Raw genomic sequence first — 72089 nt, 5'->3', positions numbered from 1 at the left:
ACTTTACAAGACCTCATATTATGTATCACCATGAACTTAAAAATAAAATAACCAAATTAATGGACCTTTGTTTTCGCAGTAAGCCTGAAATTCACACATTATGCACATTTTCAGAAAAATGCTGTCATGAAATTCATCTGAGTAGAATAGTTGTAATTAAATTAGATCAACTGTGCCAAAGCAACATAGGACATGCTTGTACTGGAGGTTGATGTATTGATTCAACAGGCCTAACACTCCTAACAGATCTGGACCCGTATAAATCCAGCAAGGAAAGGCAAGGAAAAAACAAACAAACAACAAAACTAACAACGCTGAGTCCATTCTGCAGCTGCCACACTATCTTACTACTGTCTGGAGGAAAACATTCTATTGAACTGTGTTGGTGAAATGCAGACTACTAATTGATAGCTTACATTCATTATTATAATTAATAATGGCATGTTAGTATCTGGGAGGCTTAACCATGTCTAGGGTCTTACTGGTGCTTTACAGACAACTTGCAACAAGCAGCCCTGTCTTGTCTTGCTCAGTTTATACAGACATAGGCAAACTAAATGGGATCCTCTTGCCCAAGTTCACACAGCTGAAACACACAGCTCAGGAAGGCAAAGAATTCACCGCAATGGAATAAGACCAAAAACATTTCCTGTAAATACTTATATCCACTCTCGGGAACAAACATAATTTCAGGGCTCAAGCCCAAGAAGTTACTACAAAGATTTTAATGACAACGTGAATTGCTTGCTCCCAGATTTTAAAGTGGTTAAACACAATGTACTTCCTTTGCTTCAAAATTTATTTCCTTTCAAGTACTCTCTACCATAGGTAGGGGGAAAGTGGATTATAACTGTGTTTGTTTTGTTAAAGGACATACGAACTCTTTTGGGCTAAAATATCTTTCTGGTCACTCAGGCTACCTGTATCTGGAAGGATATCTACCTATACCTATTTCTGGCCACTCCTTATGTTCCACCCAAAATACAGCTTTGGTCAGGAAGATTCAGAATATGGAAAGACACTGCACTTCTTTGAAGGAATAATGTAAAAAGCATTACAATTGACTTACTGTTGTTACATATACAGCTACCGCCAAGAACAAAGGACATGTGAAAACAGAATCAAAAGCAATTCTTTCTTGGAGACTATTATGAGTTTTAAACTATAGAAAACAAGATAATGCCTTAGTCATAAGAGCAGATCATTGTCTGGAGAGTAGAAATTAATTATTTCCTTTTCTCTTGAAAATATGCTGAAATCAATCTTACTCTATGGAAACAGGATGCTGGTACCATACTCCACTAGGAATATGAATCCTAACAGCATTCAGATAAAGTGGTTTACTTGCCATGCTTTGAGATACTTAGAAATATGGCCCCAAGATATCAGAAGTGTAGAACAGGTGAGATGGGTACAGAGATGAGCCAGAATAATCAAATTAAGTTTGCACATTAATTTCCTCATTTCATAATTCTATAAATATTTTTAACACAAAAAAAGTTTGTGTGTATGTGTGTATGGAAGATTATGAAATTATGGAAGGTTGTGGAAGTCATAGTTAGCTTGGGCTAGTCTCATAGGTCACAGAAAAGAGCCAAAAGTCTCTAGAGAGACACAATGGATGCAATGCATCCATCTGTCTGGATGCATTGCACTGTGATTTGGTATAAGTGATCCTGCTCTGGCAGGGGGGTTGGGCTAGATGGCTAGATGATCGTTCAAGGTCCCTTCCAGCCCCTAACATTCTGATTCTATGAAAACCAATGTACCAAAAAAAAAAAAAAAAAAAAAAAAAGGGGACAGTGCAAAGTTCCCATCCAAAGCATATACAGAAATACTTCTTATCCCAGAATGTATCTCAAAGGGGCCATAGGTAGGCAAACATGGAGGAGTCTAAAGAGAAAGGAGGAGACAAGTGACACGGACTGAGGAGAGAAGAAAGAAGAAATATTAAACCCTCAATATACTTTTGTGGGCCTGCCTTCCCTTTCATAAAAAAGGCATTTCTTCACAGCAAGGGGTTTAAAGAATTCTTTTGGTCCTAAGGAGACTGCTCCCTTCAAAACTCTCAGAGGCTGGCTATTTTTCATTTTCCTCAGCTATTTCCATTTTTATCATTCTGCCTTCTGGCTAGAAACATGTACTTGGCAGGATTTGTCAGTTCTTACAAACACTGAATCTGGGGATCACCTTGTCCTCTACTATGGACAGATTTACCATGGTCTGCTGAACACCCACCAGCAGAGTATGGTGTGAAACCTAAAGAGAAACCACACATAATTCAAACTAACTGCAATAATGTACCATGTACACCCCTACTTCAGAAAGCATTGCTGTCACACACTCTCTGATTTCCAGTGATAAAAACGAATGTGTAAGAGAACTTATTTACAAATGACACCTACCCATCTCTCTCTTTTCTGCTCTAGGGAGACAAGATCCTGAAGGCTAAAGAAAGACAGGAAAGATAACACTGAGGTGAAAACTCCTAACTGGAAGCTCCCTCCTGGATCCTGTCAGGTTGCGTTGCCCTTTGTTACAGAGGTAGGAACTGGGGCATCATTCTGGCCATTGAATTCACCCAAGCGAATCCAGAAAAGGAAACAAACCAGAAAGTAAGTCTAAAAGATAATCTTCTTTTTTTTTTACTTTCTCCCCCTCTCGATTAAAACATTCCACACGGTACAGAGAGAAATTACTACTTTTATAGTTGTTTTCAAAGGCTGACTTTTCCATTTTCTTAATCTGAATTTTCTCTCATTCAGCTTTCATGTTAGCTTTTAATCCTGCAATGTTTGCCAGATCCTACAGCCATCAGACCTGTATTAAAGAGAGAAAAAAGTCCTTCTAGTACCTGATCAACCCATTGAGAAGAAGAAAGGAAAGATTATAGCAGGGGTGCTGTGGTGTAGAAGAAAAAAAGACCAAATTAATTATTTTCGTTTAGCACATTTTTATACTGTCTCCACACCTAAGGAAAAACCTCTTCCATCCATTGGAAATCTTCCTGATGCTCTCAGGATGAAATCTATCATGCTACAGAGCAATTATGCACCACCATATCTGCTTAACTGAGAACTGAAGAAAGATTTCAGTACTAACAGGCTCTTCTATAGACCTTGTCTGAAGCACCTGTCCATTACATTAAAGAACTGTGCTGCAAGCTTCCCATGTGCTGACAGTATAAATGACACTAAAAGTTCATGTTTAAGAAGGAAATTAATAACATAATTCTCATGTTTAAGAGCACTCACATTAAAAATGCCTTTTACTTTTTTCCATTACTTTCCTGGGAGTTCTCAGCTTTAAAATAGTATTCAGCAACACTTCTCCTTTCTTTGTATTAAAGTTCTTTTGGTACCTAAGAGAACATTGATCTATTCGAATAATGAAATAAGAAATGTTGACATACTCATGGTAAATAAAAACTCTGGAAAAACAAATCCTGAATTACTAGATATCACTTTAGAAACTTTCAATCCTATGTAAAAGGAGAGAAAAGAAGAAGAGTGATGCCTGGTTTGAGAAATGGACTTCACAGAATCACAGAAAACATCTGCTACTGGTGGGACAGAGGAGAATGTCACCTGTGTTGCAGATCCCTCAAGCACAAGCAATCTCCTCAAAGCCCTGAAGTCTTTTTTTAATTGCTTTGGTACTTCTGTCCATAACCTCATCACTGCCAATCTGCATAGCCAGCTGCGGGTAACAATCTGATGGCCACACCGGATTGGGGAGTTTCTTAGAAACGTCCCTAACTTGTGCCCCAGGTAGGCAGCAGACCCTCCTGGGGGATGGATCTGGCCTGCATATGGGGCCCTCAGTTCGCCTGAGCAGGGAATCCCCTACGATCACCTTTCTTTTTTTCTTGATAGCACTAGTCCTAAGATGTGGGACTGGCTGATATGCTCTGGGCAACTGCGTGAATGGACTTTCATCTCCATCCTCATTTGCCTGGCCCTCTATTTCTAGAGCCCTTACCTACTGTGTATGGGCAACTGGGAAGATGGGGGAGATCAGGAGGGGGCTTACCTGCCTCTATTCTCCCCATTTCTTAGGCCTCCTTCTTTTTCCAGGCAGCAAGAGGACATAGCCCCCCCTGCTTCCCATGCAGCCCTCACCTGCTGCAGCCCCTCCCTCAGAGACAGCAGAGCCTGGTTCCATGAGTCTATCTCCCTTTCACTTTCCTTTACGGTCCTTAGTCTTGCAACTTCGTTCTTCGGCTAAGCCACCAGGCTGAGCTGATCTTTCACCAGAGACAACACAGGTGTCGTCTCTGCCACCCTCCATTGCAAGTGTCAGGCTCCAGCACTCCCTGCAGCCAGGGGCCTGGACACCTACATATTTGTGTGGGGACTCTGTCTGCATGCCCACAGTTTTTCTAACAATGGCCTTTACCTGGGTTGCAACCATGGCTGGATCTCTACAAGTGACTGCCCTAGCAGACTGCCCTGATGACTCACCTTGCTTCTTGACTGACCTTGCTCCTGGGGCATTTAAATAGCCCAAGGTGGCTGTGGCTCCACCCACACCTGTTTCTGACTCCCTTGCAAGAGAAACCAGAATCAGCTGAGGCAATGCTTCACTGATCTGCCCGGCTATGGGAAGCTTACCTGCACACAAAATAACCCTGCTGAACTCCCAGTTTGCTGCTGGGACAAGGCTGAGATGGCAGTTTTACGGCTGTTCTGACCCATCCAGAATGATAGGGACAATTGGCTGGCAAATAAATGTAGGGAAATTTCATATTTTGTATAGCATTCTAAAAAGTCCTACTACAGTTTAAGCTTAAACTTCTTAACTGTTAATTTGTTCTAGAAGTGTAGTAAGTGTCAGATGAATATAATATGGGATCCATTTTAGAGAAATTATCATATCTAATCTACAGAATAAAAACAAAAATCACATCTCTACCTCTCAGAGTAAATAATCTTCACATATTCCTTTTTTTCTGATGCTGACAGAAAGTGACCAGATGGATCATAATGGAAAACAGTATCTTTCACCTCTTTGTACCTGAGCAAATTACCTCCTTTCAAGATGAACTCTCCAGAAAGAAAATAATTGAATTACCTGAGTGCTGATCCTCTTCAAAGGATGTTCTTTATGGGAAGCATAATCTGATTCTGATGCTTTGATCAAGGGAATCTATGAACCTGCTTGCTCGATCACAAACTCTACGATTTGCCATGAAGAGATAACTAATCAATTACAGAACATACATCTGCTCTGAGTAACATTATTGATGACTTAAGAGAAGAAATGCATAATTCAAAGAGTAAACCCCTTGGGAAAGCTAGCAGTGGCTGTGGACCAAGGAATACAAATGAGACAGAGGGTGGCCAGCCTAGAGGTAAGTTGCTAATGATTAAACAGGAGTATTTGCTATGCCCACATGTGAAATGGAACATAACTGTGGAATTTGATCAAATCTGGTCAGTAATACAGTCTGTCAGCACAAATCTTGCCACCTTTCTCTTTCCCAGAGCAAGTCTGGTCAGCTTCACAGCATAATCTGATTGCTTGTGCCATACCAGGCTAAGGAACTACTGGTATATAGAGTTTATGTGCCCATTTCTATGCCACGCATAAACCTATGTTTCCAAAACTTATGTAATCTTTTCTCAAAGGGACAGGATCTTCAAGACTTTTCTCAAACAGCTATGTAAAGGGAATGCATTGTTCCTTCATAACTCCATGGTTTTAATATTTCGTCTTTTAATTTTCATGGAGAAACAAACAAATGTATTTAAGAATATTAGAGAGTGAACTGAAAATATCCTAAAAACTCTATTTTCAGACTATTTTTTTGATATCTCCTAAATTTTAGGAAGTTGACACAGGTATTTTCATAGGTAAATTTACTTAGGACACAGGGAAATCCTATTTTGTAGAGGAAATGAGAGAGGTGACCTAAAAAGGTATTTGGCAGTAATTAAGAACATGGATAACAGACTGAATTGTCTTATTTACTCTCTTTTTAAAATGAATACAAAGGCACAGTGAATTAAAAAGGAAAGGTACAAATAGAAAATCAATTAAAGGAAGTATTAGATAGATTAGATAGAACAGTTATTAAACCTACGGAACTCACTGCAAAATGATGTATTTGAGTATGAGACATGAATAAGATTGAAAAAGGAGTTAGAAATTTACAAGAACATCATTATAAAATAAATAGGTTAAGTTATTGTTAGAAGGGATCCAAGTCCTCATCAGCATTTATAAGCTAACCACTGCTAAAGAAAGGGTGACAGAGACCCTTTTCTCTATAGGAACAGGTTATTCTGTAACGATTGGGCCCTACTTCATTAACATCAATGAACTGTCCTACTGAGTTCAAAGAGTAGGATCATGTCACAATATTATTTCTTGAAAAATCCTTTGCTGTCTCCAACACTAAATTTGATTGATGGCATGTTTGATTTTTGCTGTTGAAATCAATGACCAATTGTAACATCTGCAAGATACCCATATTTGTTTTCCCTCTATCACCACAAAGCTTCACACAAATACCACAGAGTGCCTGATAAATACAAATTCTATATAACTTGCCTTAACTCTTTCCAAAAGCATGCTACATTTCTTACATTGAAGATAGTGCAAGTGAGAAAGTAAAACTAGCTTGAATATTTAAAAAGCCAATAGAATAGGTCACATGACTAATAGTAGTAGACTGAAGACACACCAAAATTCAATTATAATAATTACATTCATGTGCTAAAGACTCTCAGTATTTACTATGTGAGCATCTCAGAGCACCTTTACAATTCAGCCACATAGGAAATGTGTCATTAACTAAATCTGAGTAATTAAAACCATTCTTGTCAAGCAGAGTGCCTTACAACTCTCAGCTGAGTTCTGCCCAGACCCACAGGAGTCCTTCTTCTGTTCATGAATAGTGTGATTCACAAGAAGCAGCACACATATTTTTAAGCATAAAAAAACCTAACCTACAAATGCTTCTTTTTCGAGTTCTAAAGTAGACTTGAGGCTAAAGTAGGAAAGAATCTGAGGAGAAAGTTTTGAGAGCTTAAGAATCATAGAATGGCCTAGGCTAGAAGGTACCTTAGAGATCATCTACTCCAACTTCCCTGCCACAGGCAGGGATGCCTCTCGACTAAACTTGGCTGCTCAAGGCCTCATCCAGGCTGGCCTTGAACACCCCCAGGGAGAAGGCATCCACAACCTCTCTGGGCAACTTATTTCAGAGTCTCACCACCCTCATACTGAAGAATTTCATCCTAAAATCCAATCTAAACTTAATCCCCCACAGCTTAAACCCATCCTGCCTTGTCCTATTGCTAGACACTCTTATGAAAAGTCCCTCTCCAACCTTCCGGTGGGTTCCCTTCAGGTACTGGAAGGCAGCCATAAGGTCCCCCTGGAGTCTTCTGTTTATGAGGCTGAATAACCCCAGCTCTCTCAGCCTATCCTTATAGCAGAAGTGTTCCAGCCCTTGGATCATCTTTGTGGCCCTCCTCTGGACTCACTCCAACAGCTCTGTGTCCTTCTTATCACCAAAACCAAGGATTGCAGAGGAAATTCATCTTCTCAACCTTACCTACTCTAATTAATTCAAAGATCAAAATGTTTGTCTTTTCAAAACATATTTTCCTATATTCATTGAAAACAAACATGGCCTTTTTTTTCATTAAACTCAGTTGAATTAGGTCTTTATCCATTGCAATCAGGACAGGGGGTGACTGGAAAGAGATTAAGGTGGCCATTAGAATGTAACCTCTTCCCATTTTGGACTTGAATTGTACACATTCACAGAAAAATTACTTGTTTGAGGTCTGGCCAAAATTTTGCTCAATCACACAGGTGAGTCCCTCAGCCAAATCTGAGAACCTCCTGCTGTGAAAAGCTGCAAATCTTTCATGGAGGGCAGCCCTCACAAAGCTTGGTTGCAGCAGCTAAAATTCAGTGGCAGTAACAGCTGTCCACAGGTTTCTAAACAATCCAGTGATGTATGTGCACCTTTTATTCCTTCCCACATGAAGTTGTTTGTTTTTTTACCTTTTATTTCCAAGATGAAGGAAATCTATAGTCCATGACCAGAATTAAGAGCATAAAAAGAAAGGGAAAAGAGGCACAAGTTATTTGAATTCAGTTTTTATGCAGCATGCCAGAATAGGCTGAACTTAAAAGCAATAGCACTGCACTGAGTGAATTGCAAGATTTGTTTTTATCTTTCTTATTGAACAGATTCCTGCAGTTTACTTTTTTGAGCATCTTACGGCATCTTTGGATCAGCCAACAAAGAAATTCCTTTTGGACACAGCATGTGGTCAAATGAAGATTCTGTTCAAAGTGACATGAAATCAGAAATATTGGCTATATAACAGGTATTGTCTTTTTCTATACCACTGTTCTTCATTGTCAGTAGTCGCCATAACTGAAGAGACACACTCACAAAGAAGTAAGAAATGTTCAAAGTGGGCAACAGATGCTTTATTAGAAGGCAAACCTTTCTCTTTTCTCTATTCATTTTATCCTAACACCAGCAGGTTTCCAAGGGGGAGAAAAAGCACCTTTGAAGTAGGTTTTTTTTTTTTCCTTCCAACTGCTGTCTTTTTTTAAAGAGATCCTAATTTCCAATGCTATAGTGAAGTCTGACTTACTGTTTCTCTGCTACAAAATATTTAATGCTTTAATAGTAGGATCACTACCAGTTTCCCTGTATATTTATATTTTTTCCTGACTATTAATTGGATAGCCACTCTCAATTATTGCTACTCACACTATTCTCCTCCTTCAGGACCCAAACAATACTCACCTTGGATGGTAGTGTGCTCTGGGAGACCTTTGACCTGAGTAGTCAGGATTCATGGGTTTGTTCCAGTGTCTTATATGAAAACAGTTTTTAGCTCCACATGCATATGAAATTTTCATATTAACACCTTAAAAAGACAACATTTTATGTACTCAGACAAACCTCTTAATTGAAGTCAATTGCACTTTTGCTTAATCACTGAGTACTGACTTGGACCCAAAGAAAAACAGCACACAGAGACTAAGCTGGGGTAAATTGGCCTTGTTCCACAGAAACCTATCTATATCCTACCTCAGCATTCTAAATGACAACGTCAAATGACCAACAAAATAGCATCCATGGGGTCCTATTTCATACACAATTTTCCTCATTCTGTGTTGAAACTCAGATTTGTTCAGTATAATAATAACACAGAAAAATAGCAGGACCAGCACATTCTTACATTCCCTGTCAACAAACAGCAATGAATAGGCATAAATAGGACTTAATGCCTATTTATGAGACTATGTAGGAGTCACGAGGATTGGATACATATCAGCATTGTGTATATTCTCTCCATGGAAGCACACAAACTGCCATTCAACATGAAATGACCCAGGGACACAAAAAAAAAAAAAAAAAAGATGAGATGTTAGTAAATTACTGCAGTCAGCAGGGATAAGTACTAGAACATAATTTTGTGTAGAACACCCCATTTGGTGTCACTCTAAAACTATATTGTGAATAAACATTTTACTTAATTAACATGTGGTCAAGTTATATATTCTGTTCAGCTGCTAATCAACAACTCAACCTCAGACATTGCTCTCCATCTGAAGAGCTTAACATGTTCAAGAACATTGAAACAGGAACAACAGAAGCTGATCAGCTCTGGTACTAAGGTTACTGGGCTCCCACAGGGAGCCACAAACAATGAGAAACTAGTGAGCTGTTGAACTTTCAAGAGGATTCACTGATTCTGAAGTGTGTTTTCTGTCTTTTCCATGAGCTCCTAACCTGTACCTCAAAAAACAATCTCTGTACAAAATCTCTTGGGCACCTCTCTTTTTCATTTTTTCCTTTCCATTTTCAGGGAAGTGGACAAAGCAAGCCTTGGTGATTTTTTTTTTTAATGTGTTTTAGGTAAAAGGATAGTTATCAGGGGTCAGCTTTTGCGACATTATACTGAACACTCCTTCACTCTCCAAAACCACAACTAGGTAGAAGCTTTACCTAGAAACTTCTGCCTGCAGAAGAATTAACTTGGGGTGGTAACTTTCAAAAATTTGCACAATGGTAAGGCTCAGCAAATCTGTGATTTCCTGTAAAATAATCACCTGATAAACTTTCAGATTATCTGTCACGTTCTGATTCTTCTAAACTTAAGTAGAAGGTGGCATTCTAATAAAATACCTGTCCTATGTAAAGTCATTTTATGATCCAAATGCTGAATATCTTTTCAACAAGGAAGCTGTAAGAGAGACAGTTTTAAAATTACAATATATAAAATGTAGAATTAATATTTTCACCTGAGCATGGTTGTGATTCCATTTTTTCCATTAAATACTCATAACACTGAAGTACCCATCTCAAAGGATCAGAATTTCTGGTTTGTTCTTTTTTTCTGAATGCTCAAGAAAAAAATTAAGATGACAGTGCATGTTGTTATTAATATGTAATGTATTAAGTTTTGTACAAATATGTCAGAAGTAGTACAACAACAACACTAACAAGTAGCATGAAAGAAAGCAGAGTATTTAACTATTGAAAATACATACAGATTGAAAGATAACTTGCTGAAGAAAGTGAATAAATTTATAAAAATAAAATCAGAAAAGATGGATTACATAAAGAAAACAACAAAGGGGGAGACGGTCAAGAAACATCAAGAGAGTGTATTACCCAAGAATAAAGTTATTGGGTAGATAAACTGGATTAAATTAACCTGTAACACCAAGGCTCACGTAGAAAAGTAAAAACGTTAATTTAAAAGGGTAGAAGTGACCAAAATGATCAGAAATTGCACACACTTTGGTTTTGCAGACATAAAGTAGAATGTTGTGGCTCATGCCTAAATATGTAAACACTATTTGAGTTTCTGCTAAACACTGAGCTTGACCCTGTTTGTATGGCTAAGGCTTGCTCAAGAGGGAGAACAAGGCAGTGGTCAAGAGGATGTGGCCTCTGCAGTCTCCAGTTCCTGTCTTTCTGAAAATTAAGTTCTCTGTGCTTTCTAGTCCCTACATCTCTACATTTCTAGTGAAGCAAGATTTAGTTAGAAAAGGTTGTTATCAGAGTGGATGATCATAACTGGGGGTGGAAAAAAGAGAGGTTTTTTTTTACAGTCATGTCATATGTAAGTTCAGAAACTATTTGTTCTCATCACAGTATTCAAAGCAAGCTTGACAAAATACAGTTGTAACTTGTCAAATCTGTAGTCACTGCTGCAACGACCCAAGAGAGCAGCACAAACATAAATTTTGGCAATCAGCAATATAATAAGTAAAAGGGGGGGGGGGGAAGAGAACATAATGTAAGGCAGTCATTATACAATGCACTATGAAACATGATGAAATTGCTGAACTGCTCCTTTTAGTTCAGTAATTCTTCCTGCTGAACAGGAAATAACATGGAATAAATTTTGGAAAGCAGGACTTGAGTGACAACAAAGAGAGAGTGGTCAAACTGCAAGATAAGTACACAACAAGCAGAAAAAATAATTTAGCTGGAATTTGGAAAAAAAAAAATCCCTGAGGACTAATAAACTAAATCCTATATATAATAAATGGAATGGGATTGTTTTTATTTTTAAAATCAGCTTTAGGAAGGCCAGAATTTGCCTAGTCTGTTAGTAATGATTCATATAAAAGAAGACACAAAATCTCTACTATATGGAGGTGATTTGGACTTTACGTTAAATTTCAACTACAAACATTCTGCTTCTTGATTTGCTGTGCTTTAGTATTGAGTTTCCAAAAAGCATGCACATTGCGAGAATATACTGACAGTAGGACTGTTCACTTCAGAATTTGTCTTTCCCTAGAAGTCCCCCATTTAAAGAATATTTCTGTTCTATCTTTAAATGCATGGGCAAACCCCACCTGCATATATAGAAAGACAGAAAGGACACAGACTACTACAGATATCACGACTGATGAAGTCCAGCCCCCAGGCAACCACTTCATACTAGTATACATCCTCTTAGGATTGCTCAGGTTACTACACAATCTCTCAGTTTTATCTGAAGGCTAGGGTTTGGAGGCACCCAAGTAGTAAAGCATCAGCCCTGAAATGCTGAAACTTCCAGGGAAATAACATTTGAAGGAGGAAAGAGGTATTTTCATCTGCTCACCACTGCTGAGAGCAAGCTTTTAGCTCAGTGCTGAGGTCTAAGATCCTGAGAAAGATAGGCCCTTGCACTTACGTGATCATCACCTATATCAAACAACTCAAACAAAAAAGAGTATCTCTCATGTAAATCTCTTCAGAAAATGAATAGAAGGACCTGCAAAGGTTAAAGGCTACAGCTTTTGGAGCTTTTATTCATACCAAAGAAAGAAAGGAGACAGTGTTCAAAAGTTTTATTCTTAAGCCATTTTCACCAGTTCTCTTCTAAAAATCCTACCTTTATGAGAACACTTTTACCTTATTCAGAAAGTCCACAAATAAAGAGTTTCTTTTTCTTTCTCTGTACATGTGTGTGTGTTTGAGAACAACAGTAAAGCGTAAATCTTTCTCTTGCTCATTATGTACTCTCTTACAGCAAATACCATCTGAAGAGTCAGTGGGGGGACCGTTTAAAGTCTATTATGTATCAAATTGAAACCCTTCCCTGACATCTCCTCCCAATTAGATGATCACTTCAAGTAATTATTATAAGACACTCAGCCCTGGCAGCTATGTATGTATATGTGTGTTGTGTGTTTGTATCTCTCTCCACCTAAGCACATGCAAATACTTATTCTAGTAATCCAGATATCTTTTGTATACCTTTTCTATACGTATATATACATACCTACACAGGGCCATATTTTATTTAGCTGTATCCTGAATCTTATTCAGTGAGTCACTGCTTTGAGAACGTGTATTTCAACAGAGCTTTTTAAAGTAAGTAATCCAGGTATCTCAAGAGAAATGAAAAATACACCTTCCAAGAACACCCATGGAGAAGTTGTTCATTTTTGTGGATTCCCTTTTTTCTAATATTATTGGCACTTTAGAATCCTCACTACTACCAGGGCCCTTTGATCTCCACAACTTGGCACCACAAGATTTGCCCTCTGTATGTTGTGAGAACTTAAAAAGGATTGTTTAAGGAGGGCAGCTTCTGTGTAATTGCATATCAGCCATACTTAGAATGATTATGGCTTTCTTGACATCAGAATGATGGGTTATTAGCAATATTTTAAGGTTTCTAGGCTGCGGAAATTGCAAGTCCTCTCTGGATGGCAACAACAGTTGAATCTATAAAGAAGAGGTGGAAAAGGTTGGTTCAGTACTGCAATACTTAAAGACTGTTCCTCGTGGGATTTATGCAGTGGTTAAATGCTCACTCCCTCCCTTCTATATACTGTACCTACTTTTGTTCATGTACCAATACAGACTCTGAGTCTTTCCTGTACTGAGGATTTAGTTACAAGAATATGTCAGAAATCACAACAGGAATGTCATCCAGGAAACAATAATCCCATTATTATGATACAACATGCTATATTTAAAAAAAACCACCTTCTAAATCAGTAATTCTCAAAAATAATAGTAACTAATATTAGATATGCATGAAAATGCATAACAATTTTTAAAAGGCAGTATTTATGACAACCAATGTGACTACTGGTCCTCTATAGAGAAGAGGGAATTTATCTTCTGGAGTTAAAAGATCAATAGCTCTCCAAGTTCCTATCATATCACAGACTTGAGGGGTTATGATAGGAGTCCTGCCTACCATGTAAGGGTGGCTATCTGAAAGTGTAGCTCATCTAGCTTTCTTTTACTGCCTGCTGAGTGCTCATACCATCACCGTCTTTATCACTTATCTTTTTTCCTGACCATTACAGATATAAATCTTGCTAATTCTTTTTCTCTTTGTTAGTATTTTGATCTTTCCACTAAAGCTGAGTTTTCCCTGAAAATGTAAAAATGGAAGGAAGATTCTCTCTTTTTTTTTCCTTTACTTTCCTTTAAGTTTTGTGATTTGCAAGCTATCTGCAAAGCCATATTTCCAGAAACCCCACAATAGCATGGACTTTAAAAATTACATACATATATATAGGACATTGTGATGCCTGGCAACCAAAATTCTTTTAGGTACTTTCTCCAGAACATCTTGGATAACATATCCACATGGATGATACATGATGTGTTACCCTGGTAGCATAAAACTGCTGTCAATGATTCAAACACTATCTAGCCAGTCTTTACACACAAAGCTAAACAAAATAGTTCAGACTATTCACAGCTTCAATCTGTTACCTTCTACACACAGAGACAGTTTCAGTCTGCCATGTTTTCAAATTTTCTTTTTAAAAACTGTTTAAATGTCTTTGTAGTACTGCAATAAAACATTATTCTTCCCATTCCAGACCTGGGTATTCTTCAGTAATTCATTTCCATAATAGCTGAATTGGAAGTAATCAGAACTCAAAAAAAAAGATCAGTATCAATTGGCTAATCTGGTTTTCTCTGTTCTCTTGAACATAACTTAAAGGGGAACATTTGATCACTACCAAATTTCTACGGGGAATACCATTTCAATATTAAGACTAATGAGACTAGTTTAATCTCATCCCTATAAACAACTCAGCTTAAGATTAATGAAATCTTATTTTTGCAAATTAATGCACAAAGGAAACAGTTCAGTGTAAACAGACTTGTAGCATGCATTGTTTAGAGACTATTGACTTTCGAATTAGCTTGCTTTTCAAACATTTCACGTCAAAAATGTAGTCAAAATGCAAATGTAGCATAAACGGCTCTATAATAAATGCTCATTCAACATTTATTCTTTCTCAAATCATCTTTTAAAGCTCTTTCATGCTAATGTCTCAAAGATGTGACATTAGAAAAATTGCTTTGACATGCTAAGGGGCTCCAAGATTAACAAAAAGAGAAAGAACAAGATAAAGCTTTCAAAAGACCTATTTCAGAGGAATTATTACTTCCTTTGAAAGTCTTCCAAGGTTGCAGTGCATTTAAGCTTGTTGGCATACATGTAAATGAAGGACTACAAAAGTATTCCACTAAATACAACTTGAATTAAACCTTCAGGCTAATGTTAGGGAATGAGGATAAAGGCCAGACTCTAGGCTGGCAACAACTCATTTAAAATGAGTTCTTTATTTGAGGACATCAGTAAAAGAGAATTTACCTTTTTTTTTCAATTAGAAAAATAATAAAAATACCAATACAAGAAATTAGAAATGTAATTGCCATATAAAATGGCTTGGAATGATGGATCTTTCAGATTGAACAACTAGGATTCTAAAGGTGTCCATTAATGTATGAATACTGTATCAATGTATGCATACTATGAGCCATGCTGTAAAACAGAAAGTCTCAGTCGGTAACTTACTTTCCTTACATAAAAGTGTTCCACTCCACCACCACAGTGTCCTGATTTCATAATAAGTAAAAGACAATGGGGATGTGGTTATCATGAAAAAAAAAAAAAATTTGACTGGTAAGCCTTCAGCTGTGTTTTAGCCCTCTAGTCCTCTGATATGTGAAGGAGTGTTACATGCAGTTAGAACTTGCTCTTCAAAGTTCATTGGGAAAACATGACAGAGCAGAAAGTCCATTCAGCTACAGGAATTTGTATTTGCCCAGTCGTAAAATCAAATTTATCATCAACCAAATTCTACCAATGTTTTCCAGGTGGAACTATTCAAGAATTTTAGATCAACCACAGATTTTAGGCTTAATGACACAAGGCCAGATTTGAAAAACAAACAAACAAAAACCAGCAGGTGTTTCTCTAGGACAGACATTAAATATGAACACTTATGACAAAATTCTGATGGTGAAAACTCTTCCTTAGTTTCCATGTAGCCCAAAGGACCACAAAGTCTAGAGACAATGTTTTTCCTGTAAGATATTCTGGGTGCCTAATGTTATAGAAGGAACCAGAAATCCTAAATTATACTCTTCTCTTCTAATTTATATTCTTGGTCTGCCATAGGCTTATTGCATGCCCATTGTGCATCCTCCTGTGTCTAGCACAACTTCCTATAGAAGTCAGATTGAATATTCAAATAATTAATGTCTCATAAATGTTTGGAAATACGTAAGTGAATGTAGTTGAAAAACCCAATGCACTAACATCAGGCTTGCTACTTAAGAAACTCCCCATTTGTTATCTTCTATTCAGTAAGCTCCTGTAGCTGCATGACAAATTTCCAGTTACTGGCAATGATGGTTTCATGGCCACTTTTTAAATATTGTTTTGTTCCTTTAAAAAGCAAATTCAGGATACATACGTAATGGTGCTAGCAAAGCATTTTAGAAAGCACCAAAAGTCTTGCATTTAATTATTACTTCACTACTACTGGTCTTAACCTGTTACACAAAACTGTACCTGTTCTTGCCAAGAGCTTATGTCCTTTTCTCTCCCTACCTTCCTGTGTATCAGCCTTCATGCTGGGCCTTCTTGTCAGCACCTGAAGAGATCCACAAGCACAAGTGGCAACGTTGTGTGCTTCTGTTCTTGCCTTGCCTTCTGTCATATGCCCATATTTAATCCACTGCCTTTCAGTTCCATTAAAGGTAGCGTTTTCTGGAGTATAATGACATACGGCCTGACAGCAGATCAAGATAGGCCAAACAAAGGCCAGGCAAGGAAGACTAAGACCAGTACTCCAGAGGGTTCTTCACCAAAATTTGTCTTCTAGTGAACACAGTCAGGTATTAGGCTGTCTTCACAGTGAAAATCTGGCCAGGTGTCTGGTCCTATACAGGTGAGCCAATTCCTATTTAATACCTCCATTAAAAGATACACCATGTTATAGGTACATTTGCAGCTTCATTTCTGCAGCTACATTTCCTTATGAACTCCAGTTTGTGCTACCATAATTTTTATAACAGACCAAGAACTACTGTCTCAAAAGAACCACATCACAGCAACAGCAGCTGTAAGAGCTTTTGCTTTAAGACACCTTTCTCATAAGGATCTCAACTCTCTCTAAACAGACTGCTTTGGAAAAATAGTTTATTGGCAGTCTAAATTTACATGAAAATTGGTAAGAACTCTAGATCAACAATGTATGAATATTTAGTGATGTATCTCCAGGAAAAACAGCTAATGGAGAGAGCCATCCTTATACATTTTCTTTTCCTGAAGTGCCTCAAAAGTATATGCCCTTTTCACATGCCAGCCATGTGCAAAATCTCTCCAATTAGTACCCGTACTTTCTACAGCTAGGCAGTACTCACTATAGACTTGCAAGTGAGAAAGCTGAGTTTGGGCAGGTTTTGAGGGGGATGATTTTGTCACAATTCTCAAATGCAGATGCATTAGTAATTTATTACTACAGTGAGTACTAGATGAACTTGAGATCGTACTACTTCCTATGAGTAAAATCAGAAATAGCAATGTTCATGCATAAAGCTGAGCAGGCATGCAGTCGGTGGTCAACTAAATCTCCACCTAACTGAAGCTACTAAGACATCTGAGTGCACATATCCAATTAATAAGCCCAAATTAAAAAAAAAATCTATTTCTAGTATAGATAATACCTATCTCTAGTATTACATAATGCAAACTTCGAAATATTTGCCACTAAAATTGTTGTTGTAGCTTAGAAACTAAATAATTCCTCACTACAAAATGATGTGTTCATATTGTCTTGCAGTTGCCTTCAACTAGGTACAGTTGTATACAAGCACTGAAAAGAGAACAAAAAAAAATTCATTTTAGCCTTGCACTTTTTAATTCCCCCCAAGAAATACCACTTGATATAATTAGAGGATTTTAGATGCAACTCTATAGATTTCTTTTTCTTAACTCACTTTCTCTCAAGGGAAGGGAGGAAAGGCTCCTGAGATGAATATAAGGCTGACAGCATTTGCTTTGGTTACACTCATATTCCACCTGCACACTGAACCATAATAAAAAATGAAGCTCTTTGATGCAGTCTTCCATTCATCTGCCTGTAACACAAAATATCTGGAGCAAAACATCTAAGCAGCTAGTTTCTTATACTGGTAGTTCACCTGAGACTTTGCTGAGGAGGGAATTAAAAGACATCATCTCCATAAAAACCTGCTTTGGATGGTAGCTTTGATGGGCCCAATAAATTTTGCAATAGCAATTTTTATTAAAAAGTGGCCTTTTTATCCCTGAGATTTCATGCATAGGGATAAAATTACATTTAGAATACATCACATTATGCTATTTATCCACTACAGATTCAGATACAACTTTTGCTGATATAAATAATCATCTATTACTATGATATAAATAAAAGTGGCTGACTGATGCACAATACACTGAGTGGACAGGGGAGTGATCCTGGAAAAGGTAAGCAAATGAAGTGTGAACAAAATATTCAGTAATCCACCAGCTGTTTGGCAAAGTTCAGCTGTATATCCCCACAAAGCAGAAACAGTGCAAAAAGGTGGCTCCTGCTTTCTTTATTGCCTGATCTCTTCCCACACTGCACTGACTTTGCCAGGCTGGTATTCCAGAACTTCCCAGGAGAAAAGCAGTCCTTTTTCACTTGCTAATCTGGCCCTTATATTTTCAGACTGATTACACACATTTTCAGGAGCACTCCTATCACCTGGCCACACAGTTACATCTTCATAAAATCCAATTAGCTCTGGACTCTACATTCAGTGTTTGTCTAGGTCTCACTAAACTACAGCTTTGCTTTTTGCCTTGTTTTCCCTTACACTTTTACAAAAGGCCTTAGTTCTGTATTAAATATTTCAGTCCAAGACCAAAATACAAGGACTGGAGCTCAGCCTTGCTATCGATCTGGAGTTTGCAGCTAGATGCAAAGATATGTGCAGCTCACTCAGAATTTATGAACTGTACATACTTAGATGACAGAAATTACCAAAGTCTAAATTAATTCTGGCCATGACCCTTGCTGCATACTTTCAATCTAGTGCTTTCCTTCTGCAACTACCAGAAAAGGAAGCAATGGGACTGGCAACCAACATGCATAATTAACACCACTGTCACTAGTTATTCTATTCACAGCTTCAGTGCTTTATGCTTCTGGGATCAGTTCCTGTGCCCCAAAACCTCTCCTCTGCTCTTGGGATCCAGAATTTCCTCATTACATTTCCACATGTCAACAAATGCTTATGGCTATACAGCTCACCAGAAGGCACTTTTTCCACACATATAGCAATGTTGTTCTTTCCTAAATCAGAGTCCTAAGTCCAACAGAGATCTGGTATGATCAGCTATCCTTTACATGCCACAGAAAAATGTGGAAATTAGGGCACTACAAGAGCACCCAGATTTTAAGGATCATTACTCTTGCAGGAATACAATGCCCCTTATTCTGAAACACCATTCTTATCTCAAGCCACATTAAAATGGGATACTGGTCGACAGCCACCTGAACATGAGCCAGCAGTGTGCCCAGGTGGCCAAGAGAGCCAATGGCATCCTGGCCTGCATCAGGAATAGTGTGGCCAGCAGGAGCAGGGAAGTCATTGTACCCCTGTACACAGCACTGGTTAGGCTACACCTTGAGTACTGTGTCCAGTTCTGGGCCCCTCAGTTTAGGAAAGATGTTGAATTGCTGGAGCATGTCCAGAGAAGGGCAACGAGGCTGGGGAGAGGCCTTGAGCACAAGCCCTATGAGGAGAGGCTGAGGGAGCTGGGACTGTTTAGCCTGGAGAAGAGGAGGCTCAGGGGAGACCTCATTGCTGTCTACAACTACCTGAAGGTTAGTTGTAGAGGTTGTAGCCAGGAGGGGTTTGGTCTCTTCTCCCAGGAAACCAGCACCAGAACAAGAGGACACAGTCTCAAGCTGTGCCAGGGGAAGTTTAAGCTGGAGGTGAGGAGAAAGTTCTTCACAGAGAGAGTGGTTGGCCATTGGAATGGGCTGCCCAGGGAGGTGGTGGAGTCACCATCCCTGGAGGTGTTCAAGAGGGGATTGGACGTGGCACTTGGTGCCATGGTTTAGATAGTCATGAGGTTTAGGGTGACAGGTTGGACTCGATGATCTTTGAGGTCTCTTCCAACCTTCTTGATTCTTGATTCTTGATAAAATGAAAGCAAATACAACTATTTATTTACAAGCATCACAACCTATTCAGTTCCATCACCACTAAGAATCTATAAAGACACACTGAAAGAAATAAAATCATGCTTAACTAAAAGGAAAGAAAACTCTTTGCCCTCTGCATCTGACAAGTTGTAGGTGCTTACCTACTCCCACAGTAAGTGGCTTGGTCTACTCCCCTTCACAGAAAAGAACTTCAGCTAAGGGAAGGATGCTAGCTTTTACAACTATGTTACCATTTAGGGGACTCTGAAATGTCCTTCAAATGTAAGCATCTTTCCTACATTCCCTTGCAAACATATATGCTCAGGAAATGTTATCTGTTCAGGAGACACTTTTTACCATCTCTTCCTGGATTATCAGCTGCCTTTACAACTCCTGTGCCTAAAGATAATATGTAAGAATAATTAACCAGCAGAAGAATAAAATCTACTTTCCCATTAGATGAAGAAATATAAAAAATCTGAGTGTGAAGCATTGTCATGTATTTACCTGAATACTTAAGATACATTTGAAAGCTGACAACCACACACTAAAAAAATAAGCTGGTGACTCATGGAGTTCAACATTTATTGTCAGTTGGGATGAAACATATGAGAATTTTTTTGCATAATAATGGGTTAAGATGATTGATTTCAGTTCAGTTTTGAAGGGCAACTATGATATCCTTAAAGTAGATAGCCAAACAAATACAATTAACTGCAGCAACACCAGATAACATATGACAAAATTCAGATGTACCATCCATATACACAAGGGGCCAAATCTCTTACTTGTTATCATTTCTGGAAAGACACAGGCTTACAACTATACTAAGTCTCCGTGTTAGAACAGAGTCTTCTCACATCTCTTGCCATCTTACCATAAACATTACTCTAGAGCCCCACATAGCTGCAGTCCGAGCAGCAGCTTCATAAGAGAAGCCTGCAACGTTTTAAAGAGCTAATTCAGGCTAAGCAAAGAAAATTCTGAAACATGCTCATTTTACTACTCTTAGGAAAGGTGAGTTACAAAGCAATATATCCTTTAATGCAGTTGTCCCTAAATCCCTTGCCATCCTTGAGTACATTAAGAATGTTGTCAGTATTAGTTAATAGAAGTGAAAAATTTCCCCACTTCTACTTCTCCATCAGATACCTCATTTGTCAAGAGAACAGGCTGGATTTTAGAAACAGCTTCCATTTACTTTTCTGCTTCAGTTTAACCATTGCAGGTTTTCCATGCTCCATCCCTACGCTATGCTTCAATGGACTAGAGCTACTCAGTGTTGATGGCCAAGGTTCAGGGAATCCTGCTGCTAGAAACAGCCACATCAAAGGCAATATTGTGAAACAGTATTTCACACACACACAGAGAATCAAATTCATAACTCGGCAGACATTTTCCCAATCACAGAATTACAGAATGTTAGGGGCTGGAAGGGACCTCAAGAGATCATATAGTCCAACCCCCCTGCCAGAGCAGGATCACCTATACCAGGTCACACAGGAACTCATCCAGGTGGGTCTTGAATATCTCCAGAGAGGGGGACTCCACAACCCCCCTGGGCAGCCTGTTCCAGTGTTCCTCATCCTCCCAGTGAAATAATTCTTCCTCATATTTCCATGGAACTTCCTATGCCTCAACTTCCACCCATTGTCCCTTGTCCTGTCATTGGGCATCACCCAGCAGAGCCTGGCTCCATCCTCTTGGCACTCATGCTTTACATATTTATAAACATGAATGAGGTCACCCCTTAGTCTCCTCCTCTCCAAGCTGAAGAGTCCCAGCTCCCTCAGTCTGTCCTCATAAGGAAGATGTTCCACTGCCTTAATCATTTTTGTGGCTCTGTGCTGGACTCTCTCAAGCAGTTCCCTGTCCTTCTTGAACTGAGGGGCCCAGAACTGGACACAATATTCCAGATGTGGCCTCACCAGGGCAGAATAGAGAGGGAGAAGAACCTCTCTCGACCTACTGACTTCACCCCTTCTAATACAACCCAGGATACCACTGGCCTTCTTGGCCACAAGAGCACATTGCTGGTTCACGGTCAACCTTCCATCCACTTCACTGCTCTCCAGTAGGTCCGTCCCCAGCCAATACTGGTACGTGGAATTGCTCTTTCCCAGGTGCAAGACCCTACACTTGCCCTTGTTGAACTTCATTAAATTTCTCCCTGCCCAACTCTCCAGCCTGTCCAAGTCCTGCTGAATGGCAGCACAACCCTCTGGAGTGTCAGCCACTCCACGCAGTTTGGTGTCATCAGCAAACTTGCTGACAGTGCACTCAGTGCCCTCATCAAGGTCATTGATGAATACATTGAACAGCACTGGTCCCAATACTGACCCCTGAGGGACTCCACTAGACACAGGCTTCCAACTAGACTCTGTTCCATGGACCACAACTCTCTGATTTCCTCCCTTCAACCAGCTCTCAATCCACTTCACTACCTGATCATCCAGACCACACTGCCTCAGCTTCACTGCAAGGATGTTGTGGGAGACAGTGGCAAATGCTTTACTGAAATCAAGATAAACCACATCCACTGCTCTAACATCATCTATCCACCTGGTTATGTCCTTATAAAAGGCTATCAGGTTGGTTAGACATGACTTCCCCTTGTTAAAACCATGTTGACTGCTCCTAATGACCCTCTTGTCCTTGATATGCCTAAGGACAGCGCCAAGGATAAGTTGCTCTATCACCTTTCCAGGGATGGAGATGAGGCTGACCAATCTATAGTTACCTGGATTCTCCTTCTTACCCTTTTTGAAGACTGGAGTGATATTTGCCCTCCTCCAGTCCCCAGGCACTTCTCCTGTCTGCCATTACTTACCAAAGATGATGGAGAGTAGTCTGGCAATAACCTCTGCCAGCACCCTTGGGTGCATCCCATCAGAACCCTTGGATTTATGGATGTCCATATGACTTAACTGTTCTCTAACCCTGTCCTTGTCAACCAAGGGAAATTTATCCTTTATCTTGTTTTTCTCTGGGGCCTCAGGCTCCTGAGGACAGCCTCCAGCAGTATAGATGGAGACAAAGAAGGCATTTAGCAACTCTGCCTTCTCTGTGTCCTCTGTCACCAAGTCACCTGCCTCATTCAGCAGTGGGCCTACATTGCCTCTGGTCTTAGCTTTTTCTTGCAATGTATTTGAAGAAGCCCTTTCTGTTATCATTGACCTCCCTCGCAAGGCTGAATTCCAAGGAGGCCTTGGCCTTCCTAGTAGCCTCCCTACATCCTCTGGCAACTGTCTTCTATTCCTACCAAGTGATCAGCCCCTCCTTCCATGATCTATGGACTCTCCTCTTCCACCTGAGTTTGCTTAGCAGTTCCCTACTTAACCATGCAGGTCTCCTGGTTCCCTTTCTCAATTTCCTACTCTTTGGATGCTCTGATCTTGAGCACGGAAGAAGAGGTCCTTGAATGTTAACCAACTGTCGCTTTGCCTTCTAGTACCCTATCCCATGAGATTTCACTTCGCAATTGCCTGAAAAGGCCAAAGTTGGCCCTGCTGAAATCCAGCGTTGTAATTCTGCTTGATACCTTCTTCCTACCACATAAGATCCTGAACTCCACCATCTCATGGTCACTGCATCCAAGACTGCCCCTCAAGGTTCACTGCTTCAACCAGTCTCTCCTTGCTGGTGAGTATCAGGTTCAGTAATGCTCCTCTCCTAGTTGGTGAGTATCAGGTCCAGTAATGCTCCTCTCCTAGTTGGTTCCTCCACCATTTCCATCAAGAAATTATCATCAATGCTCAATCCACTGGACTGGGGATGGCAGGCTGTATAGGCCTTCCAACAAATATCCGATATTTAAAATTCCCCATGACAACCAGGGCCAGTGATTGTGAAGCTGTTGTCAGCTGTCTATAGAAGGCCTCATTGACTTCATCATCCTGATCAGGTGGTCTGTAATAAACACCCACAACAGTGTCACCCATGCCAGCCTGCCCCTTAATACACACCCACATACTCTCAGCTCACCCCTCATCCACCCCCAGGCTGAACTCAACACATTCTAGTTGTTCTCTCACATAGAGAGCAACACCAGCACCTCACTTAGCTATCTTCAAATGCTTAGAAAATCAATCACAGAATCAACAAGGTTGGAAAAGACCTCAGACATCATCAAGTCCAACCTATAACCTAATACCTAACACCTCACAACAGCTAAACCATGGTTCCAAGTGCCACTTCCAAGCTTTCTTTGGACACCTCCAGGGATGGTGACTCCACCACTTCCCTGGGCAGCACATTCCACAGCTCAGTTACTCTTTCTGTGAAGAACTTTCTCCTCACCTCAAGCTTAAACTTCCCCTGGCACAGCTTGAGACTGTGTCCTCTTGCTCTGTCACTGGCTGCCTGGGAGAAGAGACCAACCCTCACCTGGCTACAACCTCCCTTCAGGTAGTTGTAGAGAGCAATAAGGTCTCCCCTGAGCCTTCTCTTCTCCAGGCTAAACAACCCCAGCTCCCTCGACCTCTCCTCATAGGGCTCGTGCTTGAGACCTCTCACCAGCCTCGTTGCCCTTCTCTAGACACATTCAAGTATCTCTATATCCTTCTTAAATTGAGGGGCCCAGAACTGCACACAGTACTCAAGGTGTATTCTAACCAGTGCTGAGTGCAGGGGAAGAATGACTTCCCTGCTCCTGTTGGCCACACTATTTCTGATGCATGCCAGGATGCCATTGGCCTTCTTGGCCACCTGGGCACACTGCTGGCTCATGCTCAGCCTACTATCAACCAGCACCCCAGGTCCCTTTCTGCCTGGCTACTCTCCAGCCACTCTGACCCCAGCCTGTAGCTCTGCATGGGGTTGTTGTGGCCAAAGTGCAGCACCCGGCACTTGGACTTGTTAAATGCCTGTTGGACTATGTCCATCTGTCCAGCCTGTCAAGGTCCCTCTGCAGAGCCCTCCTAGCCTCCAACAGATCAACACCTGCTCCCAACTTGGTTTCATCTGCAAACTTACTAATGGTGGACTCTATCTCCTCATCCAAATCACCAATAAAGACATTAAACAGGATTGGGCCCAACACTGATCCCTGGGAAACACCACTAGTGACAGGCTGCCAGCTGGATGTGGCACCATTCACCACCACTCTCTGGGCCTAGCCTTCCAGCCAGTTCTTGACCCAGTGCAGAATGCTCCTCTCGAAGCCACAGGCTGACAGCTTGGCCAGGAGTTTGCTATGGGGGATGGTGTCAAAGGCCTTGCTGAAGTCCAGGCACACTACATCCACAGCCTTCCCCATATCCACCAGGCAGGTCACCTGGTCATAAAAGGAGATTAGGTTGGTCAGGCAGAACCTGCCCCTCCTCAAGCCGTGTTGGCTGGGCCTGACCCCTTGGCCATTCTTCAGGTGCTCAGTGATTGCCCTCAAGATGATCTGCTCCATAATCTCACCTGGCACGGAGGTCAGGCTGACAGGCCTGGAGTTTCCAGGATTCTCCTTTGGGCCCTTCTTGTGGATGGCCATCACATTGGCCAGCTTCCTGTCATTTGGGACCTCTCCAGTGAGCCAGGACTGGTGGTAAATGATGGCCAGTGGCTTGGCCAGCTCATCTGCCAGCTCTCTCAGTACCCTAATCTTTTAAATGGAAAGCAATTCAAAGCCAGAAAAAAAAATGTAGTTGATGTTATGATTTAAAGGTTAATCTTTTTACATTTCTAAATTCTGTTTCTTAGATACACAAACAAGATTATGTGGGATCAAACTCTAGATGCTCAGCACCAAGAATTCCATAATCATGTCTTTATTTCTAAGACTGACACATACCATGCTTTCATCTGTGGGTGTTACCTATTTTTCCTAATTACCAGTTTGAAAGAGAATGCCAGTTTTGTAAAGCAGGGGGAATGCTTTCTTCTCATCTCAGTCTGTTCCAAATGTCCTGTCGACTAGCAGGAATCTTTGAAGTTGTTTTGTGACTCTATCCCTTGAATCACAATCACATATGAATGCTGTTACTTATTCTTACATTTGGCTCCTATTTTCCGTGCTTCCTGAAATAGTCAGTTATTTGCCCATTATAACATATTTTTTGTCCATCTTTCACAAAGTGACAGAAAAATAAAAACCTGAGAACTTATTTGAAATATAATTAGTCTGGGTGTTATATAAAACTTCCTTATATCTATAAAGAAGCAAGACCAACTTAAGGACAGAATCTGATTAACTGACCAATGCCCTTCTGATTCAGTAGCATAAGTACGCTACTCAATGCAACAGGCTTCCTTCTGTGGGACACCAAGCAAATGCAGTTCCCTGTCTATTAATATCAACTGAGATCACCTGCCCCCTCATTTACGGAATCATACAGCATCCCAGGTTGGAAGGGACCTTGAAAGATTATCTTATCTGACATTTCTCTGCATAGTTGCGATGTTTCTCTTGGCAGATGGCATTTTGGCATACTTGGCATACGCAAGTATGGTTCACACAAGGGAAAGACAACATTAATTAGAAGCAGCAAAGTTCAACTAAATGCAGAGATTCTCCCTTCCATTAGCCTACATTCATCAGGCTTCAATGGTAGCTGTTCATTTAGAGCAGAAGTTGCAATGGCTGTTGAAAGACTGGAAGGATCAGTATCTCATACTATCTGACAGACTATTCAGAGCAAAATGAACTCCTCAGCTGTCCATCTCAGTATATCAGTGTATCAGGCAGCTGTATCAGTCACAAGAGTCATACAACTGTACTACAACAAGTAGCTTCATTAAAACAGCACCACACAGAATCACAGAATGATAAGGGTTGAAAGGGACCTCTGGAGATCATCCAGTCCAACCCTCCTGCCAGAGCAGGTTGCATAGGACAGCATCCAGGCAAGATTTGAATGACTCTAGAGATGGAGACTCCACAACCTCTCCAGGCAGCCTGTTTCAGTGCTCCATCACCCTCAACGTGAAGAAGTTCCTCCTCATCTTTAGATTAACTTCAATGTTCAAGTCTGTACCTGTTACCTTTTGCTTTGTCCATCAGCCTTGCTTCATAAGAGAGATATTTTAGATGCCCTCTAATCATCTTTGTAGCCCTTTGCTGTATCCCTTCAAGCATTTCCTTGTCCTTCTTGAACCTGGGAGCCCAGAACCAGACACAATACTCCAGATGACACCTCACCAGGGCAGAGCAGAGGGAGATTAGAAACTCCCTCAACCTGCTTGCCATATTTGTGATGCATCCCAGGATGTCACTGGCCTTCTCGTGTTGTCCACCAAGACTCCCAGATCTTTTTCCACAGAGCTGCTTCCAGCAGTACAGCCCCCAACATGGGGCTATTCTTCCCTACGTGCAGTGCCCTAAATTTGCCTTCATTGAATTCCAACTCTCTATCCTGTCCAGGTCATCCCCATATTTCAATAAACTACGTCCAAGGTAGTAAGTAGCCCTCCATTGTAATTTCCCAGGAGAAACAACTGACAGGTTACTTCAGGCTTGATTCAGTTCAAGCCTGGTTAGAGAACTTTTTCATTCACATTTTCTCTTGGAATCTGAGATGAGTAGAGACAAAAAATCACTCTGCTGCACTGTGTGCCAGAAAAATTTCCAGCCCATATGCTCTGGCAGCATATGACAAGCTCTAGTAAATACTTTCAGTGGCCCACCTAGCAGCACTCTTCAGAAAGATTTCCTCCTGCCTGTCATGTTATATTTTCTAAGAAGTAGTGCAGAATTCTCCTTTTCTAGCAAAATTTAAATATGGCTTTTGCCTACCTCAATATTTTCTGACTAAAAATTCTTCCTCAAGCAGCTCTTATATTTTAGTCCTAACTATATATATGGTAAGACCCTTAGGAATTGAAATCTGCTTTACTCTTGAAGGCTAGGAACTTAAAAATCTACCATGTACAACAGTTAAACTCTGCACAGTTTATATGCCTGTAGAACTGTTTGTGACTAAGACAAAATGGACTGGGCAGAAAAGCATAAACCACTTCAGCCTTAGAGTGGGCAGAGCTGTGTGTCGGTGACTTGTTTGCTTTTAATTATCGTTTTGTCTTTTTACAAACCACACAGTACTATATATCAGCAAGAAACACAACATGCTGGCTCTAAGAAAGCTGTGCCCACCTTTTCTCACCAGTGTAAAAGCTTTATTTTAAAGTATTATTGGAAACAGTTTTATGTCGTTTGCATGTGAGAAAGAACAAATCAAAACACAATACACAAATTTATGTACTACGAAAAACATCTGAGCAACACTTTTTTCCAACAGTTTTTAAAAGAAAAAAATGGGAGGGTACAAGCTCAGGAAGAAAAAGCAGGTAGTGAGAAAAAGAGAAAACTGGTTTTTATTGGTACATACTAAATGAAATTGTTGTTACTGTAGTGCCTACATTTCTTCAAAGTCCTCAGTGTCAGAGTGAAATCTTGAGCACTTTTTAATCAGAGGTTTTATGTGAGAATAGCTTTTTTTTTTCCCCTGCGATGCCTGTTTCCACATGTGATATTCCCTTAAACTGAAAGTAACTCCTGCTGGAAGAAAAGGAATTCCATTTGTTGAGAAACACTCAGACTTGTCACAAAGCACTACAATGTACCCTTCAGTCTTCTAAATAAACATTCAGCCTTCATTCTGCAACCACTTACGGTATAATTAAACAGCTCTTGTCTCTTGTCCAAACATCCATTGAAAGACTTCAAATAGCAAGAGGGTAAGTTAACTCTAGGAGAGTAACAAGTTGCAATAGCAGAAGAACAAAACCTTCTTCCTTATTCCTGATAGCTCAGGAGTTCCTAGAGAATGTGACATTCTATTCTTTTAGAACTAGATAATGACTAATCTAGCTTGATCACCAGTGTCTTGCGACACTGAAACAAAATTTCTTTTTTTTTTTTCCCCAACAGTGCTCTTAGGGTAGTGGGAAAGCATCTATGGGCCTAACAGCAATCATAGAAAAGCAGACTTTTTCATCCTGGTGTTCTGATACCATTGTGGGCCTCCAAGTTCTGAATTACCATTCTGTCATGTGAGTCAGTTCTCAAAGTGTTGCTGCATAGGTGCTCCAAAACCTGGAATAAAATCTGCTGAGTTCCATCTTAAAATCCTTCCTATATTTGTAGAATAATCTCTGCAAAGACAAGACTGCCAAGCTAAATCAGTTTCATTCCAGCTGCAAGTGCACAATCTTGCAAATAATCTACAGCAGGTTCCCCATGCTAACGAACTGCTCCAAAACACAGAGCATTATAGGTAGCAGTGACATCCTACACAGCGATTAAAATTTCCAGTATCTGTAGTGGAGAAGGAGAACACCATCCTATCTAGAACACCTCACAGATGTTTTAAACTGCAGTGCTATCTAAAAACTCCAGTTAAAAAGCACATGAGTAAACTTTGCAAGGCAGCATCACAACGGATTCTATCACAGTTTCTGGACAAAGCAGAAACAAACTAATCTGTTGGAACATCTAAACAAATGCTTGCTTGTACAGAGTGAAGGCATTCAGCATTCCTAAATATCCTGCCAAGATATGGAAAAGAAAAAAAAAAGAGTAAATTCCTAGATCTCAAAAGTACTGATCTTTTGTCAAAAAAACCAAGACTCTCGGAAATTAAGTTGTTGTTGTTGCTATTATTTTGCCTTTTCTACATTGAAAGGAGGAAAAAAAATTACCTAAGATGCTGTACAAGCCTCTAAGAACTCAGTAGGAAACTCAATGTCATGATGTGTCTGATACAACACTGCTGAAATGGAATACACTGAGACAGTCTGTGTAATATTTACAGATTGGGTCATCGAAGATTCCAGGTAGAACACAGACCCTTTGAGGAAGACTTGTTCAAGCTAAGATGAAACTTTGCTTGGATCTTTTAACCAATCACTTTTATCCTAGAAAGTGTAAATATCCCTTAAACATGGTCATGGATCACTGGAACACTAGAATTCTTTGACTAGCCAATAGTTCAGGTTACAAAGGAAGGATGTGGTCTCTAAGCCAATCATTGTTAGACAAAGATTTGTGGGTACTTTTTTCTGGCACAAAATACATTAAGCTCTTAGTCTGCAAAAGCTTGACACAAGCACAGTATCATCAGAAATTTATATCATTCACCTGAAATACATTATCCAAACAACAGATCCTAGTGCAATGGATCATGCCAAAGTCTTACAAGACAGAAGTTTTGTGATAGCAGGGAAATCAGAGATATTTCTTCGTCATCCCTGAGCAAGAATGATTTGCCATCATTTCCTTAATTTGTAAATGCACTTATCCAGTCTGATTTCAAACCCACTTCTTACAAAATCATGTGGGCTGGGGACACCTTTTCTTTCTTGTTCTTTCCATGTTGTGGCTGCAGCTTTGTTATTTCTATGCTGTTCTATTTTTACAGGATTCCAAAGAAAGAATGTACTCTACACTTCTATGATCAATCAAAAAAATCACCTTCTTTCCTTTTTCAAAAGAGTGGTCATTGTGGTGATTCATTTTTCATTTTAACATCAGTTGTAAGTGCATTCCATAAAATAATTCAACCATAACAGATTTATGGTCCAGTTCTTCCTTATTCATTTTGATGCTTCATCCATGTTGATAAAGATTTAATTATGGCAGTAATCCCCCTGGTTTATTTGAACGATTTTGGTTAACTGGACCCTAAATTGGTAAGTATCAGCATCTAGATTTCTTAAGTTTTCATTGAAGTGCCACAAATTGACATATTCTCTGAATTTCCTTTTCAATGATGATTTTGTATCCTCAAGAGTATTACTTTTTCCCCATTTTTTGTTGTGCCAGAGTAAAAGAAAGCTGTAAAGCAGCAAAAAGATGGCAAAGGAAAACGAAAACTTGCTCACATCAGCTGATACACCAGAGAGCTGAAAATTGTGAGAACAAAGGAGGAAAAGAAGTAACAAGCAATATTTCAAACCTGAAAAATCTAATAAGCTAGAAGTTTAAATGGATATCGTATAACTTGAGAAGGATTTGCGAACAGGTAAAGGGTGTGAAGGGCTGGTTTTCATTGCACATTCAAACAATGCATGATTAAATGGAATGTGCCCAATGGGAGGGTTTTATGTTCAAGGTTACTCATGACTTAAACACCACTGGTAATGGCATTTTAGACACTTCATATGACGCATTAAATCAGATTTGCATTGGAAACAGGTTTGAATGAAAGTCAAACTACACAGAATGACAGCAAGAATGAAGTTAGTTAATGGAGTGCCTAAGTCAACAATGTTGATGTAATTTTGTTATGTAATTTTATTATATGAAAAGCATTAGCTAATGATAACCATAGCAGAGAGGAACTTCTACTCATCTACAAGATTATTCACAATACTGCCAACAGCAGCTGAAAAAGCTCATTTAGTACAAGCTATTCAAGAGCTGTACTTTTGTATCCTAAACCTCTAGCCATATGCCACTGCAAAGAAACAAAGTACTTTTCCTTAGAACATTACAGTAATGAACGGCTATTCACATGTCAGTATGGAATTATGTTTATCTTATATGTGGGCACTGTACAGAAAAATAACTAATTTCCATGAGAATAAAATAGTACTAAACATATCATATCTATATCAGCATCCGTTGATCTGAATCTGCTTAATTGTAATGCTAATTTAAGCCCCAAAACACAGTCCTCCTTTAGCTAGTATTTCTGTGAAGAAAATGGAGAATCTCAGTCACGAAAAATGAAGTGATGATTATCTTTTTCATTCAAGAGAATAAGTTTAATAACTTCCCAGTCCTTGCCTTTTGTGAATAAAAATAACAATCATCCGTAGCTATAAGTAAAACATCCTAATTTCCTACCATGCCTATAAGCAAAGGCATAAATTGAGAAAGCAAAGCAGACACTTCTGTAGTAGGCAGATAGAAGACAATCCGCAATCCCATGCAGTAGCACTGCTGATAAATTACTATCATACTGTAGTCCTTTGGGTAATTTTCTTTAGGATGACAAAATACTGCTGCTGAATTCACAAAAAGGGAAAGTAGTTTGTCCACTGAATGCAGATAAACCATTTTAAATGACAGAGTAAGCTAAGCATGCAGATCGGTGAATACTATTTGCAGTAGAGCTTTGTAGAGATTTGAATTTCTAGTTTCAGTGAATGAAGTGATTGCAAATAATAGCAGCTTTTCTAGTGTATAGCATGTGCTTGGGTCTTTGAATTAATTGATTTGCCTTTGTGAATGCTGAAGCACAGTATGTGGTATAACCAAGAAAGCAAAATAATAGTTCAGAAAGGGAGAAGGGAAACAGTCAGAAATCAGTAGCTAAAAATCACTCTCATACCATGCAGGAATAGACAGTGGGATGTACAGTTAAAAGGTGATGAGAAAAGGAGGTGAGGTAAGAAACGCACCGCAACATTTGGGAAAGAACTGTGGGTTGGCTACACTGCAAACAAAGTACACAAGCAGGCATCTCCTTTGACAGCTGAAGGCTGAGCTTACATAATTACATGGCCTTTTCCCCCTTCAGACTTTATATTCATTTCCTACCTAATATAGCCGACAATGAAAGAGACACAAGAAGCTCAAGTTTTCTCATACAGAGCTCTCAGCTGCTTGTTTTAATTTCGCTTGAGTTTTGTGGCAGTCACTGTATGCATTTACCCTAAATCAAATGCTCCTGCTGTGCACAGTGCCAGTATTTAGAAGATCAAACCCTTACAAAAGATGATGCAAGTTACTAAACTTCTGAAATAATAAAAGTGAATGGGACCCATTTTTTAGCTATCTCATAATCTCAAAAGTAAGTTTTCCAAATACCATGTGCACCCACAAACCCTGCACATTGATGCATAGAGATATTTCAGATTTGTTATGTCAGTGTTACTATGGCTAACACCTGAATGGTAAAGCATAGATCCTATGCCCCAGGGATTCTTGTTTTCCATCCCGTTATAAAAGAAGGCATTCTTACACCATATTTCTGAGCATACTTCAGGCTACATTAGCAGGATGAATCACAACATCCACCACACTGGGTGCTTCCATTAGTGAGTGAGTAAGCTCAGGGAATATACTGTTCCTGCTTAACTTGAACTATTTTATGCTTTGTCATTAATTTTCCTTTGCTGTATCATGCTACAAGGTAGGCTTCTCTAATTTATTATGAGTTGGACTTGATGATCCTTCTGAGTCCCTTCCAACTAGGGATATTCTATGATTCTATCTCCAAATGTGCCATAACAGCAAAGAGTCAACAGATGAGCAGCAGCTCCTAGATTCATGACACATGGGTACACAAAGAAGGGAGAGAGAATTTTTGGCAGTGTTCTCTCAGAACTAATGCAGAGACATATATACGAAAGTGAACAAATGAGCTGTGTTGCGTAACTAGAATGTAAAAAGGCTTTTCATTTTATTCTACTTTTTTTAGGCCTGTGAGACATACCTGAGTTTTTCTATTGAAAGATGTGGATAATCTTTGATTAAAGTCTGAAAATCAATTGTCGGCATGAAGAAACACCCTTTACAGGAAGGGGAAACTAGACATTTGGTCACTAGCTTGATTTAATAAAACAGCAGTAAAATAATAGAACCAAAAGGAAATGACATAACTAATCTTTTAATCCTGTCTTCTTCTTCTATCCATTTGTATATAGAATAAAGGAGGTCGACAATAAGCCATAAAAATGCATATGTTGCCCAGCGTGATTTCTATTTCAGCTGTTCTTATATGCTATGGAATTGAGTGGTTGAACTGTTCTATTTGATTCATATAAGCTGTAGTTCTCTCTAGCATAGCTTACTCTTGATATATGACCAAAAGGCACAGAAATTGAGAGTCTAAAATAAAGAAACAGATGTGGAGAAAAAAAATGCACAAGCATCTCAAACACCAACCCACAAATGCAAAACCCTGTGTATTGGCACCTGAACAACAGATTGGCAAAGTTATTTGGATAAATACAAACTTTTTTTTTTTTAAATCAGAGAAGATTCTTTCTTCATTTGCTAATAGTAAAAATTTAGGTCAGTTAACCTTTGAACACTGTGCAGGATACAATATCAAGAAATATTTTCTAGAAATAGCCTTGCCTACTTGGTTAAAAACTATACAAGACAGTCATCACAAAATTCAGGAGCCTGCTTATCTTGATGATTTTATCTCTGAATTATTATCTCCAATACAGCATCACTGTATTAACTGGGGCTTCTTTTTCATTAGCTACCAAGTTTATCCTCTTTTTTCCTGAGCAGATTACTCCATAGAGTAATTTTGCTCAGCTGATCGTCTTTCATATGACACACATTTGCTGCTGCTTGAATCCCAAAAGCATTAAGATCTGTTAAGCCAGTACAAACACAAAAGCAAAGCTGTTATAGCACTGACCTTATCTTCACTTCTGCAAAAAGTTAAGCAAGTGGTTCACTTGCTAATATATATATTAGCTATATATATATTATATATATATAGAACTAATATATAATTAGTCAACCTCTTCCAGAAGAAATTCCCACCACCTTCTAAAACATGCTCATGCGATTTATCAGTGACAGTTTGCTAGTTTTCATATAGCTGTAGAATAGGTAAGTTACTATTTCTTTCAAACTGAAATCCTATTACCCACTTTTCTTACACTTAAATTCTCGTGTTTCTTGCACGAATAGTTGCAGACTGTGCTCTGCTAGTCTGTTAGTAATTCTGCTCTAAACACGCACATCCAGTTCCCAAGAAAGGTCTTTCCCTTGAAATCCTCATTTTTTCCACTCTCCTTTTCCTAGCAGAATTGTCAGAGAAGTAGAAGTACCTTTTTGTGATAATTTTCTGCTGTAAAATTAGTCATGAAAAAACTAGCAGCTTTCCCCAATAAAACAGGAATCTGATTTTAATATACAAATATATTTGCTATTATAAACTCTGGGGTTTGTTGTTGTTGTTGTTGTCAACAAAGCAGAAATAGTTTTAGTAGGATTTCAGCACTGATTTCTTTCTTTGCAATAGTACCAAACACTTAAGCTTGCACATCTGCTTCTGTAAGCACTAGATGAAGACAATGCATTTGTACAGGTGTAAATGAATGTGAAGGATGATAAGGTGTCAGGAAGCTCCCAATATCAAGAGAAAGGCATGACACGATTCTTCAGGTGAGGTAATATAGGATACATCAGCTTATATTAGCGGAAGACTTTTTACATGGGAAGACATCAATATTTAGTTCAGAAGTGAGATAAATCTTTTTATATAGGTGTTTCCAGGCACTTTTAAGCTATGTTACAGATATGAGCCATTGACAGTATTTTGTAAAGATGGCTTATCAGTATTTGCCATCACATTACACTAGCACTTCTGGTTTAGTATTGTGCTGTAGAAATATAAAGAAGCAATAAAGGTTATTAAATTATTATATATAATTTTCTACTTTGCTTTCCACAAATATGTGTCTTTTCCAAATCCACACAGAATATCACCACAAGCATGACACTGACAAAAAATAAACTACCAACAAATGAGATTGGTTCAGATCCTCAGTTAATATAAGGCAGCATAGCTCTACTCAGTTAAAACAGACTACAATGAAATGAAAATAATTTATAGCAGCTATAGACCTGCCCCAGAAAGATACACAGCTCATGGGATGTTTTATTGCACTGCCAACATCTGTTTCATCCCCTTTTCAGCTCCCGTTAGTAAATTGTTCTTATGTTCATGAATTTATTCTCCAGTCAGGATCTGTGAAAGTCACCAATGACTTGGATCATTACAACACCAGACAACATACAAGATGCTCTTTCAGTGGGAGTTAGATATGTAATACCTACTGGTACTTGAAAGAATCCCATCATGATGCTACAGTGCATTTTTAGCAGCTCTTGAAGATTTAGCACTGTCTGATTTAACTGTTGTCTGCAGTAATGTCTTAAGCAAAGGATTATATTTGCACCACAGTTCAAAGAAATCTTATATACTCTGAACTCCCAGGGATTATTCAGACACCATGCACTAGACAATTCAAATTTTGAAACCACATGTACCTATTAGTAATCAAGCCAATCTCATTTTGATCTTATCATTGTTATTTGGCATGAGGAAACAGTTTACATTTACCCATAAGTAAAAATGAAGTTGAAAAACAGAAGACTGTGGATAGGCCTTTAATTATATGTACAGAGTTCTTACTTCCTCTTTAAATATCTTCAAATATATAAACAATCAGCATAAAGAAAAAGTTCTTTGATAAATATCACAGAGGAAATGTAGTCAGAAGAAGGAAGAGGAAGGCAAGTCACTATGAGAACAGAAGAAAATTTCAAAAGGATTGTTTAAAAAATTGCTTGGGTTTATGCTTTGAAATATATTACAGCAAGACTAACTTGGAAGGCTTGATAACATGAGACCAAAATAATTCATAATTAAAAAGTTTTCCAACAATAATTTTTTATAAATTGTTAAAATGTGACAAAACATAGTTTTAAAATCTATATATAACTTTAAAAATGCATCAACTAAAATTAAATGCTTCCTAATTATTATGTTTAAGAGAGCAGATCACTTCCAAAAATTTACCAGGGTAAGAAAAAAGTTTATTAAAACTTAGTACCTAATTCTAACACTGTCTAGGAGTCCCTTCCTCTTATTAAATCAAATTAATTATGCTTGTGTGCTTACGCATATTTTTGTATGTTTATGTGTATACCTATAAACACACACTTCTTAAAAACCTTATGCTAAAAAGTTGGAAAGTCCAGCATTCTTACAAAGGGGACTACAAAGCAGGTTTGTGTATACAAGCATAATTCAAACAGCTTCTCAATATGTACACATTTTTTCTGTCCCTCTCTAAATCTCCCATCTGTGTCCCAGTCTATTACTCTTGCACTGTGTCGCTTCCTCCCCCTACCTGGCCTGAGCTGAGCAGATATATTATTTGGCGCACAAGGAAAGTATCTTCTCTTCCTCCTGTTGTCTGGGTTCAGGTGTTCACACACACATTGCCTGGCCCTCAGCAGTCCAGAACTGTAATTACAAAGGAAGTGCAGGTCCAGATAATATTAAGCATAACAAAGTTAGCAGGTTTTACAAAAGCATCCTCACTCACCGGATACCAGTAACTGTCCAGTGATAATAAATCACGGATCACCAATACAAGTACCAACGCTATGCTCCCCACATCATTTTGCATCTTGAAGTCAGTCAATTTTTCAATGTCATGATGGTGATTTTTTTTATTATGCACAAATATTTCCCTCTCCACCCTTATTTTCAAAATAGCACACCTGCTTTGACTGAAATTTAGGAGGAGAAAAATCACCTTAAAGTAGATGTCTCAAATGGAAGTTTTCAAACCAATCTACTGAGTTTGGGAAAGCTGTCAATAAGAGTTAAGAAGTCTTTTGTAATATGAAATTTAAAGCAAGCTTCACTATAGCTAGTGTCATTACACTGCATGAAAGATGCACATGTTTGTAAAATATAATTGCAAACGCCACATCTTATTGCCTGCAGCATTACAATGCAAACTGGGCTGAAGGTTTTGTAGGACGAGATCTGAGTCAATTTTCAGCCAAACTGAAAAAGTACTAAAGATGCAACAGCACACTTCCCATCTTCAGAATACATTAGAAACTGGTCTCTATGAATTTAAGACAAAAGCTTGAGCTCACAGGGCAGTAGCCAGCAGTAAACAGGAAAACGCAGAGAACCCACAGGTTCACTACAGAGTAATTCAGTGTCCTAGGCATATGGCTGGGGACCAACAAAACTAACTACTGACATTTTTCTTCTACCTCCTCCTACCTGAATATACTTAAAAGATTGCATCTTAGGCTCTGTAGCATAAACTGAAATGGAAATTAAGATAAATATACCACCAATCTTTTTTTTTTTTTAATATGCTCACTCACAGACTTTTGACAATATGTTTCACAGGCCACTATCACAAAAACAAACCAAAACAATCCCCCCCCCCCCAAAAAAAAAGCCCCAACACCTTTTAAATTCACCCAAGATGGACTTAATAGCTCTGAATCTTATTTAGCAGAACAATACCACTCACCCCCAGAGTAGGGCTGCCTGGAATAGAAAATTCCGTGTCTCCCAATTAAATAATTCCCAATTAAATCACTATTTAATGCTAATCAACTTTGTAAAACCACACATTTCACAAGCTGCCAGGACCGGAATTTAGTTTCCACATTGCTACTCCAATCCATATTTTATGGTGCATATCTTATTTATTTCTATATAGTGTCATTAATCTGCTCCCTGGCTGTGCAGAATAATATCCCACAAGAACAGGTTGCTTTTTGAATATTTTATTATCTCCCATTGCATTTCCAGACTAATATATATTTACAAATTCAACCTCCTATAGGCAGAACTATATTGTTTCCCCTGCATGTTTGAGAACCAAGGCATAGATATCGAATATAAATAGAAAAATCTATATACAGTCATTTGTCTTGAAAGAGAGAACCAATCACATATCAAGCTGTGCAAGAAAAGAGAAAAAAAATAAATTAGCATCCTGCAAGAGAAGACAGAGGGAGAAGGAAGCACACAAAGGAGTTATGTTCCTATTGGAAGACATCTTTAAATTCTGCTGAAGGACAGCTCTCTTTTCAGCATGCTTCTCTCATATCTGAACAGATCATATACAAGGGGAAGTATGCTAAAAAGGTTTGGCTGAGTATTTATACTTTACATTCCTGACTCATTTCATCAAAGGTTCTCCTCTGGTTGCCTTTTTTTTTTTCCTGACAGATAGATTATTTCATCCCTTACTTTTACCAGTGGAATTTTGGCAGCAAGAAGACTAAGAGTACCCTCTCCTGCTCCCCAGTACACCTCAATACTAATAAATAGCCAGCACACACCAAACTCCTAATAGTTCCTCCACTACAGAAATCTCCTGTAAGGCCACAGAAGAAAGACATCTTTTCTAGTTTCTAAGCAAGGCAAAGCTGAGCTTGAAGTTCACTCCATATAGGAGACTACCCTGGAACAAAATACACTGGAATGACCACTTGGTCCCTGTCCCTTGGTGCAGGAAGAGTGAAAATTATCTTAGAATGAGAAGAGGAGACATATTTTTACATGAGACGTGAAGTTTTGGAAGCACTTTTAATCATTCAGTCACAGATGGCCTGAGTGTCTTTGGCACAGAGGCTTCACTGTGTCTTCATTCCCTCTAAGAAAGATAACTCACCATATCTCACATAGCCATAAAGATAATAAATGTAAAAGTGAAGGACTGGTAGGTCTCTAAGAAGATAAAAGGAAGGTAGATTCACTGGTGTCAAAGTCTATGCACGTGTATCAATCAAGTTGTACAGAAGCTAAAACAGGTAGAGAGAAAATGCAAGTGGTTTGCAGTCTGTCAAAAAAAAAATTCTCGTTGTGTGGAAGGACCAAAATTCAGTTTTTCCGTGCATGAATTTTAACCTTGATGTTAAAAACACTATAAACACTAAGTGGGAAAATATTATACATATGAAAATACTATATACACTATGCATAGCATTTGCAAATCCTGTTCATTTTTAAACAGCTTTGTTGCCATTCTTAGGCTGAAGCACAACAATCCAACCGCCTAAGAGTATCCCAAGACTGTTATCTAAACTATGGAGGTAAAGCATGCCAAAAATAGGTCGTCTGATAGCTAGAGAGACATGGATGTCTCTCTGTATGTGGGACACATGGCAGATACTATCAGATTTTCTGCTTTTTTGATCCATACAAGATTTAAAGCTGGTTTTAACCAGCTATTGTTTTCCTTTATATTACAACTATCAACAATTTGAATGCTCCATTAAACATAACTCCTTATTCTTCAATATAAAAATGAGAGGGAAGGGCACATGAGGGAAAATGAGAGGAGAGGGTATAGAAAAGGTCTACAAAGATGATTAGGAAGCTAGAACTTCTCTCTTATGAGGAAAGACTGAGAAAATTTGGTCATCTTAGTTTGGAAAAGACTGAGGGGGAATCTTACAGGTGCTTACAAATATTTAAAGAGCAAGTGACCAGTCTATTTTCAGTGATGCCCAGTGACAGGACCAGGGGTAATAGGCACAAACTTGAACATAAGAAGTTCCACCTAATATGAAGAACAACTTCTTTAATTTAAGGGTGATAGAGCGTGGGAACAGGCTGGCTGCCCAGAGAAGTGGTAGTCTCCCCATTTCTGGAGACATTCAAAACCTACCTGGACATGTTTCTGTCTGACCTTGTCTAGGTGTACCTGCCTTGGTGAGGGGTTGGACTTGATGACCTCCAGAGGTCCCTTATAACCCCTACCATACTATGTTTCTGTGATACATGATCAAAATTAGCAAGCCCTAAGACTGAATGCGTCCTAGAGCATTTCACAGCAAGCATGCATATATTATTCCCTACTTCAAAACCCAAATATTTTGGATTTTGTCTATTTCTCTATTCAAATTAAATAACATGATAGCTACTCAGCACCCATGTTCTGCAATTACACACAACTGCTACAGAAGAGCAATTACTCATAATTTAAAATAATAGGTTTTCAAAACATAGCTAAGCAAAGGGAATAAGAGATTAATTTTTTAATAATGTTATAGACAGGCAGAAAAATGCAAGGATGTGATAAATAAGCCTATGTTAAAAAAAATAAAAGAAAAAAAAATTATGTTTCCTAACTTTGAAATGACAGAAAATGAAAGTAAGTAATAGCATGCAATATTTAAAGAAAACTAGCATTAATATGGCAGGTGAAATTTACTATGCTACAAGGACTTCAGGAAGCAAATAGCCTAATTAAGTGTTCATTTTAAGAATTTCCTCCCTCCCTAATATACTGGAAATAAGCCATCTTAAAAAGAAAATACCCATGCACAGAATGGGCAATTGCACATGAGACAACTGGACACCAGATGTTTGTGTTCCATCAGGAAACATTCAAAACTACACACATCAAAGTTGTATTTTTTTTTTTTTAATGCAATAATATAGGCCAAATACCCTTACTCAAAAATAAGATTCTTCTATTATCATCTATTGGGTGTTCAAATTCACATTAACAAAAATCCTGTGCCACTGAAGCAGTAACATTCCTCGAATAATCTCTAAATTCTGTAGTTATCAAGGATCTGAAATCTCTTACACAGAAGATCTACAAGCTTATTTTAAAATCTTATTTTTGTGTTATTACAAGAAAAAAAAAGGAGCTATAAGAATAACTAAAAAAAAAAAAAAAAACAAACACAAAACCAAACCAAACCAAAACCAACCAAAAAAAGCACCCCAAACCACCAACATTTGTGTTAACCCTACTTTTGAAAGGGGATTATGCATATGACAGAGTATGCTGCAGCTGCTTAACTGCATGGCGATCCTGCCAATATGACATTTCCCCATTTTCAGATGCTGTATTGCTATTTTGAGCAGCAGCATTGCCAGTAGCACTAAGATGTCTAAAAGGGCAGGGTCATCCAACAGTAAGTTCCTCTTGTGATAATAAAACTTGAATACATATAAAGCAGAGATGCACAATTGCACAATAGCTGAGAAGGAAGACACTTGTCATGTCCCTGTGCTGTCACAAGGACATGCTCAAACCTGTTTCAGTTCATATCTAGTCAGGCAGATTTAGGCAGTCAGCAATGCCACAGGAAGGGCAGCTATATATGCAAATGTAGAAACGCATGCAGCATTGTGCCAAACCTCGGAAGACATACGTTGCATTCTGTTCATTCAGGGAGGATGAGATAATTACTACACCACATAAAATTGGACTAGCTTTCATTTTTGAATGGCTCAAGTGACCAAAGTATTGAAAGGAGACAATTCACCTCTCCTTTTGCTTTCTCGGAAAAGGAATCTGATTGCATATAATAAAATTAATGTCCAATGTGTCTCTGAGAGTTTCATGACTGTAGATATCTTCCTTAAAATCTTAGGTTTGTGAATCATTTTATGGTGGACCAAACTTCTGCTTTATTTTCTACTGAATTCCTAGTCTCTGTGTTTGGAGAGTATAGTTTAAAAGTATGAATCTTTACAAGTGAAATAAGGTTGTTCTCTTAAATTTACTTAAATTTCTCCTTAAATCTACTTCTTTCATTATAAATCCAGAAAACTAAATGCCATGGATATTAAGAAGTCATGAACCTTTTTTTAACGCCAGGGAACCAAAACATTAATGCAAGTGACTTGCCAAAGATCACCCAAGAGCATTACAGGAAAGCTAGGAATTCATTCTCTGAATCTCAAATATCTTAACCATATGATGATCGATTCTATCATAATTAAGACTGAAATTGCATGCCTCTTACATGGATTAGCAAAGGTCGAGGAACAAAGTCATTAGTAATTGAAAATAATATTGTGATGCTTTGCTTTCCTCACCAAGAAAATGCATACACAGAAGTCACATGAGGGCATCTTTCTAGATACAGGTTTAAACATGAGGAGACCACATTCACAGGAAGCAGTGACCAGAGAGGCTCGGAACACTTGCTGGAAAGCAGAAGCCTGCATATTGAGAAGCATGTAGGACTTGTAAGCGCTGACACTTTTTGGTCCTTGTAAGCATTTCTTTTAGCCCTACAGGGTGAAGCATAAGAAAGATCATGAAATCAAGCCCAAAAAGTAAAAGGCAGTTGCTGCAGGTCAGAAAGCAAACCGTATTATTTGGATCGAAGCACCTGGGTCTGCATTCAAATGAAGATGTTTTGCTAGTTTAAATAACAGATGCTTGCTTTATTTTCCTTTTCAGATAAAGAAACCTCTCAGATTTAAAGTTCATCCTAAAGTGTATGACTAAAAAAGAAGAATATTTAACTTACTTATCTAATTTAATTTTAAAAATACCAGTTTTAATGAAATTATGAGATCTACCAGTCCAGGGAACTTAAAGGACCTGGGATCTAGAAGTAATCTGGTTAATTCTCAGCCTGCTGGTAGCATTTTCTTTTTAAAATAAATTAGTCTTAAATTCCAGAGGTCTTGACAAACTTACTTTTTCTAACATGTGCATCAGCACACATGCTAATGCTATTATTTAATGAATAAAAGCCCCTGAAATTCTGCTTTCTACCAAAACAGTATTTGACAGAATAATGAATATATATATATACACACACTTTCAGTTAGTTAAAAAATTTTAATTCCTTATATACCAATACAATTCAATACAAAGTCTAAGTATATATTTATCTAGATAAACATTTAATTATATATGCAACAACAATAATTTAATCAACCATTCTTTTCAAAATAAATAAAACATAAATATAAACCAACATTATAATCAATTATTTCAATCAAGTTTTTCTGTTTGCAGAATGAATATTGGAGTACTTTTATTTGAAGTAATCCACCCACTTTCCTGGGAAATGAAAAATGGACCCTTTGTGGGCAATAAAAATCCTCTATTTAATTATCTGTGCACTAAAACTTATGTGAAGGGCTTAATAAAAAGTAGTATATATAACATCAGCTGAGTGACATGGAATAAGAATGAAGGAAGAAATGCTTATATGAAATGCAAGATTAAAATTCTAGCCATTTGTGCTTTATCCACACAAGCTATTCTTTGCTCCTGTACTGAATACATACAGTATTTTCAATGGTTTGCCCATCCATTGCAAAATGAGTATGATTAATGGCTAATTGCTCTTTCTTGTTTGCTATCCTTCCCATGCTGTGACATCAGAGTTCCACAAGGGCAACTTTAGTGGGCTGGCCAAAAAGCCTGGAGGGGAAAATTAAATCCCCTTCTTAAACGGCAGACTAGCAGTCTGCTCCAACAAAGGCTTTCCTTCCCTTGGTGGTAATGTGATTCATTTTCCTATAAAAAAGAAGGCTGGTATTTCAATGCGTAAAGACAGCCATTACTGGGACATTTAACAAGCCTGAAACCTCTGGCTTTCTTGCTAACCTAGATCTGCCTTAAGGCTATCAGAGACAAAAGAGGCCTTCTCCTCCAGCAAGCATCAAAGACCTAATAAAAAGACAAGAACGAGTAGGCAGTCAGTTTCTGTGTCAGAAATGCAAAATAAAAATATAATATATGTAAATTTGAGGCATGCAAAAAAATCATGGAACATTGCTTGTGTGTACAGTTGTACTCGTAAAACCTGTAATGCACTTTTTGAATTATTCAGCAAGAAGAGGCTGAAAAGCAGCAAAGCAGCTTATTATGTTTGCTTTGCTTCATAGACTATTAGGTGGACAAAAAGAAAAAGGAATTTAGTTACGCTTGCTTATCTCCTAACCTTATAAACTTGGGATTAACAGATCAAAGGAGGATTTGGTTCAGTTGATAGAAAATGGAGCTCTTTTATAGCTGTTTGGTCTCCCCGTCCCTGTTGATCAAATGAGCTTAAGCAATTGGTAGAATAAATGGGGTTTTGAATTCATGTGTTTTAGTATGTACATTTAATATTTGTTTTATTGCATTGTACATTTGTATGCAAAATTAAATAACAAGTAAAATAAGATTAAACATTGCACTTTTTTTTTTTCATTCTGCACAAGCCGTAATAGTAGGATCCAAAGTGCAAACACACAGTACTGTACTGACAGAATTGAATTCATTTCATGAATTTATGAGGCACATGGAGCACCCAAGTACTACATGTATAAAATACTTTTGATGCTTCATTCTCTGATCTTGTCAACAGCCTGAAAATTAACCCACATCCTACCTCCACCCTGTGGCACTGTATAACACTGGGATACGGAGGTAAAAACATCTCCTGTCTGAGTGGTTCAAACAGACTGTGCTCCTTGCAGCACTGACTTAAGACAGCTGCCTGTAGGTCACCATAGATGACAGGACATGATGCAGTACAACTGCAATACACCAAAACATGATGCTCTGATGGCAAAGATGATGCTTTTCTTTTATTCATTCACCAACAGCTGTTATTTTGCACTGGGCTGGAGATGGCTGGTTTTTTGTATCAAGATTAGGATGATTTAGTAATAGTCTCACTTTTTAAAGAACAGTACATACTCATTGTGAATCCAAATTAAATTACACATATGCCTATGAAAGCTGAGAGGAACCCATTTAGCTATGAGTTACCAGAAGATAAGTATCATTTCATTAAAGAAAATGGCATCCCCTCCATATGTAAAATTGTTTTTCCATGTTAATTGGGCCACACAATTTTTAGTTACAAAAGTACCACCTATAAAAATTAACTTGTCTGCCTTCTTTTTCTGTAATGGTTACTCACATTGGAAATGCATGTTTAGACTACAACTTTAGCACACAGTTATAGCTCTGTTACTACAAACTGTTGCCTATAGGATATTTAAGAGCAAATTGCACAAACTATCCCCCTAGCGTGTTTAGTTAATGTAATGACTCATGAGACTTTCCAAATGCAAATTGAGGATTGGTAATAACAGTAAACAGTATCATACTCCTGTTCAGAAACATTGTAACCAAGCTAGAACCTTTTAAAAATTAGCACAGGAAGAATCTCTAAGAGATTTTACAAAATCCAGTTTATTCTGGCATAACATTTTGTAAAGAGGCATTTAATAACATATAAGGGAAAGGAAACATACAAAGGTCTCTTCAGGGTGGGAATTAGTAAAGTATCCAGAACAGGTAAAGCAGAAATTCTGTGACTGACCCTTCTTTGGTTAGCTTTTTATAACTAATGTAGAGGCTCTTATTATAGCTGAGTTAGTGGCTGACTTAGATTGAGGTTTATCTAACCAATATCTAAATCAATGATTGAGGAGAGAACAGCCACCATGACCCACCTGGGCCAGAGACTGCCAAGTGAGATCAGAATGGTGTAACATTTCTGAGTCAACAGATATAGCTGCTGGTATCTCACACACTGGAATGAAAACCTTTCTAGGTCCTTTATCTGCATGCAAATTAGGCACTTTTTCCTTCTTGCAGCTTAGTTCAACAGTCACAAATCGAGGGGGAAAAAAAATCCCAAAACCTAAAAAACTTCTGCAATACAAATCTGCCAGAGCTAGCAGATCCAAAATCTGTGCATCTGATGACACCTGTATCATATTTACTTTTCCTGTGGATTATGATCAGCACACATTAGACTTCATGCTTATGCAACATGATTTTGCACTGCAAAACAGGGGAAACACAAAAGGGAAGGACAAAAGGAGAAATCTTAGCACTGCATAGAAAATGGCAATATTTAATATGTAAGTTTGAGTACCAGAAAGCCAAGAAAATTTTTCCTAGCTGCAGGAGTATCTTAACTAAGACGACAAAAGGTTATATCCCAAACGATACCACTTTTCAGAAACTATACATTCCTTATCCATTTAGGTCTAACATTACAAAGAACAAATAAACATGAGTTGGCTATGGATTGTGTTGTTTCATTCAAATGACAGAGTATCATTTGGTTTTGTTGGGAATCACAGAATCAATAAGGTTGGAAAAGACCTCAAGGATCATCAATATAACAAATGAGAGCCAAGCAATACAATATTCTCCAGCAACAGCATAGTCCTATGTACACTTTCACCCAACAAAATTAAATAGACACTGGAGGGATAAAACACTGTGTTAGTGTATAGTATTACAAAGGTAAATGTTAACACTTGCAAATTTGTTTGGCTCAAGAAGACATACCAAATGTATTGCAAAAATATCTTTGGGGCAACTAGCCTCAAGAATTACTCTACAAAACCTTGCTGTTTGCAATCTAAGACAGACAATAGAAATAATTTTACTTTAGCAACACTATTTTGTAACACCTACACATATCTAAGGCTAATAGAGAAGTAGGTTTCACCTTCTGAGTGGTTTAAAAGAAATACAGGAAGTATAACTATCATTAGTTTCTGCAGCACCTTATGGTATCTCTAAACTCAAGAAGCTTTTATTTGCCACGACAGGAACTTTTTCAAGTTCTTCAGTTCAATTTATTACTACTACATAAATGCTAAAGCTCAGGTACACTATAAGAAACAAATGCTAACGAAGATGAAGAAACGTAGATGATTGCATAACACCTTATCTGTCTTATCACAATTCCAGGCTGTAGTTGCAGTGTTGGTGTAGCTATGCTATTCAAAAATACTAGTGCAGTAAGCTTAGTGAGAAGAGGTGACATGATACTAAAACAATACAGGGCAAGGGGGAAGTCCTAGGGACATTCACCTCATTAAGTTTCCTGTTGAACTACTAACAAAAGCAAATTATAATCTGCCACCTGACAGAAAAAGGGCACCTAGCTAACTAATCCATACCATGTATTTGTTTTATGTAAAGCATATGTAAATGGATAAGAAAAATACCTGACAGCTTTTGCTGCGAGCTGTCAACCAAAATTCATATTGATCTAAATACAGAGCAACGAAACAGTCACAGATTTTTAGTAATCACCTTCAAAAATATCAATCCTTTTGAATAATTTAAACTTCAGTTGGAACTCCTATTATTCTTTGGGTATATATCTTTGGGTGTGATAAAAACCCATCACACGCAGAAAGGCAGACCCAGCACTGTTCAAAAACTTCGGGGTGATCTGCAAACTCTCCCATGTGTGGTACTACTGTTGTTTGGTATTGCTTTGGAGAAAAAAAATCCCATCAGTAAAACTGTTTTTTTATCTTTTCTTGGTGAATTTTCACATAGTATCAGAGGATAACTATTCTGTCTTTCATCTGCTGGTGCCACTGCTATCACATGCCATTGCTATCATTTAGCCTTTCCAAGCAGAGGTCAGGAGCACATAATTCAGAACATCCTTGCCCTTGCCAAGGTGTAATAGTGCCCTGCTCTGTTTCTATCATAGTGCTTGCTGCTTCACCTTGTCTTTAAATACTGTGTAAGACTGCTGGTTATGTAGAACTCTCAGGTAGAAAGCTTTGGTCCCATTGGTGTAAAGCCCTAGTATTACTTGTGGAGGAGGGTCTTAAATTGAAAATACGTGCACCTAGCAAGTGGCAAGTTTTGCTGTTTTATACTTACACTGTAATTCTGTCAGTACATTAAGAACTGCTGATACTAGTTTTCCCTAGAATTCAAAAGCCCTAATTATGGTTCCTGCAAAGTGATGTCAATTTCCCTTTGCTGATGGACTCTCTTGGGTTCTTCGCTAAGTGCCATAAATCCAAGATCTCAGCTGTGGTATAAACACATCCTTGAGTTTTAAGTATTTTACAGACCAGTAAGCTTATTCAAAGGAGCTATATGATGAACCCATGGACAACTGAAAGGTGTGACTGAGGTAGAAACACTTCCCTATTCACAAAGAAGCCCTTTTGATGACACGTAAACAACACATTTTAAAACTAGATCAAGCCATATTGAACTATATATAAAGTTCATCCAATACACAGTCTCTTACAAAAGTTTCTGCAGTTGTGCAAACTTACTTGGTTGATACTCCAAACAGGACAGTTCTGTACACAGAAGCATGCAGTACCAAAATGTAACAAACTAAAACATTGTAAGAGGTTTTAGCTATGCTTTGGTACTCTTTGAATGATTATGTAACAGCTAATTGCTTTATAAAAGAACTTACAGAAATTTACTGCAATGTAAGAACTGCGAAGCTGTGGTGAAAAAAACCCAGACACATACATAGAATATATCTATTTCCTTAATATCTGGTTTTCCTTCTAGTTATTGCCAAGAACAGACACACACACCACGTATTTTATATCCTACAGTTATTTTCTTAGAAGTATTATTAGTTGCTTTCTTTGGCTATTCAACAAAATATACCTCCAGCATTCAGGTAACTGCATATGGTATTAGTCAAACTTGCTGAACACAGCCTTTTGCGCTCAAAATGTTACAGAACTCTATTGTATCACTAATAAGTACTACAGCTAAATGTTGTCAGAGGAAAATGAAGAGTCCACAAATGTGAAAGTAAGAAAAAGAGAAAAATGTCCATGTTCAAGAATTCCAACCTGAAAAAGCTTGGTTTAATTATGAATAACCTGTTACTCAGCTACAGATTCTTAGAAACACTCCTTTGTGAACACCTTCAGGAAACACTATGAATATCATTCCCTTGAGAGCAGTTTCACTCAACATACAAAGACAGGAAATAATAACGAGGAAGGAAAATTGAGCAAGAATACTTTACTGCTTGTTACTACAATGTAGTGTAAAAAACCTGCAGTATAAGAGGATCTTGAGAATTAAGTTATTTGAATGGGTTCCCCTAAAATTCCATGACAAAAAGGACACCTGTGCAGGTGGAGCCTGTTCTCTTCCTCTGTGAAACGCAGCCTTTGCCAGGCCCCCCACCAGGTCACTCACTGATTTTACTTACATTTGCTTAAGATACTCAGTTCCCTCCCTGCAGACTGGAGAAGTACTCTGCCTCAATATCAAAGCAGGCTGGATTGTTTTCTCACTCTCTTTAGACAAATGCAGTCTTTTATGTAAATGTTCACTATTTTCTGAAGTAATCCATCTGAACTTCTCACTGACAAAGGAGTCCAAATGATCTGTTTTCTACCTTCCAAAGAGCAGTATCAAAGTAATATGTAGCATAAGTTCAAAGACACCACAATACTGCAACTGCCGTTTCCTGTTAAAAATAAGGATAAAGTTAATGGATGCATACAAATGAGGTTGCAGAAGATGCTGGCACTACCAGAGGAGTTCCAACAACTAAGATGTTGGCAGCAATACTGCCCCAAAAAAACCCTGTTAGAGCAACAATGTTCAAATAATAAATATGAGAAAAACAAAAGGATTCAGGCACAGTGTTTGCAACTGAAGGACTGTACCACTGATTGCTTAGTTACCTATACTAGCTTTGCCTATGACCATGTTTGGGTTCCTCCTACTGAGTCTGTATTGCTGTAACACAGTAATCTTTATCTCCAGCAAGGACTAAACTTCTTAAGGTCTACAGCCAACAAACAAGAAATGAAAGGAATGGAGCTGCAAACTAGAGCTGTCATAGGAATACCAGGACCAAAGGCCAATTATCATCAATACTTCACTGATCTGAAGTTTACCATGAAGTCTAGCTTCTACTTATTTTTACTGAATATTTTCAATTTACTTGAAAGATAGAAAAAGAAAAGGCACATAAACAGAAATTACTGTAAATGCCAAGCCAGTTTATCAAGCACTTTGGAAAGAAGAGTTAAAATCATAATTGTTAAAAGTGAAATTCTAAAATTAACAACCTGAAATTCAGTAGGTGTGGCATCAATAAACATAAGGAAGAGACTTGCTAGATAAAATAAAAGAGCTACAAGGTAACACAGGAACAAAGAACCCAAGCAGTAGCAGCTCATCACTATATCACTTTTGCAGTAAATATTTTACATTTCAACACCAAAGGGCATTTAATAGCTACAATTATCTCATCCACTCAGTCCTCCTCCATTATTAATTTTCAGAACTTAATGATGATTTGTTAGCTTTAACAGCTAGAGAAGGGAGGGCAAAGGAATGTTTTTCTGAATTGAATTGATAAAACTTACAGATAATCAACTGAAGTCACTATGTCTGAAGTAGTGAAATAAACTGAAGAGCAGCCCAGAAAGCTCATGATTCAGAAGGGACAGTTCTTCAGTTTTAGGCCAGCTTTATAGTCTCTTAACTACAAAGAAAGTGGAGAGGTAAACGGATATGGAAATAAAGAAATACAAAGAATGAATTCCTGAACTGAAGAGCATCCTCAAATCAAGTATATAGGACTTGATGAAAATCTTCTTTCAGAAAGACAAAGAGCCAGATTGAATGCAAGAGAAATTGAGGACTAATTCTTTGTCAAGAAAGAAAAATTACAGGGTCTCAACAGTGAGTGAAAAAGCTCCATAGCAAGATTCAGTGCTGCTACACTTGAACTGTAGTTCACAACTGTTTGGGTTGGGGTTTTTTCCTGAGCATTAACACTGGTTGTACATAAGAACTATGCACCCGAGAGCTCCAGTGAAGGCACACCACCTATTAAGTATTCATTTCATATAGCATGTGTATTTTAATATGACCAATTATTTAAGCATCTAACTGCTGCCGTTTACAGGAGTTCCTTTGCTTCTGAAGTTAGCAAAGTCTCAAAATGTTCATTACTTGTGCTATTTTTTACATTTTTTAAAACCTATCTCATGCAATTAAGATGCTGATAGCATTACTTCAAGCAAAAAGAAAGCTCCTCTGTTACTGTTGGCACATTAGAGATCTCAGGGGTGCTTTTACAGAAAACAAAGACACTATCGCTTAACAATTGGCCATGAAAGATACTTTTTCCAGGCAATTCTGGGACTCCAGAGACAACCTATTTTAAAAAGTGTAATGTTCAGTCAAGATTTAAGTAGACATTTTTGGTTTGTGTATCCAGAAGACTACAATACTGTCTAATCAATGGAAAACAGCCTTATAGCTAAGTAAACCAGCATAAACCACACCAATATTAAACACTGGTTCTTACTTCCAAACATCAGGTCTCAAAGACATTCTCATTGATAAGCTTGGTCTATGCTAAAATAACAGACATAAGATTTCAAATACTCTGCAATATCTCAGCAATTTAAAAGGAAAGGTTTAAGGCATCCACAGGCTTAGTTTTGGTTCCCATTCAGGAAAGAAAAGACCTGAAGATTGTCAAAAGTTGGTTTTGCTAAAAACAGAGCCTGATGAACAATTTCATGTTCTACTGATTGATTTTAATTTCCAGAAAAAAAACATTTGATACAGTAGATTTCCTTTCAAAATCCATACCTTCAACATCCATATTTTTGAGTGTTCTCACATAAACAAAAAGCAAGCAACCAACCAATCTGTCTTGAATGCAAGAATTATTTCTCCACTCTATACAGCTTTCTAACCCTAACCTACCTATGCAATAGTTAGCTATTAATAACAGAAAGCTTAAAAAGGATACATGTCCAATACCATTCATATATCACATTCTAACGAGATGTGTTAAGAAATATGGAGAACTGTTCAATTTTTTTAACTTATATTCTCCTACTACCTTCTTCACACAGTATTTGATAAATTTCTACTACACAAACTCGTATTACTGAAGGAAGCAAGTCTCAATTAGATAGATGTAAATATATACGTATATATATCTGGGATTTTTTAAGGTTTCAGATTCTTAAGCAAAAGCGTCACCATAAAGATACGTTTCTGTCACACAGAAATACCTTAAAGTACTTTATCTAGTATTTACATTTGAGAAAAAAATTAAAAAAATCCAAAATGGTTTTAAAGAACAGAAAATCAGTAAGGAAACATCTTTACAAAGACAAAAATATGGATGAATTGGCAGGTGTATGCAGCTACTTAACAAGCTACGTTTACAAAGGAAAATAGCAAATAAAAAGAATTTTTAGTATCACCAGATATTCTTCTTGTAAAAAATGCCCATTCAGTGACAGTTAGGTATTCTCAAATTTGCATCAATTTGGTTGAAAATCACCCCAAAAGTAGCTTTTGAAAAGGAGGTATGTAAATTCACTTTTAAAAGTGTTAATTGAAAACAAAATGTTACTTATTATCAGTGTGGTCACAGATGTTGTGGAAGGGAAATATTTCTGTATGGGGCTTCAGCAAGTGTGTTTTTCATTACGAATTTTTATTCTATTTTTTTACACAATCTCTAGCCAGTCTGAAAGTAAAATGAAATCTGTAAATAAATATATCTCCTAATAAGAGCAAATCACCTGAAGCGTACATTTGAAAACTGCTTTCACATATGTTTTAATGAAAATGGTAAGTCAATAGCTGCCTACACCAGTAGCCCTTTTCAAAGTATACCAAGCTTCTAAGTAGGTTTCTATCAGATTTTCATAAGTAGTCCACCAAACTCCTTCCAACTTACATTAATTTTAATGGAATTCTACATGAATTAGGTAACTAACCATCTTGACTGGATGGTCTGATCACTGGTCATCTACTTACAACCTTAAATACCTCAACACCTTTGAAAACATGCTCTTTATTGCCTTTATAAATAAAGGATTTGCCCTTTTCTATGTCTTCTACATAAAATACTAAGTGATTCCAAGGCTCAGGACTTAGTCAAAGATGATTTAATACAGCATTAAATGTGCAGCATCAAGCTCAGATCTAACATTAACTTTGTTGATTTTCAATAACTTTAGAAATAAAGCACAGTTTCTCCATAACTAAGCAGCTTCAGCAACTCTATTTTTCTGCTCTCAACCTATTCCACACCAGATAGACGCAGGCATGGTTTGCTGTGAGCATTCACTCTCATGGCTCAAAATAATGTGTGGGTTCTTCAAAATAATCTAAAGAAGCTGAAGACTGCCTAAGGCAGTTCTCAGTTTTACTGGGATTCAAGCACTTCTGTCTAGGTTTGTTTGAAATGTCAGTTCATTGATGCTCCAAATGAAAAAACCTGCTTCCTGATTAAGTGAACCTGCATCACGATCACCTCAACTAGGAATTGAGCTTGGTACCCTTCTATGACAGCTTGTTATTTCATACCAACACCAATTCAATGATAAACTGTCATACTAATTAGGATACATTTATTTAGTTATTACACCATCCTTATACTAACACACTGGTAAACAAAAAAAGTTTGGGGGTTTTTGCAGGACTTCCTGGGTTTTGTTGGTTGGTTTGTTTTTTTTTTTACTTAATTTGAGCAATTCATTCATTGATTAATGAAAAGATGTAGAAGAAAAAGACACAGTGTCACTATACCACCTTATTTTATATAATTCCACCCTTAAATGTATATTTAGTAGACTCATTTAGAGTGCAAGAAACTAGAACAATCACAAGTAAGCCTGTAACTTAAATTCTCGTATATCAAAACATATTAGAGTCTAGGTTGAGGAGAAAATCAAAACAAACCATATAAAGAAATAAGATGGTGGGTTTTTTGAAATCCATGGCATTAAAAAATGTTGGAGACCACCCACAAAAATGTCGCTCGTAAAACAAAAATTACTGTTACATCCTATTTATACAGATATTTCCAATCGTCACATCTGGCATAGACACTCATAAAAAACAACAGCCATGGCTCATGGCCAATGAGTTGATATTCTGAAAACTTCCAAACCCCTTGTAAGTCAAGGCATTCCACCCCACACTTCTAGTGGTCCTACTTTTAATTGCTGCAATTGGAAATGGAATTCTTTTCCAATATACAGAATTAGCATATAAACTCTGTTGCTGATTCTGAAAAACTGTCAAAAGATTTATATGAAAGAACCACTCAAAGCAAATAGTAAATTAGTCTGTGATTTATGCTTAACATAGTGAAATGATCAAAGCCAGATATACATTCTGAAATGTGCAGAAACCAGAAAATGTACCAGGCCCTGCTAATATATGATATTATCAAAGACCTCCCAAATGACTTAAGTTAATTCAAGCCCCTTGTTCACAATTAGACTGTTATCACGAAATCTGCCATTTGGTTCCTTGCTATCACATCTATGCAGAGAAAGTAGCACAAACTGGAAAAGAGTTTGATTACTAAACCCTCATATCTTTTCTCTCCCATTAAAAAAAAAAAATTCTGTTTAAAGAAGTGCATTTTCTTTCATGTGAACTTGATGCTGTCTAATTTAATTCTTGATGTTTCTTGCATTGTACAGTGAGGTGTCCTTTGAGGAAGGAAAACCAGCTTGTGTTTTGATAACAAACACAAAAAAAATAGTTGCATCTCTGCTTTCAAAGAGACAAACTGTTTTTTTTTCCTCTGAAGAAGCTCATTACAATATGATGGAGAAAATGTCAGAAATAATTAAGTACAAAGGTGATTTTTTTTTCTTCTTGAGAGAGAGATCATCTGTTGGAAACACTGCTGCTTTTCTGCAGGCCTCTCCTCCCAAGTTATCAGCCACTTGACATCAATCTATTATGAAATAAATTAAAAGCAAAAATAACTAAGGAGAAAGTAACATAACATATGAAAATACCATTAACAGTGAAAAGAGTATTAAAAGAGCTTGCTGTTAAAAGACTACTGAAAGACAGTATTCGTACACCTACATACACAAAATGAAACTGTCTGCACTTCACAGAAAGAGCAGAGCTCACCGTCAAGCTCAAAAGCCTTTGGACTTTTCTCATTTCATATTGAGGAGGTCGTGCTTCCCTCCACCCCAGGGTCAGTGTTGTAAACACCAGCCTATCAAGATAAGAAAGTTAAGGCAGATGATATTAATTACCTGTCCTTTCAAGTCATCCCTGTCTCACATCTGGTTTCCTCTTTGTAACATTCATCTAAGCCAATAAAAGCGGGGGAATGGGGGGAAAACAAAAAAAACGCTTCAGCAGCTTTCTTCTTTCCCGGGGTTCTAATGGCACACAAGCGCTTCATTTGCTGCATACACACACTGGCTCACACATGGGGACACACATGCACATGTGTGGTAATGTTAGAACTCTTTAGCACAAAACAAGTAGTTGGTATCTTGCAAACCACAGGCAATCAGGCTGTCTGCAAATTGTGAGCTTAGCTCAAGCCATACTATGAGACCGGAAGAAATTAATTCTGCATCATTTACTACTTTTCTTGTAAATTGTTGGTAGCAATTGGACTTTTCGAGTATACTGTAAAGCCTGGCACTGAAAGTCTTAAATAGAAAAAGTATTAGTGTTTGAGTAATTCAACATTCCTTTACCTATCCTATCTATGCCTTACAATTTGCTTTCAGAGTCTCAAACTGTTGTTCTGGATAACTTGTTTCCTTTAATTTTGAAACCACAAACCTATTATTTCCATGTATGTTATACAATCAAATCTAATGGTTAATTACCTGTATCATACATACCTGTAAATCTAATGCTAGAGTTCCATGTCTGTACTAAATGAACAAGCTTTTATTTATTAAATGAAAGGATTTGCAGTTCTTCTGAACTCTCCTTTCATTTTGCTGCCAAGGACAGACCAGACAAATGCTGTGGTGAGATCTGTTTATTGATAAATTTAATTATAGTTATTATCTACAAAGAACACTATATGATAATAATTCAAAGTCAGATGCACAGCTATGCAAACAATGTTTAGTTCAGCACTGTTTCCGTTCAGTCATTTCGTGCATATCAGTTTTCACGCTGTATTTAATTACAAGCTCATATTTATGCTTTTTTTCACAAGAACACTGCCTCATTTAGTGGACAACATTATTTTATTAAACTCAGTTTATACAGCATGACAACAAGCTTATTTCCTGTCTAATTCCTGAAGAATTTTTTTTTTAAATCCCTTAATTAATCTTCACAGAACATTCCATATTATTGAGGAAATAACAGTGTCAGTCACATCTGCACCAGCTAATTGATCCCAGCAATAAAAAACTCATGTCATACCTATACCTATACCTACACTCCTGTAGAACAGGATAGGCTATAGGAAACATGAAGCCACCTAGTAGGAGCATATACAATAAGCAGCACAAAGCTGTTAACTACAGAGTAGCTAGAGCAGCTTTAACATCCATCACTGTCTCTTGCCAGTAGTTTGTGGAGCCTGAACTGTCCCATTCAGGACAAGTACAGGTATCTCTAGGTACATGGCACTCAGTACAGCAGATGTCCCTTTGATCCATCTCTGCCACAAATTTCTCATACAGCCTTTAGCAAAATATTGTTGCTGTGCTTTTTGTGTCAGTAAACCTGGGACAATAATATTTATCTCCCTCTAGCTTTTAAGAATGTGAAGCAGAAATTAACCAGTTTGCAAAATATTTCAAACACATAAGTAAAAAACAGATCTAGGCTATTACATAAAAAAGCAACTGCAATTACATTTGTGTGTCCCTGATCTAGTGTAGTTAAGGCACTGAAATATTCAGGCCACAGATCAGGAATGTTTCAAAGATTCTGATTTAACACTGTAATAACTTAACTGTGAGCCATAACCAAACCAACTAGACATGTGACTGCAGTGTGTGGCTGCTCACATCTCTCAGGACATGTGATAACTAAGCTATCAGATCCTTAGGAAGTAACACCATAAAATACTAACAAGTCAGGCAATTCTTAGCTTGTGCCTGCATTCAAAGACTGAGCACACAGCAGAAGCTGCATGTGAACATTCAGTCAACAGCTCATGGGGCAATAAGGTATTACAGTAATGGCCTGCCATACTTACACAATACAACTGGTATTACTCTACCATACACATAGTTGTTGCCTACTGATGCTTAACCAGATAAAAGCTACCTTTTTAATCCTTTCTGACAGTATGCAAAAATTATGATTTGGAATTCAATTCCCTAATTATAAAATCTAGTCACATAACCCTTATAGCCACATTCACTGTATTTCAATCAAAGCTCTTTCAAAATAGTGTCTTTGCTAGACCTTTAAGAATTTTAAAGGTCTGGCTGCACAGCACACCCAGTTTTAGCCCAGAGAAGTATTACCCAGGTTCACCTCCCATGTGCCAGAACAATCCAAGTTTCCTATATGCTGGTGTGCAAGAAAATCAAATTAGGAAAACATTTTCTTGAGTGGTAAGTGTGCAAGACATCCTGTTCCAAGTATTTTAAAGAGAAACTAAATATACTCCTTGATACAGCAAATGAGATTGGCAACTTTGGAATACAATTATCAAGCCTTAAATCAATTAACTATTTTCAGCATAAAAATTAATATAGTGAAATCTGATAGGGATGAGCGATGCCACCACCATTGCAATGAGCATCAACTGATGTACTTGTTTCTCAGCAGTAGATATCCATTTGAATGGTCTATGTACATAGGTAGGTGAAACTTTAATTTTTAGTTTGATTCAGTCCTGTTTTTCAATTTCCCAACTTTAGCATATTTATTAAGTACTTTGAAGATTATTCCAAGGAATTATTAGGCTAAATTCCAAAATTAAAATAAGCAGTTTTAGGGTCTGACAAATTTTAAAAATAGTGACAGAGGAATTTTGTTGATGTCAAGTCCTACTTTTGCAAAAGAATAAGAAGGCATGAAAGTTAAAGCAATGGATTAACATTTAAGGAATGTTTCTCTCCAGGACATTGCTCACACATGCTGGACTCCTTGTGTTTATAATGATAGATGCAGGTTAGCCTTTTATCAACAGCACATCATCCAGTGAAAGATGGCATCGCATCTGTAGTATGCTTTTAAATGTCTAGCTAGCAAATGTCAAAACTATTTGATCTGGTTTTATAAAACGAACTTTAAAGACTTTGAAAGCTAGTTTACACTTTGAAAAAGATTCAAAACTTCCGTGTTGATCTCAAAGAAAAGAAAGATAGCATTCATACGCTTCAGGGGAAAGGAGCTGCACTACACAATGAACATATAACACCAAGCAAGCAGTCCAGTGTTTTCTGAGTAAGTTTTCCAACAAAAATTTCAGACAGACCTGGGCAACATAAATCCTGTTTAACATCTCTTGCTTACCAGCACAAGCAGTTTGATAATGCATGGGATATTTAACACTAAGTGTCATGCACCTGGACTGACACAGAAATGAGGAGAGGGAAAGCACTTAATGCCTGTATTTCAGTTTTCAGAAGGATGTACTGTATTACACCAGCAGTGTAATACTGGTCAGTTCATTGCTGGGTCCTGCCTCCTCTTCTTCACCCAGTTTTGAGGTCTGGATGAAGCTAAAGGGGTAGTAAGCAGGACAAAGAATCTTGAAACTACAGTCAGCTATTATTGACCCCTGTTTTAAGGTGCACTGACACTGTATTGTCAGCCATATAAGAAACCAGAGACAGAAAATACATGATGTTGAAAATAATACAGTCAGAGTTACACTGAAAAAAACCAAACAAACAAAACCAACCAAACAAACAAAAAAAACCAACCAGGTAGGTCTCATTCCAATTGCAGAAAAGCCGTTTACCATTCTTAAATAATCTTTGTTAGGTGGGCCATTGAATAAAGCAGGAAAAGGAGCTGTTAGACTATGTTATGTGGTGCAAATGAGAGCACAGATAAGAGGGGACAGGAATGCTAATGACTACTAATAATTAATATTTAGCATTTCTAAAGCCTTTTCATCTGTAGACCTAAAAAGCTCTTCTTAAAAGCAAGCAACGGTTACTCTCTCCATTTAATAGATGAAGGAGGCAAAGAGTGTCTCCAATTTATTTGTATTAAAAAAGTGCACACTGATAGTGCCTAGGGACCTGCCAAGTACGAATCATACTCTTCCAGGTTCTGTGCCAAAATCTTGTCATAAAATAGCTGCTGCCTCAAACACTTTACACCTGAAACAGGCAGGACAATGAAAGGATGGGAATAGAGGTTTGACATAAACATAACATTAAACATACAGGCCTTTTGGTAAGGTGGTAGGAGGAGGGCAGGTGGATTGAAGGAAGGGCTAAAATGGATGTTGAGTGAAGTAGTGGTGGACTAGCTAGAGTTTAAAAGAATTCCTGGGGGAAATGTGGAATGTTGGCAAGATTATCAGTGGGAAAAAACACTGTTAAATCATAAGGCAGATAAAGCTCACCAAAATGAACAAGTATTTGCTGTTATTACATGAACTGAAGCACCTGTATTTGAGGTCTGTTAGGAGCCAAATTGATGTAACTCTTGCTGTCTTTTCTCTGCAGATACTTTCCCCAAAACAGCATGATAATACCCCAGTGTACCCCGGAGTACCCTAGTGACTCTAAAAGAGGACTGATCCAGCAATGACGATGGCTACCTCTCTCAGTGTACAAGGGTAAAATTTGATAAACTGTGCAGTCAGCTAGGGAAACTGGAGCAATTAGGAAGTGAATTAGACCAGACATAGAGAAATATTTCCATTTCTTTGTACATACATTTGTATGCATGACTGCCTCTATGTATAGGGGTCCTTTGATTCTGCAAACTAGCAGAAGTTGCACTGCACTAACCTGAAAGCTTAAGAGGGCCTACTCAACTGGAAGAGGACAGTTTGATTAGACAAAGCCTGTGTCTGACGAGCTGTGGCAACAGACAAATGCCAGGACAGAAAAATCTACAGAATGTCCAGCACATAAAGGAAGAATCCTAAAAGTTATTATTCACATTATAGCAGTTTTCAAGACATCCCATACCACTAGGCACTTTACAGGTACATGTGGTAAAACAATCTTGCTGCACGGAGTTTGTCATCTAAACAGCTATGAAAGGCAGAGGCAAGAAAGATATACAGAGCAGGCCAGCAACTTGTTCAAGCCTACCATGCTGATGGCCAGGAGCTAGAAATAAAACTTTTCAAGTGATGGCATATTAGTTATAGACTACTATAAAAATTTAAGAAGCTGCTGTTTGATACTAAGACTAAGCCTACTTATACTACAACTGCAAATGAAAAAGTGAAACTTGCAGTGAGATGAAGTCAAAACATCACTAGAAACACAAACTGACACTGATGATCAAGTACTACATGTGTGAGAGTACAGACTGAATACTACATAAAGTGTCAACTGGTGTTTTCACATAGCAACACTGGTCTGCTAAAACAGAGGTGCAACATACAGAACTATATAATCTACATAAAACTCTCTGACATAAATGGCATCATAAACAATTGTATTCATTTCATGAAGCACACTTATTTTTCTTCCTTTTTTGTACAACAGCTACAAGTCTTCCCCAAATATTCCTTCCAGTAAGGTTGAAACTAAAATTACAATCAGAAAACAAAAGACCTTATTTACAGGACAAACAGATAGTGAAACGGTTTTCTGGAAAAGTCTTTGCATACAATTCTGGGCTCCCCAGTCCAAGGAGGACAAGGAACTAGTAGAGACAGTCCTCTCAGAGGAGAGCCACTAAGATAATTACGGGACTAGAGCATCTACTTTATAAGGAAAAGATGAGAGAGCTGGGTCTGTTTAGCCTGGAGAAAAGGAGACTCGGGGTGGGTGTAGGGGGAGTATATCTCATTAATGCTTATAAATATGTAAAGGGCAAGTGTCAGGAAGATGGACTCTTTTCAGTAGTGTCCAGTCACATGACAAGGGGCAATGGACACAAAGTGGAACAAAGAGATTCCATATAAACGTAATGTAGAAATTCTTCACTTGGAGGGGGGCTGAGCACTGGAACAGGCTGCCCACAGTGATTATGGAGTCTCCATCTCTGGAGGCATTCAAAACCCACCTGGATGTGTTCCTGTGTGACTTACTGTAGGTGATCCTGCTCTAACAGGGGGGTTGGACTAGATGATCTTCAGAGATCTCTTCTAATCCCTACCATTCACCCGACAGTGACTTACTAATGAAAAAAGACACAGATAATGTGATTCTCATACTGATGGAGGAGATGTAAGTTTTACCTTTGTTTTCTACATCATTGAAATCTGCTGAAATATTGTGTCTGATGGAAGCATCTACAGTGCAGGTAGGTTACAGACAGTTCAGAGGAGAAAGTTATTAATAAAATGATGACTAATAGGGCAAAAATTGTGGAACTCAAACTACCTGGGTGCTAACAGAGAAGGTATCAGATTATTACATTCTGTGATGAGAAATAAATGTTTGACAGTTGTTACTGCAGCACAGCAGACAAAGGCATCGCAGAAAGAGAGAGTCAGAAGATAGGCCAGGTAAGTTCAAATCAGAATTCTGTTACAAGGAGGGCAATGACTTGCTGAAGCCACTAAGTCTAAATAAGGCCACTATCTAAAACAGACTCTAATGTGGGCCTTTACAGAGATAATTTATATTCCTTCCATACAAACATATTTAACATAGTTTAGCATTTCTCTACTTACGAGGCCAAATTTTCAAAGCAGTGAGTGGGAGGTACATCCATAAATCCTGTTACTTGTCAACAGTGTTTCTGCACATACCTTGCATGATCTGCTTTAGAAATTTAGCCTATAATCTCCACTTGTGTAATGTGCCTGCTATAGATGAAAACATGACTGCCATAAAATGTTACTTCCTGTCTCCTCAATTACTCAAAGTAGTTTTTAATTTTATTTTCCTTTTGTTTTTTAAACTGAGAGTACTGTGTTCAGGTCTTTATAGTAGTTGTGCTTGCAAAGGTACAAGATACAAGACCATTTCCATTCCATGCTCTGACTTCCAAGACTACATACATAGAAGGGGGCTGGTGACAGAGGAAAAAATAATTTTTAACTTATTTTACTCATACCCAAGTTACTGTATAATGATGCCTGTTTACCAACCAGAACAATCAGTTTCATATCATGTTTCATTACTCTCAAAGTTCTTCAATCAAAAGGAGGCACTGGGAATGGGAGCAGCTTCCTTCTCTTTCTACATAATGCACACATAAAGAAAGAGACAAAAATAGACTGAAAACTTGAGGAAACAAAAATAACAAGGCAAGCAAAGACACATAAGTGGATTCACTATGACATGAACAGGAATAAGTTTTCTATTTTCAATGAATTGCAATGAGAAGTTGCAGCAGAAATCATTCCTTGTGTTATAATGCTTAACAGAAGTAGAAGCTTAACAGCTATTATGATTTCATTTCAGATTTTTATGTTGAAGATTCAGTAAAAGTAAAGTTTCAGTTGTTGAGTCCCTTTGCCCTTTTCCCCTCTACTGGAAAATGCAATTTTACCTGCCACAGCTAGAGCCAGCTGCTTCAAGAGACACCATTGAAAAAGTCACAGATCATCCAACAGTATATAAATATTCCAAAATACAAATAGAATATAATGCTGCATTATTTGATAATAGTTGTCACATATTTGCTTCAACAAATAGCTGTGCAAACTGAGTATTCAAAACACGTCAAAGGCAGAGCTGGCTGAAAATTTTGTAAGGAAATATTTTTATTCCACTGCAAAATGTTGGGGCTTTTTTCTAAATTCCATTGTTGTGGAAATATCCTTATTTTTACATTCTTCTCGTTTCTGCCATGGCATTTCTGACAAAAATCTGTATTCCATGATTCTTTATACTGAGTCATCCGAAGATTTCATCCCGTCAGTTACACCGTTTAAGGGAGAACCTGCCTCCTTCATTTGTGGAAGAACGGAAGGTCTATTAACTTCCAAATGGCCGATTGAAGTCCAGTTCTCATAAAATTCAGAACCTAGACTGTTCAAGACAGTACAGAATCACAGCACAAGCAACTAGATTCTTGCTCTGTAAATGACATGCAGAGCTCTGTGCCTGACATACACAATATTTGAAAAAATATTTACAAGACAAAGACTAAAACCACAATATAGCTATGGTCTTAGATTTGAAACTCTATAAGGGCAAAGATTTACCATGTTTGCATCAGTCAATCAAATAATCCAAGCTATACCAGAAATAAAAATCCAACACTACTGTAGGGTTTTTCTCCTGAAATTTGTTAAAGGCTTAAAACAATTTTGTTAAGAAATAAATTATTATGTCATTAATTTTACAGATTAATAAAGGCCTGGTCCAGAAACAATTATCAAACTGGGATATTTGTCAGGAGAAAATTTGGAGAATTATGCACATATTTGAAGGAGACATTCAGCACTGATCTCTTTCAAATGAAGTACATCTCACCATACATGCGATGATAATCGCATAGAAAACCAACATTTAAGCACTGAGCAGTGAGATAATGTGAAAATATTTTACAATTTGATCATTTTATTGCTTAATCCTTAGAAGTAAACAATATAATTTAGGCAATAAATATAGTATCATACAGATAGGGAAAGATAAAAGACTGTAAGGAATATTGCCAAGACTGGTGTTTCTCTACAGAGAATATAGTATTGACAATATTGCTAAAATAAAACAGGGACAATTGAGGATAGAAAACCATCTGGGCAGACTGCAGCAGAACAAAAAAGTAAATATCCAACACTAAAAAAAAAAAAAAATCTTACAATCACATAAAGTCTCTATTATTTCTTTTTCTATCTGAAAAAATATTATTCAACATCCAAAACTGCCTTAAAAGCATAACTTCTGTTGTTCTATCTGCAACCACTTCTATAATGCAAACAGGAAAAAATAATTTTGCAGAGCACCATTGGTAAATGTTTGGCCACTGAGCAGCCCTTTCAAGCTTTTGACAATGCAATTGTATTAGCCATCAACTGGACAGGATTGCAGATACAAATGGGTGTAAAGCTCATTATGCTCCTTATAGCTCCTCCTGACATTCACCAGTTGTCATACAACAAGGAAAAACCTCCCCTCACCTATAATTAAAGTCACTATTGTTGTGTGGCTGTTGACATTGAGGAGCCATAAACACACAGAGTAGCACTACCATGTCACATTTGGTTTGCCTATAAATACATAACAGAAATTGAAAAATTGATGTTTACAACTGGATTTTTGTAGTTCACACTGAGATGCCCAAACAAGTAAGAATGAAATCAAACAGTCAAGTACCTAGACATTGCTATTTTCATCAAAAAAACACCTGACCATTAGAAGAAATACATGCAGTGTTGTTTCTTGCAGTTCATATCTTGCGGCATATTTCTGTCAGCATATGAAAGTGCTTCTGTCTTTTCTTCTTTTTCATTTCGTATTGACTCCAATTTTCTATTACAAAGAAAGAAACTACTGCCTTCTACCTTCCTCTGCCCCAGCCACTCTCAAAACTATCAACATGCCATATCTTCAAACTGTCAGCTTGTAAACTGAGGACACGTGGCATTTTCCATCATCTGTAATAAGTTTGTCTGCAATCCCAACTCAATTTGCAAACAGTGATTATTATCTAAGAAAATTGTTGATACCAGTTTCTTCTTAGGACGTCTCAGCCAGAAGGATAAGCTCGAGGACGAGAATTTAAGCTAAGCTGGCCCACTTTACACTAAAACAGATAATGACCACACACATTCTGTTCCACCTGCAGGAATTCTAGGGCAGAAACCTCCAGCAGAGAGGCAGCTGGAGGGAAAGCATGGAGAAAGCAAGGATTGGGGGAGGGAAAATGACAGGAACTTCTCCAACCTCCCCTGTTAGAAAACAGCCATCTGGCAATGCCTTTAGTTTCTCAAAACAAACCAACCAACCAACCAACAACCCACCAAAACAAGAAACCAAACCAATTTTTTAGTCATTGCATAAGGCAGAATGTATCTTAGCGTTTAACAGTTCTATGCCTATGGAAAAGGCATATGGAAAATGCCTAGGGAAAAAATAACTGAGAAAAAGTCTGTATCTTTCTCAATATAGCTTACAAAAGATAAACATAATTAAACAATTGTATTCCTTATTCTCATAGATTTAGTGTTGAACTTGGAAAATCCTGCCTTACATATACAAAACGGGTCAGATTAATTAAACTCACTGTTGTGGTCAGTCGCTGTTTCATAAATATTTGTTTAAAGGTTTCTGAGTTAGTCTGTTGTTTTGGTTTTTGTTTTTTTTTTATTTTATTTTATGTAGCTCTACAAATAAAAAGCCTTGCTTATAACTCTCCACGAAATATCAAAATATCTTTGTCTTAAGAATCTGCTGGAGTTGAGCATTTGGGTTCTGAGCATTTCCAGCATTATCAGGTTAGAACAGAACAAACAGACTAAAGTCTGACATCAGCACTCTTCCCAGCAGGATACACTACTTTTTTCATTAGAATCTTTGAGCTTGAGATCAGACACAGAGAAAGATTAAAACAAATATGAATTTAATCAAGGGATTCTACTTTCCTGGTGTGGGAACAGGAACACGCTGACATAAATAGAGGACGAAGCACTAGGACGTCTGAACCAAATCAAAGACGGCTTGCTTACCACTAACTGCTCAGATGATCCATATCATAACAACAAAAAGAAAAACAATTATTTATTCTTTTTGATGTTGCTGCTCAGAAGTAACTTCCTTTTTGAAGAGAGCAGGGTCAAAGCCAAGTTATTGTTTTTGCTTGAAACTTAGTGAGGCACTAAAAGTTATTAGGTATGACTTACTTTGGGCATTTATGTGGGAAAGTTAGAGATGCTCATTTCTTGTGGGTAATAACTTGGGGGAAAAAAGTTAATTGTAAAATGAACTGAAATTACATCGTTGTTATGGAGAATCAGACCGTTAATTAAAAGAAATAAAGCAGATAATGCATTGAAGCCTCCCAAAACAGATGGTACACAGCCAGCACTCAGCCTAAGCTAATGGCTAAAATCAAGCCCAGATACTACACAATGCTGAGAAAGTCCTGCAATTAGAGATAAGCATGCTCAGCATTTGCAAATGAGTGGGTGCACAGGAAATTCAGGGAATTTCTCTAGTGCACTACAGATTTAACAAATGGTCATCAAAGTCTCTTTTGATCTAATAGTCATTGCAACTAATAAAACCAATTAGAAAGACAAAGTCAAGTGGGATAAGCAAAATAAAGTATCTGCAGAAAGACAAATTTGGTGATTTGAAACAGTGTTGTCTACTATTTAAGATTCATTAGGACTCTGTCCTCAACTTTATAAAAGACACAATGACAAATCATGCCCAGAAGAGTATGCACGTTAAAATTATACTCAGAAATCCACTGAAGAATTTACATTTACGTAAGATACAAACATTAACGATTATAACATACTTTTTAAGTATACAAGCTTACTGCTCCCATTTTACAGATTGGGAAAGTGATGTTGAGATTTCAAGTGAGAAAAGAGTCCACCAGAGTGCTCAGATACCAGCTGGAGAGATGTTCGCTTTGCCTCATAGCTGCAGAATTCTATGGCAGTGATATTCAAGACAAAGAAACCCAAAACATGAACTCCCAAGTAAATGGAACTGCAGGTTCACAGCACTTCACATGCCATGTAACTTGCCTCATGTTAGTTGCAGCTCATGTCAGATATTTGGAAATTAACATAACTTCTGATAGCTGCAATACTGCAGCCCTCCTCCCACTCCCACATTTTAGAAGGGGATAGAGCAGGTGCAGAACTATTACTTGCTCACTCTATTGTAAAGGTAGATTGTGGTAATAATCTATTAGTTCACATGGTCACGTTTACTAAGCTGCAAATTCAATGATATGGGATTTCACACAAAATGGAAACTCAGCTTACAACTTGAGTTAGTTTGGAACCAATCCACAAACCCCACTGGATACACTAACCTCAAACCTAGTCACATTCAGAAACAGATCACAGCTTCTCTGTGTGGGCAATAGTGGAGTACAGGCTAAAGCCTGCCTACATCTACCGGTAGTGATGCAGTGAAGATGACACATACTCTGAAACTGAAAATATTTCTCAGTCTGCATAAGAATGAAAAGGAAATATAAGTTCATTTCACACAGGAGAAGCCAGAATCCATGCAACACACAATACCTAGTGGCAAACTCATACCAGCATACTCTGGCAAGTACACACTTAAAGAAAACACATTCTTGAGAGGGCAGAATCTGATGTTTCTCCTCTTCCTAATAAGTGCACTCATCCTTATACAGCATTCCTCAACTAATTAATTCATGAACCTATAAATATTAAACAGGGTGATTTTACAACTCCACAGCAAAACATCAAAAATGGTGCCTTAGAAAACATTAAGATTTTTGTTTAAGGTAGAAAGAGTTGACAAACAAAAGAACCACAAAGCAGACAAGAATACTGTAAGGTCGTGGAGACAGATGTGGTGACAGCAAGAAGGTGCTTCTAAGACAAATTTCTACAAAAAGCTCACATTAGTCTGGTTTCCACGAGGTGGAAAGCGGGGCGAAACCACAAAATACAGTGTGTGAGAAAAGTGAAAACAAAACCTGAAGAAAGTGTGTAAAATCATAATAAATAGACATCAAGGGAATAGTCTCCACAGGATTTAAGAAGAAAGAGAGCCATATAAAAATAGCAAGAAAACATGCAAGTAACTGCTTTTTATCAGTAATAGGAAAATTTTTTGAAATTTAGTCACTATCTGTTCTCTTCAATAAGAGACAAGTCTAAGTATCCCTGGCAGAAACACTATGCAACATAGGCCTTCATTTTTGAATCTAAAAGTCGGAAAGGCAGACATCTCTGCATCTTCTGTTCCACCAAAGAATCCCTTTGTGTGTTCCCTGCACCTGATTCCTCTCTTTTTTTCCAGCAGGAGGGATATTGTACTGGTGATGAGGGCACGAGCCACAACACATAGCAGCTAAATCAGAAAACAACATTGAGACACCTGATGGGGAATATACCAGGGGTAAAGGAATAAAAAAGATCAATATTCAACCCCAAGAAGCTACATGTTAGCAAAGCAGACCAAAACCCTTTCAAAAAACAGAGTTAAAAGAGACAGTAAGGAAGGAATAAGAACCATGCTGATGCAGCTGAATCAAATCAAAATAGAAATACAGAGGTAAACCAAATGCTTATTAAGAAGGCACTTCCTAAAAAATCAGTCTAAAATGTAGACACGGAAACTTCACGAACACATTAATAGTGACTTTTTGAAAAGTGGGTTAAAGACTAGAAATCTGTCATACAATCCAGACCACTATACCAAGTTACTGACAAAGTAACAATCTCTCAGTTGTCTGACAGATCTGATTTAGGAGACAAACACATTATTCAGCCAAACTGTTGAATCTTTTACTTTTTTATGTATCCAATGCCATTAAGAAGGTTATAGAGTGCAGCAGAGTCTGGAAATGCTTTTGAATCAGCATTTACATCATATGAGGAAAATGTGGGCGCTTACTCAGCTGACAGATCAACAGCTGGACTCAGCAGATTCCATTCCACCTCCACAAAAAATGAAAGCAAATGAAAACACAAACCAGCAAACAACTAAATAACATAAACTGATCAGCTCTTACAGAGTGAAGACAGTCATATAAAGAGTATTTACAATACAGACAGTTCCTGAATCAAGATGCCTGAGAAGACTGTAATGGGCATGTTTAACAAGAGCTGCAGTCCTAGTGTTACCCACAATAAGACTTAATTTCAGTGACCTTAGCAGTCACATGTGACAGACCTGTGTGTACTTTGGAACAGATCACACCAAAAATACTTTGGAAGCAAGAGTGCCAGTTGTTGGTACACCCAAATGGTGCAAGACTGGATAGAGATGCCTACCCCAGTTCCCAAACTGTTGAGCTGTAGGCACAGAATTATGACTGGACCAACACACCTCACTGCTCATTAGAGTTAATTCACTCAGACTTATGTCACCCAGGTATGGCTATAATTGCTCCTGGCTATAAAACCAGCACAGGTGGTGCTCCCTTTGGGATTTCTGCATTGTGCTCTACTGAACACCACAGACATTCCCAGTAGCTTGTGCAAACTGCACCTCATGACTGATTATCACAACTCAGACCTTAGATTATAAAGCCTCTAAAATACTGCAGTCACTGGTGATTCACAAAATTCAAATTCTGACATATGTTCTTCAGCTGGATTGCTCTTGGGCACAAACAGCACTTCTGTAACAGCAAGATCAGATATTCTCATTTAGAGAACAGAGCACCAAAATTCTTCCTGGAAAAAAACAAACGATGATACCATTTTTATCTCCAGCCTCTTTGGAGATGTAGGATCTTCCCCGTGTTCCTTATTTAAGTCCCAACATAGGGAACATACTAATTTCCCTCACTCCAGCAGAAGTACAGAATACAATGCGTGTAACTTCTGCTTTAGGACTCTGACCTAGGGAAGTGTTTCCTGCAGCAACACTCAATAGGAAGCACATCTCCATCACATGTGGTGTGCAACAGCAGAGGGCGAAGAAACAGGTGAAAGAAATAAAGACTCTTGGTATCCTTATCCATCCTTTGCAAAAAAGCACAGTTAGTCACCTTACTGTGGGACAACCCTTGAACAAAGAACACAGCCCATATTAGAGATCCCTGAGCTTTCCTGTGCACCTGCATGGGAAGAAGATCCTCCTCAATGGAAATATAACTAGTCAGGGGGATATGGGAATTTCTCCATCTGCTAAAGTGGGTTTCCATGCAGTAGAATCTAAATACATTTTTGGTGGATTTATTTCAGGTACGAAGAAGCTTATGTAACAATTATCCATTGCTACAACAGTACAAATAATTGGCATCTATCTGCCTAACTGTAAAAAAAGCCTTCTTCATGATCCTTTTGGAAAGCCACACACAAAACATTTGATTGTATTATTTGTATTTATACAAAATCTTTGTGACCTCTTCTCACTGACTTCTGAAAGAGATAAATATTGTTATGACTTTAAATAACACACTCACAAAAAATGAATGCAGAAATCTTTGCAAAAAATGTGTAAGTTGAAAGGATACTAAATATATAAATTAGAGCTGTGATTAGATTTTAATTGTATAAATTATATATGTGATAGCATTACAATTTTATCATTATTTCTACATCCTCAGGATAGTTTCATCATTATCAGAGTAGAGCTCAGCTTATTCTACAGAATCCACAGCCCAAACTCTGCATTTCAGGATACCCACTAAGCACTAGTTCAGCACTACACTGCAGTAAGGCATTGTCTTACACTTCTGGCATTCTAGAAGAATCACCTGATTTTCTTATATATATTCTTTTACTATATGTATGTTATATACATATATATAAATAAAACGTAAGACCTATAAAGTCTAATAGCTATCTGAGGCCACATGATTGATTTCTTGGGAACTGTAGTAGAAGGTTATAGTAAGATTTACTGAATCCAGCTGGCCTGGAATTGGTGTAATATTTAGATTAATTTTACACAGTTAAATACATGCAAATTACACTCTCATTAAGGATTTGTATTTCTGAATCGACACTAAGTACTAAAGATCTACTGTAAATGATTACAGAAGTCAAACATTCACAGCTAGGAAATGCCAACAGAAAAGATGCTTGTGTAATCCCAAGACAAACTACTACGGCATGATCTTCAATTACGTGATTAAATGTCCTAAGGATCCCTGGCCCTTTCAGGTGTTAGCTTACTTCAATGGTTAAATTACTGATTATATAGTTGCAAACCTTCTTGAGCATTGCCATCTAGCTCCTCACTGTAATGCTCATAGTAATTGCATCACAAACAAATTAATTATGTCTTCCTAAGACTACATTGAGATGTCACATGAAAAAAAAAGCAGAAAACCCCCAGAGGCTATGGGATCTTAGAACTGAAAGGCCAGTATCAAGTCAAGTCAATAACTGAGGTAAGATTAAGAGTTAGACAAAGTATGATAAATGATTAAAGAAGAATTCTTAAAAACTTACATTCTGACAGACTTTACATGCTCCAGAAGTTGCTGTTTTCTCAGTTTCTTAGGCCACCCTTCTAATATGACAGCATATTTTTCTGTTTTGTCTGAACCAACTGAAGTCCATGGTAACAAAAAATGTAGATGGGCCAGTTTAAAGTCATCATACTGTAGAACAGATCTAGAAAAAAATATGAGTAATGAAAAGGTATTAGCTTTATGTACACTACCTCCCAGAGGCAAGATGACAAGTGTTTATCCGAAAGAAAAGCCTTGGGCTTTCAGAACCACAGACATTTCTTACTAGTTGGCCACTAGTTGCTACGAAGTGTCTTGCAAGAAATACCAAAGTTCCAGTACACTGTATCTCTTTTGATTCTGATCAATAAACTTCCCATCATCAATCAGTAACTGTCAGACATACTGGCTGCTGTTATGTTTCCACTCCAGTTACTAAATGAATTATCAATGGCTATAGTTTGAAAATGTCTAGAATCCATCTAAATGTTCCAATTTTCATGAAAAGTGAAAAAAAAAAATCCTGTGGTGAATTTTCAGTGGAGATTTGGCAACACTTACTTTTTTCTGGTTTTCATTAGTAGCAGTGTACTACTGCCTGCATCCCTTTATTTTCTCTGTTTATCAACCTGCATTTCACAGGTGACTTCTTCCTTTTCCACACACCATCAAACAATATGGCAACTAATTTTAGTTAGAACACATTTCTATTCTGCATCTTTAAATGAGCACCTTAAATAGATTGCCTCAATTTTGACCTCTTCTAAACCTCTGTATAGATCAGCTGGGGAGTTTTGTGTTGTTTCTTTTAAACTTTGGAAGGATTTTTGAAACCAGCAAGCCTATGTCACTGAACCACAAACAAGGCTGTAAAGGAGATGATACAGACAATTCTTTTCTAATGAATATTCAAATTAACAGTCATAAGATTATGTGAATGGAATATGGTTAATATTACCATAATAAGAATGTCTAATTGTTCAGATGTAAAGATTCCTCTTAATTTGTTTCATGAAGATCAAGACTCGAATGGACATCAACAACTGGCATTTAATTTCCCTCATGGCAAACCTAAAGAAGCCAAGTAATTACCAGGAGAGAGCCTAAATGTATTAAACTAGCACATCAGACAGGAGGATGCTAGAAATTACACCAGCAGAAAAGTTCACTCACCCTAGTTTAAATCTGAACTTGTAGGTTTTTGACGT

This window comes from Indicator indicator, chromosome 19 (genome assembly GCF_027791375.1).
Source record: "Indicator indicator isolate 239-I01 chromosome 19, UM_Iind_1.1, whole genome shotgun sequence".
NCBI classification, from domain to species: Eukaryota; Metazoa; Chordata; class Aves; order Piciformes; family Indicatoridae; genus Indicator; species Indicator indicator.
This window is presented reverse-complemented; position numbering follows the sequence as displayed.